This window comes from Gekko japonicus, unplaced genomic scaffold (genome assembly GCF_001447785.1).
Source record: "Gekko japonicus isolate JY-2015 unplaced genomic scaffold, Gekko_japonicus_V1.1 scaffold971, whole genome shotgun sequence".
NCBI classification, from domain to species: Eukaryota; Metazoa; Chordata; class Lepidosauria; order Squamata; family Gekkonidae; genus Gekko; species Gekko japonicus.
This window is the reverse complement of record NW_015173151.1, coordinates 570,880-642,968: the sequence shown is the minus strand read 5'-3', so window position 1 is coordinate 642,968 and position 72,089 is coordinate 570,880. Positions and strand designations below refer to the sequence as shown.

Below are 72,089 nucleotides of genomic sequence, written 5' to 3'. Positions count from 1 at the left end.
GAGCTCTAAGAATAGGCTTCTGGTAATCTTTGGCGATATGTTTATACCCACAAGAATATTGGCCTGCACTCTGCTTTGAGATCTGGAATACCAGTGTGGATGCCATTTCATGGGGTGTTACATTGTGGGCTGAAATGGGTTGTCCATCTTTACATTAAAAAAAATTGGTCACAGAAAAAGTTGAGGAAAGTACACATTGTATTGAGACAGAGTCTCCCTCTTGAGCTGCAGTTACATTCAGGAACATCTCAGGTACAGGAAGATCTCCTGGGACAATAAAAGAAAGATACATGAAAGAGAAGAAGACTGAACACTCACTATATTTAAAAGGAAGTTTGAGTCCATTGGCACATTTAAGAGCAATGAAGTTTTATTCTGGTTAACCTTTCATATGCATATGAAAGCTTATACCCAGAATAAAACTTTGTTGGTCTTAAAGATGCCACTGGACTCAAAATTTGTTCTGCTCCTTCAGACCAACAGAGCTACCCACCTGAATCTATATTTAAAGTAGGGTTGCCAGCTCCAGGTTGGGAAACTCCTGGAGATTTGGGTGTGGAGCGTGTGAAGGACAGGGACTTCAGTAGGGCACAGTGCCATAGATTCCACCCTCCAAAGCATTCCTTTTCTCCAGGGGAACTGATCTCCACAGTCTGAGGATGAGCTGTAATTCCTGGCCCTACCTGGAGGCTGGCATCCCTAATTTAAAGAAGAACTACAAGTATGTGGAAATTCTACCTTCTACCATGTGGAAATTCTACCTTCAAAGAGAAACCTTTGGAAAGGCTTTCTCCTCCTACCACTTTATGAATATATTTATTAATTCTCGGTATGGACAACCCTTAGTGCCAAGATCACATGGAGAAATCAGTGAGAATCAGGCTAGACATATATTGCATTGCTATTCTCACAAAACAGGGGAGAAAAACAGCAGATAACTTAAAAAATATGATCCCAAAAAGCCCACTGAAACTAAAAGACCTTGGCTTACTTTCAGACAGAGCAATTAGCACTGATCATTTAGATATGAAAATGAAATGACTGTGTGGATAATGAGCGCACGCGCACGCGTACACACACACACAACCATTCTCTGAGGAACATGGCATATCGACAGAACATACAGCAGGGAGACAAGGATACGTCCTTTACCCTTGAAACTGAAACAATCTTCTCCTCTTAGTAGCACAACAGAGAAATTTAGCTACAGATTCTATGATCTCAGGATTATGGGAAGATAATAGTGAAACGATCTTATAGTCATCAGATTGTCCAACTTGATTATGATAAAGAGGTTCTAGAAAAACAGCATGAATATCATAGTAAAAAGAACAATACAGGAAAACAAGTTCGATACTTTCAATCTCTCCGAAGCCACAGACACAAAACCTAGAAGAGTATGGGATTTTCTTGAATCTCCCATACAATACAGCAGAAGGGAGAACACTAAAACAAGCTAACATGAATGCTCTTCACAGATCAGGGGTTGTCAGACAAGCAAAATATTCAGGCAAAGAACTGTTAGAGGGCATCCCCCACCTCAGAGGTGAGCACCTACCTGAGGTAAGACTTCTAAATTCCTGCATTTCAGTATCAACAAGTCTCTGCTTAATCAGAACAAATGTACTCCTCTCAGAAAGATACACTATGTCATCAAAATCAAGCCGAATTACTGAATTTCCTCCCCTATAAAGGTCATCCATGTAGATGTTTGTGCTTCAGAAAGCATGTGTGCAATAAGACTATTAGGACTACTCCTAAAGTGTATACGTAGCCAATACTTGATTGTTGTAATCCAAGCTCTTGTCATTTAATATCTTTGATTTGTCTCCAGACATATGGCTGCGTAAGGCACACATGCTGGCAGCCCCAGAATTTAGATTGTACACATTCTACTGCTTTATTAAAGGCTGTCATCCAAATTGGGATACCATAGAGCAGTTTGGGACATATTTTGTAATTGAAAATTCTAAGGGCTGCAGGGATATACTGATTTCCCTTAGTGTAAAAGAAACCGGTGATTGCAAGAACATTACTATTCATTGATTTTAACACTTCCTTGTTGTGGGTAACACAATTTGCACTGAAGTGGAAGTAAACTCCTAAATATCTAAAGCTTTTAACCTGTTCAATCACTTTCCCTCTAATATTCCACTTAACAGATTTCCAACTTTGCCCAAAAGCAATTATTTTAGATTTCTCATAATTTAGGGTCAATTTATTCAAATTGCAATAATTGAGAAAGTGAAGTAACATCCATTTCATCCCTGTTTCTGAAAGGGAAAGAAGCACCGCATCATATGCATACAGAAGGAGTGGTACATGCAGCACCCCTCGTTTTGGACTATGTCCATCTATTCCTTTCAGGAAGGGGGCCAGGTCATTTAAAAAAGGTTAAAGAGTAGGGTCTCCTTCTTTTGGGCATCTAACCTGGAAAGTGGTTTCAGAGTGAAGCTTTTTAATTAAAAAACCCCAGCAATCTCGCATCAGTCCCCCAATCCTTTAGCTACTTCCACAAAATATTTCTAGGAACTGAATGGAAAGCGCCCTTAAGATCTAAAATGGCTGTGAATAAGGTAAGCCCCTTCACTTTCCTATATTTATTCACCAAATGACTGACAATACAATGATTTAATGTTGTCTTCCCCTGGCAGAAGCCAACTTGCTCCAGCCCTTGTATTTGCTGATTTGATACCCACAGCTTAAGTTTATTGGCAAGAAATCTAGCGTACAACTTCCCAATAGTGGATAAAAGGCTGATTGGCCTGTAATTACTAGGGAACTGGCAGTCACCTTTTTTGAATATCGGGACTACTATAGAATTCATCCAAGCTTCAGGTATCAAGCCTGTCCTATTGATGGCAGTAAAAAGGGTAGCTAAAAAAGGTGCCCACCACCCTGGAAATGCCTTAATCACTTCAGGTGGGATTGCATCAGCCCTGGGGGCTTTTCCCGGCTTGATTATATTGCAATTAGAGGCTCGATCTCCGAAGCCTGTACTGGGGGCCAGCCTGGACAGTCATCCAAACTGAAATCAAGTTCATCATTATCTCTGTTCTGAAAAATCTTCACAAAATATTCATACCAAGCATTTACTGTTATTGGACTATTAACAAAACCGTTCCTACCCATAGAGTCTGAGATCAGGGCCCTAAATTTCCTCATATCATTATTTATTGTAGCTTGGAGGAGAGGTTCCCAGCATTTATGAAAAAAACTTTTTTGCTTATTTTTATAAAGTTGCTGTCGTACCTTTTTAAGTTCAAAATACTCTTTCCTGGATGCATCAGCTTCGATTTCCTATAATGGTGATAGAACTCACTTGGGTCTTAAAATTGTAGCATTCCCTGTCAAACCAACCCCTCGTATAAACCTCCCTTGCTCGTTGCTGTAGCTTGGCCCAAGGCTTTAAAACCTCAGCAAGTTGATTCATAATTTTGTTATACACCTGGAGTACTTCTGGGGTCTGGTTAGAATTCTTAGCTAATAGTACAAACTCATCTAAAATGAGCTGGACCAATGTATTCTTGGCATCCTATTTACAGCCCTACTATACCGAGTTAATTCACCCACAAGAAGGGGCAGGGAAATCCAACTCTAAAACCAGAGGAAAATGGTCACTTTCTACATGCTCCAGAATTGAGAAGGCTCTAACACCATCCATAAGGGCCAGAGAGATCAACATATAGTCCACAACACTGCAGCCCCGAGATGAGGCATAAGTAAATTCACCAGGATAATCGTATAGGTGTAAACCACTCAATGCAACCGATTAAACCTCAGACAAAGTTGAGCTAAATGGATACCAGCTTCATTGGTTTGCGGATCCTTAAGATCTCAGGTAAAATAAACAATTAGGGAGAGTGTTATCTATAATAAGGCCTAAACTCCTAGCAAGTTCTGTTCCATTCTGACCCATTCTGGCATTGAAATCACCAGCCATTACAATATTCACAGCAGGGTATTTCTGTTCAAGGACCTCTAAATACTCTAAAAACCCATCCAGATGCAAGGTCAGGGTTTCTTTTCCATAATACCCAACATACCCTTTTGTGGTGGTCAAAAGGGACCCTGCCTGTCTTCTTCACCAGTGGAAAAGCTAGAGAAATCCAACTCTATAAAAAGAAATGCAGGTGGAATAGGGTGTCCCAACCCTTCCCAGGAACAGAGGCCATCTCTACAAAATCTTGCCACTGTTACCCCAAACTCACAGAGAAGTCATAGCAGGTGCATCAGGATACAGGAGATGATTAGTCAATCTGATTCTCTTGCAGAAGTAACTGGTCACCTCTTCCCTCATCACCCTCTTGGTTCCCTTCACCTCACTCACAGAAAAGCCTGAAATAAGGCAGGCATAACTTTAGAGGTGTGCATTCGGATCTACCCAAGCCAAGAATATACTCAAAAAATACCTTATTGGTAGTTTTGGGTATATTTGGAATCCTGAAGGCATCTGAGTTTTTTTGGGAAAATTGAAAAAAAAATCCTGGAAAGTGTTTTCAGAGTGAAGCTTTCCCACTTGAAACCACACAGGAGCCAAGAGCAACAGACAAATGGATATGTTATGATTCCAAGACTGCCTCCAGAGGGCACTGAGGTTGGTCATTTGCTGGACTGACAGACAATCTGTAAAATAAGCCATCCTTATTATGCAAGGAAAATGTCACAGGTTATGTGAGAGCTTATGTACTTCTCTTTCAGGAAATGAAAGCCTATTAGAATGAATTGTTCAGACAGCAGTGTGTGATATTTTGGTCCCTCCAAGATGGGAGGGATTCACATCTTCTTCCTTTTGCTGTGATGCATTCCTATAGCTCAGTTTAAGCTGACTTGTCAGAGCAACAGTGAAATAGTGAAAATAGTGAAAATAGTGAAATAGTGAAATGTAAATCTGAGGGTCTGGTCACACGGACCTCTTACTGCGGTAGTTTTCCCGCAATTCTTATATCCGCAACATTTTATATCGCTTGAGATATATTCGCTTGGAGGTGGAGGTGGTCAGACGGTCCCTCTGTCTTCCGCTTCCCTCGCGCAAAGTACTGTTCACACAGGCGTTTGGTTTTTTTTGGGTTTTTTTAAATCTGGGCATGCGCTCGTCTTCCCATGCGCTCCGGCGTACATACAAACTAATAAAAAGAACTTCGCTGTCCTTTCTCCTACCCGCTGGCGGCAAACACCCCCCCCAACCGAAGCACAGGAGCCGGGAGTGCCAGACCCTACTCGGAGTGGGCGAGAGGTTTAGGAGGTGCGAACCCTGTTGCCTAACTTTTCACTCCCCTTCGGGTAAGAGGCACTGCCCGGGCTTCCTCCCCTGCCCGGCGGCGGCAGGGGCTTCCCTTCCCAGCCCGCCTCCTTTTCTCTCCTGCGGCGCCTTCCACTGATAAGGGAGGGAGAAGCAGCAGGCGAGGGAGTGGGTCTGTGTATGTGCAGCCGCCGCCATGCGGAGAAGGGACCGGCCGGGTGGGGAGGTGGTGTGGGTAGAACGAGTTGGGAGAGCGAGCGAGAGCGGCTCTGGCTGGCTAGCTGGCCGGCCAGCCGGCGCACACACCCGGGAGCAGCTTTGAACTCACTCGCTCCCTCCCAACAAAGTTCCCGGCTCTGCCTGTGCTCAGCAGGTTTTTTCTCTCGTTTGACAGCTGGGCGCAGACGGCAGCCTCGGTGGGATCTAAAAGACCAAAATAAAAGCTAGCGCCTGTTTGCACAAGCGCATAGCTAAAACTGGAAACACACACAAAAAAAACCAACGGGGGGGAGGGTAGCGCGGTCACGGCGGATTGCTGTCCAGATACCAAAACCGCGGATACAAAGCGCGAGATGTCAGAAAACACCTGTTCCAACAGGTGTCAAAAAACCGTGGATAAAAGATCAGAAACCGCGGGAGTCTGCCGGCTTCGGACCGGGAAGCGGGTTTGCCTATGTAGACAGGAAACTTTACTGCGGGAGAAATCAGCCGCGAGTCCGGGAAATAATGTAGACAGGAAACTTTACTGCGGGAGAAATCAGCTGCGAGTCCCACACTAAACATCCGTGTGACCACGACCTTAGAGGTTTCCTTCTGAAGAAACTAGGAATGGACACATACCAGGAAAATGCAGTTTGGTTTGTGGTTCGTGGTAGAACCACAAACTGACCGAATGGTTCATGGTTCATGGGGAACAGAAATCAGGTGTTTAAAGGGACTCAGAGTTCCTTTGAACCCTTGCCCTCTGCTCTCTGTGAAAGCTGTGAGAAACAGCTGAGCCACAAGAAGTCCATTTAAACTCCTGCTATCTGCTCTATAGGTGAACAGCCACGAACTCTTTAAAAGTTTGTGAAAGCTCATGACAGCAGACCGCCACAAACTTCAGTTCATAAAGCATGAACCAGCTAAAATTCATCACAAACTTTAGTTCATGAGTCAGTTTGTGCCCATCCCTAGAAGAAACTTTAGTACATCAAATGAGATCTTGCAGAGTTAACAGAACTTCCAAAACCTTTGGTTATTTCAACAGGAGTCATAATTTATATTCTGCATGAGCTGAGTTAGCAACACTGGCTGCATCCTCTGAACCGCTCCTGTGTTCTTGCACAGATTTAGACAAAGGGCTATTTGGTTATTATTAGACAGTATATTAAAGATTTTTTTAGACTTATTCATTCGTTCGTTTGTTCGTTCATTCGTTCCCTTCCTGCAGTGTGAACTGCAAAAGAGGCTCTACCCAAGTGTCTCCTTTCAATATTCTGCAGCTGCTCACTCCCATTTTGCAGTGTCTTGATGCACATGTAAGAGTGAGCTGTCTGGAGTACATAATAAAGAGACCTGGGATTGTGAGACCTCCTGGGAAGCCGATGGGAAGTCCCTGGAGGCTGAACAGAATATCTATAAGGGAATAGATGATTGAGCAAATAATGTGATAGATGCAGGACTGGATGCAATGGGGGGAAGGCAGGTCAGCCAGGTCAGACCAAAAAAATACTGCTTAATTTTTTCTGGAAATGTATTGGTACTGACAATAAATTTTTAAAAAGAGCTGGAAAAGACCAGCCTTTCTCTGCATGGCATTGTTGGGATGATCTGTACAGAATGGAAGGTACACCCTGTGTTAGACTGAAAGGAAATAGCTCCTTTGCCCCCTTCTTTCTCATTTTCACAGTGAACTGTCTTGGTATCATTGGTGACACATAAAAAACAAACAAACACAAAACCCTGAGATTTTAAAACAAAGGGAAGGGGGTGTCAGGGCAACAAAGGGGTGTCACCATATTAACAGTAATATGACACTTTCCCCCTCCCTAGCATGATTAGCAGTAAAGAGCTTTCTTCCCTTCCCCTAAGCAGTAGCAGACCAAGGTGGGCAGCTGTGTTGAACAATAGGACAAAGGTTGAATCTGCATTTTCATTTTTCAATTAGTTTTGTGCTTCTGTGATGCCGTCTTTCTCTGTGGTCAAATCTGCATTTGTCTTTCCCACCGGTGTCCCAGCCTTTTGACTCCGTCTTCAAAAAAGCTGTCTACATTTGGTTTTGTTTTCACACCTCAACAGTGCTAGCATGCTTTTGCACGTCCACATATGTTTATCGTCCTTTCTTGGCGGCTCCACTGTCACTGCACCACTGCACTGCTTTAAAAGAATCTTCTCCAAACAACATTCAAACAAGCATAGAGAAAGACGGTGTCACAGCAGCAGGAAACTGATTTAAAAATGCAAATGCAGATTCAACCTATGATTGTTTGAATGCTGTTGAGTACATTTTGAACGTGAGCACATCTTGAATAAAACTTTGTTGGTCTTAAAGGTGCCATTGGACACTAACTTTGTTCAGTAGGAGACTGATTAGTCTTTTCAGTACAGATTACTGCAGTGATAGCTAAGAAAACAAATTGCAAACATTAACATTTTGCTCCTCCAAAGCTAATTGAAACAAAATGGCTCTGATCTGCAGTTAGACTGAGCATATGTGTATTTTCAGAATGTGGTATTTTGAAACAGGCATTCTCCTGCCCTACCTCTTACTCTCCGACTCACCTATGGGGTTGCAGACTTCTAAATCTGTGTCAGCATCTTCACCCAAACACCAGTGAGTTGCAACCAGAGCATCTGCAATTATATTATATACTAAAGGTAAAGGTTCTCTTGCTCGAAAGCCAGTCAAATCCGACTCTAGGGTTGCGGTACTCATCTCTGTTTCAAAGCCGAAGAGCCAGCGCTGTCCGAAGACGTTTCCATGGTCACGTGGCCGGCATGACTAAACATCAAGGTGCACGAAACGCTGTTTTATATTATATTATATATATATACACACACACCCACAGTGTTCTAAAAAGACAAAGCAAGGATATAACAATTGTCACAAACAGCAAATCTTAAACCACTTAACCCATTGTACTTTTGCTTATGCCTTTGCTTTTTGGCGGGCCGCTGGGCAATACCTCAATCAACATGGCCAAAGATTTGTCTCTTCAGCAGTTTAGGCAGCTACATGGACTACTCAAACTGGGCATTCAGTTTTTCTGTGCATGCCTACAGCTCTGTTTGGTCCCATCAGAGGTGAAACTATAGCAGACGAAGTTTAATTCAGAAGCCGTTTCAGAGGTTTGCAAAGAACACCAGTATCACAGTTCTAGTTTAGACAACTGAAACAATCCACTGTGTAGAAGGGTATTAGTATACTACACAATTGGAAAAGTATGCTTAACCAGTGCTCTTTCCAATTGTTCGCAGTATGTGATCATCTCCAGCTGAAATTAGACAACAATTTCCTGAAAACACCCAACTTTCAGACTTCATTTAAATAACTTATCTTTGTTCCTTTTGCAGAGTGTTTTGCAGAGTCTCTGGAAGGCTTAATTGTTTGAAGCTGGTGTACTCTCCTGGTGTCTTATCTGTTCTTGGCCTTGAGCGCTCTTTGCCCCGGAGCACAGCCTCTGCTGCTTCCTGCACACTTCTGAACTGTTATTCACTTCCCCACACTCTTTGTTAATTGCTTATTGGCTTCTAGGTGTCAGGGGGTGTTATATGAACCCACTATAATTGCTATGGCCGTTTTGTATGCTTCATTCCTGACTCAAGGAGTCCAAGACCACCTTTCTTTAATCAATAAAGCTGAACCTGTTTAAGGACCTGCTGTTGATGTTGAGTTACTGAAGTACCTGACACAGTTTTGGTTCTGCCTTTCATTTATTAGAGCCCACACCCAAAGACCTGTGAGACATCTGTGGTCTGGTTACATGGTTCTTGCTGGAATACTTGTGTTTACTTTGAATGTTATGCCACAACAACACCACACAAATGCTACCAGTCCAGTATCAAGCATCAGTGCATGCTAGGTAATGTAATCCTCAGTATACTTGATAGTATGCTGATGACCCTATTTTCCAGGTTGCACTGAGGCATACTGCTTGGGCACATCAAAAATAGCATCTGAGGCACTGGGGAGAAATTAATTCTTTGTCCGCCCATCCCACCAGCTAGTTGATTTGCCAGCCACTGCTTACTCAGGCTTAGCCCCTGGCAGAGCAAATTTATGTCAGCAACAGATCTACTTTTGACACAATAAGGCTGCGATCAGCTGTCAGGCTTAGCGTGCTCTGCTGCCACCTCTAATTTATCTGGGCTTCTTTGTTACTGAGACCTTTGATCAGACACACACCCCCCAACCTGCCTCACCACACGTTCATCCTGTGGTTGATCAATCAGATGCAGCAGCCACAGAGTGGGGTAGTCAAGCAGCTTTTAAAAATGATTTGTCTTTTGAGCATGCACATAAGTGCTTATTGGAAGATCATGGCATTCGGCCCCAACAGCAATGGTATTCCCAGTAGTCATGTATGGTTGCGAGAGTTGGACTATAAGGAAGGCTGAGCGCTGAAGAATAGATTCTTTTGAACTATGGTGCTGGAGAAGACTCTTGAGAGTCACTTGGACTGCAAGAAGATCAAATCAGTCAATCCTAAAAGAAATCAACTCTGACTGTTCCCTGGAAGGCCAGATAATGAAACTCAAATACTTTGGCCACCAAATGAGAAGGGAGCACTCACTGGAGAAGACCCTGATGCTGGGAAAGATTGAAGGTCAAAGAAGACGGGGATGGCAAAGGATGAGATGGTTAGACAGTGTCATAGATGCAACGAACATGAAGTTGAGCAAACTTCAGAGGATAGCGGAAGACCGGAAGTCCTGGCATGATCTGGTCCATGGGGTCGCGAAGAGTCGGACTCAACTATGCAACTGAACAACAACAACAAAAGAAACAGGGGTGTCGAACTCATTTGCTATGAGGGCCAGATCTGGCATAAATGAGACCTTGTTGGGCCGGGCCATGTGTGTCATAAAATGTAACGGCAGGTAGCGAAGATATAAACTTTATAAAGGACACAAACAAGAAGGTGTTTTTTTTACTTATAATAAAAACATGCTTAAAACATTAGCACTCTTGCAATATTCTGCTCCTCTTGAAGTCGTCCATACTTGTAGCTGCCACCACCTCCTGTGTCAGTGAATCACTTCTTAGAAGCACTGCTGCTGAGCTGGGGATTCATCATGATTCCCAGTAAAAGGAACTAGAGTTGCACATTCCGCACATTATATGATTTCCTCATTTTATTGGGTCAACAGGAGGGCGAGAACATCCAGTTTCTGTTGATGTTGACAGAATTCTATTTCCCTTGGGAACATTATTGCATATCTTGCTGGTGGTTTCCGGGTTTTTTAAAATTCTTTAAGAAGAATGTAAAGCCTTTTTATGTAGAAGTGTAGTGTTGCAAGCCCACACAGAACATAAATCTATGGAGACCCAGATTGCTCATGTTGCCAGATCAGCTGTCCAGGCAACTGGTTCCCTACCTCTCCTCTCATGACTTGACAACAGTGATTCATGTGTTCTGAACTGACAATGGAGGACAGTACATTGAACATCATACAAAAAGGTACTTGGCTGAACAAAGTATAGATCACCAACTCACTACACTGATGGAACAAAATAAAGTACAAGAGCTAGAAGAAGTCCTTGTAAGCACTATGGATTGTGGAGATGATACACCAGGAGAAGCTCAGTTATCAAAGGGGGATGTAGGACAATGATCAGATGATCAACTAGACCCAACAAAGGTGTACCACCGAGGAGACTCTCCTACATGATCAAAACAAAGAGGAATTTCAGACAGACGATATAATCCGGAAGAGGAACGGTTCCCAAATGGTTTCTGGTCTGTCATTTCAGACAGAACCGTTTTAGAACCGGTTCCCTACTGGAATATATATTTAATTTCAGACACAAACACTTCTGTCCCATTTAGGAAATGGGGCTGAAGCGTTTTACCTGTCAACCGCTTCCAAGTAGTCTTCATTTTCCTATCCCGGTTCCGATGTGCTTTTTCCCGCCGTTTCTCGCCCGCACGAGCGATCTCCGGCTTTTTTGGAACGTTCGCTTTATAGCACTATAGCGCTATAACGGTATAACATTATAACGCAACAGCATTATATCAACCCCATTGGAATGCCTGGAGGGTTTTGTTATAGTGCTATAGCGCTATAAAGTGAACGTTAAAAAAAAAAGCCGGAGATTCCCCACATGGGCGAAAAACGGCGGGGAAAAAGCAGGAAAAAGCGGTGCAGTCTGAAATGGCAAACCGCTTCAGATCCAGCTCTTTACCGGAAGGGGAAAGCCATGTGTGAAATGGCAGCTCTATACCAGTTTACTCCATGATGGATCAAAAATAGCTTCAAAACGGGTTAAAAAGGGTAATGTGAAATTCCTCAAAGACATTCAATCAATCAACTTATTATGGTCATAGGCCAGCAAACAATACAATAAGAGGCAAGTAAATAACAGGTAAAAGAACAGTAAAATTATAAAATATAATAGCATCTAAAATAAATAAGAATCGAAAAAGTTTAAAATACAGAAATGGTAAAAATTAATATTAATATCAAAGATTAAAAATAAATCTAGGCCTATCTGCACTTCTTTATCTGTTATGTATTAAGATCTGTAGTGAGCTTGAGTTCTGGACAGGATTCTAAGTCCACCAATCAGAGCTGCACAATGTTCTGGAGGGAAGCACTCTGATTGGACCTTATCTGTAAATAGTGATGGGTGGGCGTGGCTACCCAAGCTCGGACTGTTTAAAAGAGAGCCTGTTGCTCTATGTTTTTTTTCTCATTCTGATTTCTTCTGACTTTGTTAATAAAAGCTGATTCACTGTTCACAAGCTGCGTTGAGTCTCGTATTCAACACTTTCCTAGTTTGGTAGGCCAGTCAACGAAATTTGGCAACCATCCTAGTCAACTTTTGATTATTACCCACCAGCATAATTGACAAAAGTGTCCTTCTACTGCAACCTGGGTAGGAGTTAACAATAGGCTTAATCAGAAGTCCCCTAATGTTATGATATAAACTTTAATAAAAAATCACATAAGTGGGAAGACATAAACAAAATGCACAAGCCGAAAAATGGAGTAAGACAGCAGAGGGAGAGATTAACTCTCCAATCAAGGATCAAAAAGGGATATTTGCAGAATCTCCTCCAGAAAGGAAGATGAAACACAAGTGGATTTTCTAAAAGAAAGAAATGCTGAACTGGAATATTGTTCCAGTGAGAACATGATTGTGGATGTCTTTACTAAACCACTTCCTCATGATAAATTTGAAATTCTACAAAGAAGAATGGATCTTGTGGACTAACACAATAGACCTTGAGAAGGGGTGTTGGAATATGCAATAATTGCATCTTTAATTTCGTTGTACTATGTACAATGACAATAAAGTATATGATGATGATGATGATGATGATGATGATGATGATGATGATGATGATGATGATGATGATGATGATGATGATGATGATGATGCAAGGTCTATAGTGCAGCCTTATGAAGAAGATCTGAAGATCACCCTACAGGGGGGCAACTGAAGGACTGGTAGCATAGCTAAACTAGGGACTGCCCACAATTTCAAATTATGTCCTTGCTGTCTCTTGATTGCCTCTTCTGGAGACTTCCTGCTCCTGCGGAGCTACCTTCTTGTTGTTGTTCCTCTCGCAGCAGTTAGACTGGTTAGTTTAGGCTCTCTCTCATCTATGCACTATCAATGTTTGTTCTTCTTTGACAAACCTACTTATTTTTTTTAAACAGTCAGTGCTCCACTTCCTTGCATATATAAACTCTGCCAAGATATGTGACCCCCTATATATATTGACCTGACTGGCCTAAGCTCACTTGATCTTGGAAGATCTTGGAAACTAAGCAGGGTTAGCCCTGGTTAGTGTATGGATGGGAGACCACCAAGGAATTCCAGAGCTACTATGGTTAGTCTCTTGTTTGGAAACCCTATGGAGTTGCCTTGACAGCACTTCACATACACACAAACACACACACACACACACACACACAGAGAGAGAGAGAGAGAGAGAGAGAGAGAGAGAGAGAGAGAAATATATATACTTTGGTATACCTTCACCAGTCAGGGAGAAATTATTTGTTTATAGCCACACTCTCAGTTTAACACATGTACTCACATTCTGTTGCAGGGCATAAATTTCAATCTACCTAGCACATTTTTATCCCACCCTTCCTGCAAGGAGCACAGAGTGGCACATGGTTCTCTCTTTCCTATTTTATACTCACAGCAATCTTGTGAGGTATGCTGAGTGACTGGCGCAAGGCTACCCAGCGAGCTGCTGGCAGTATTGCGATTTGGATTTCCCCAGGCCTAGTCTGACACTCTAACCACTAATGCACATTGGCTGTAATGTATGGAGTGCCATTCAACATTATGTTTGGGAAAGGTGGGTTACTGAAATGAGAGACACTAGAATTCCATCTATCTGTAAGTGACCCCCTCCAGCCAAGAAACTCATTTTTTAAATACCATGAAGGTAGGTATGTTCACTGTGCTGAGGGAAAAATGTACTCTTGACTATGCCCAGGAATATACTTTTTAACTTGTTGAAGGGTTGGTAATGAGAAGACTTATCGTTGGCTCAGATTTCCTCACATTTTATCCTCAGAACTTTTGTTCTAGGTAAACACGGCAGGGCTTAAAACAGCACGAATTTATGCCCTATCAGTCCTTCAGCGCTGTACAATGTAGTGGGCAGCAATAAGGAAATGCTTCATGGGATGGTTTCAGTCCACGTAGGGAACTACTCTTCTCCTCACAGATGCAGTGTGGACCAGCCTCCAGGTAACATGGCAACCAAAGCATTACTCAGAGCCAGGGTTAGCCAACCATTTTTTTTGTGCTGTCCTTGGTCCTAAAACAGGTTAAAAATTCAAATCCATCCCACCTCCAGAATCAGTTGTATTCTGAGCAGTATGATTAAAGCACATGCAATGCTAAGAGTTGACTGGGTTAGTATTTTCTTACTTTCCTTTTGAGTTTTGCTAATATAAGTGAAGAGGACCTAAAGAGCCTTTTGCTTAGGGTAAAAGAGGAGAGCGCAAAAGTGGGCTTGAAGCTCAACATCAAAAAACTAAGATCATGGCATCCGGCCCCATCCTTGGCAAATAGAAGGGGAAGTCGTGGAAGTAGTGACAGACTTCACGTTCCTGGGATCCCAGATCACCGCAGACTGTGACAGTAGCCATGAAATTAAAAGATGCCTGCTCCTTGGGAGGAAAGCGATGGCTAACCTAAACAGCATGATAAAAAGTAGAGACATCACCCTGCCAACAAAAGTCCGCATGGTCAAAGCAATGGTATTCCCAGTAGTCATGTATGGCTGTGAGAGTTGGACTATAAGGAAGGCTGAGCGCCGAAGAATAGATTGTTTTGAACTATGGTGCTGGAGAAGACTCTTGAGAGTCCCTTGGACTGCAAGAAGATCAAATCAGTCAATCCTAAAAGAAATCAACCCTGACTGTTCCCTGGAAGGCCAGATAATGAAACTGAAGCTCAAATATTTTGGCCACCCAATGAGAAGGGAGCACTCACTGGAGAAGACCCTGATGCTTGGAAAGATTGAAGGTCAAAGAAGACGGGGACGGCAAAGGATGAGATGGTTAGACAGTGTCATCGATGCAACGAACATGAAATTGAGCCAACTTCAGAGGATGGCGGAAGACAGGAAGGCCTGGCGGGAGCTGGTCCATGGGGTCACGAAGAGTCGGACTCGACTGTGCGACTGAACAACAATATAACTGTCACCCTCACTTGGATAGCCCAGGGTAGCCCGATCTCATCAGATCTCAGAGGCTAAGTAAGGTCAGTTCTGGCAAATATTTGGATGGGAGACCTCCAAGGAATACCAGGATCAGGACGTGGAGGCAGGCAACGGCAAAGCGCCTCTGGCTGTCTCTTGCCTTGAAAATGCTGTGGCATTGCCAAAAGTCAGCTTTGACTTGATGGCACTTTCCACCAACAATATAACTGTCATGCTCACATGCTGCATATTTGTTAACCATTACTGTTGTTATTATTATTAAAAGTCTATATGCCACCTATCGCCACCAAGTGGTCTTGAGGCAGCTAACAACAGCTAAAATATTAACAGAGATCAATTTAAAACATAATACAAATAAAACTAAAAGGCAGCCCATATAAACAGACCCAATTACGATGACAACGACAACGACGACTGCTACTACTATTATTAAATTTATATGTACTAAATACTACTTCTGAACATTATCACAAACTGATTAGAATGGGGGGGTAGTTGGGGTTTGCTATTTTATTTTGGTTTTAAACTGAAAATGTTTTTAACTATTACTGAACCGTGAGGAAAGCGGGACATAAATATTTTAATAAAATTACTAAATAAATCTCCATTTCACCTGTCAGTGTGGACTGAAAAAGCCTATCAAGATCTCACAACATTATGGGTAGCCTGACTCTTTGATTAAATAGACCGAAGTGCAGAGACAACCTGGACTTAGTTGATAAGCCTTGAAGCTGTTCCTCCACAACTACAAGCAGCCTACTCTCTCTAAGACTTACACAACTGAGCAGATGTCTCTGGAATTTCAGCCCCTATTGGCTCTATGATGCCTAGCTTTGAGAGTGGAAAAGAAGATCAGGGTGTGAGACATGCTGTACCTTAAGTCGTTTCTACGCAATGGATTACTGTTAAGGGGAAAATTGTTGACTGGAGCATGACCCTGCCAAAAAGGTTGCACATATCCCTTTTATGTGGCGGTTTGAAGCGTCAGGTTGTATCTCTTGAGCAATTCTGAGGGCTCTGTTTGGCTTGATCTATTAGCTTCTGCAAACAAATACCTCCACGTCGAATCATTTTCTTTTCCCCCTGTACTAGTTTGGAAATGGCAACAGAAATTTTGATTTGGTTAAAAATGAGGGTTGCTAACCTAACTGGAGAAAAATGCCCTGTCCCTTGATGTGTGAAAATACGTAGCTGAAGCATTTCATGGTGTGGAGAAATGTTCTCCACTCTAGAAATGGTCTCCATTCTAGAAATGTTGTCCACTCTAGAATTCACACCAATTATTCAGTAACTGTGTTTACACTGTATCCATGTTTCAGAAGAGCCCCTCTGGAAATCTGTAGGTGGCAGAGAGGAAAAATATGTGGAATTATTACTCCATCCCCTAAACACCTAGTACTTCAATGCTTACAAGTGCGGTGGGGAGTGGTGGCGCAGGCAGTAAAGCGCCTGCATTGGTAACATCACTCGGGCAGCCACTATGGCTGTTCGAGTACCACCGTGGTCGAGGTGAGCTCTCGACCTTTATCCCAGCTCCCGCCCACCCAGCGGTTCAAAAGCAATTAATTGCAAGTGGATAAATGGGTACCCACCCTTAGTAGGGTGGGGGGCACCCTGCCTACCGTGGTGGTCAGCAGCGGCGGCGACGAGACATCGGCTCCAGGAAAATCGGAGGTGGCGTGGTGAGACGGCGGCAGCGGCAGTGGCGGAGCGATCCCTGGCGGTCAGGAGAGAAGAAAAACATCCTAGCGACGCACGCCCAAAGAAAAGAAGAACTGTTGCCAGATCGTTGAACTGGAGCCCGCCGGGGACGATTGAAATGCCGAGCCGAGAATGAACGAACACACCAACCACCACTACAGGGGTGCCGGTAGGTAGTCCCACCCCTACAAACACTGTGGCCCTAGTTAGGGAACATTTGTGTGATTAGCACCACTTGTAAGCCGCTCAGAGTCCCCCTGAGAAAGGGGGTTCGAGCGGGATATAAAGTCTAAAGTTAAATAAATTAAATAAATAAATAAATAAGTGCAAATGGATCTGGAAGACGGAAAGACAAATGGTTTACCATCTCACATCTTGCTAGAATGCCACACATAAAGAGGTGGGGTTGCCAGGTCCCTCCCAGCGAATGGCATGGGATGGGGGGGGGGTAGGGGTGCCAGATCCATGTTAGGAAACTCCTGGAGATTTGGGGATGGAGCCTGGAGAGGACAGGGGCCTCAGTGGGATACAATACGACAGAGTCTACCCTCCAAAGTACCCATTTTCTCCAGGGGAACTGATCTCTGTTATCTAGAGATGAGCTGTAATTCCAAGGGATTCCCAGGTCCCTCTAAAGGGGACAGAGACTTCTTAAGCCATGAAGAACTAAATCTTTTTTTAAGGAAACCAACTTGTCCACATGGGCAGGGACCATAGAATTCCCAACACTGAGAACAAATGTAATATTAGACTTTTAAATGCTGCACCTTTAGAAGTTACTAGCCTATCTTAGCAACATCACTAGAACATGGAAGGAACAATCACAAAACTGAGACTGACTTAATTTGGCCATGTTATATGGAAGAACTCACTAGAAAAAGCAATTATGCTTGGATTGGCTAGCGGCAAAAGGAATTCGGGCCGCCAAAGAACACAATGGCTAGACACCATAAAAGTTGACACCAGCCTGAGCATGGAACAACTCAAAGAAACAGTACAAGATCGGAAAACATGGAGAGAGCTGGCCCATAGAATCGCCAAGAGTCAAACACGACTGAATGGCTAACAACTCTTTTTGAATGCTCAAACCCTGATCTCTGTACGTTCAACACACATGGTTGATCGTGCTGTCCAAAGAGTGGCAGCAGGTAAGTTTGCCATTCCTTGAGCACGATAGGTAGATTATCCCCATGCTAGCTTGTAAGAGCAAAGTGAGAGTCATAGAAACTAGATGGAGTCTTTAAATATTAATACAGGTACAGAGTGCTAGATGTGCAGATCTGTCTAGCAGGAGATTTGCTGTGACAGCACTTAATACCCAGTGTGAAGTTTGATACCCTCCAGGAGCAAGGAAAAGGGGCACATCACAAAGCAGAGATATGGGACAGTTGTGTAACTTTTCCAGCTTCCCAGGACCCAAGTAAATGGGGTTTGTGAGCAGGGGTCATTTTGTAGAAAAAGAGGTGCAGGAGTTCATTAGCATAACTCATTAGCATAACTTATTTGCATATGCCACACCCTCTGACATCATCGGAAGTGTGTCAGCAGGCAACACCCACCGCTCAGGCTCGACTGGACTGTTTTGGATTGCTAGCTATTGGGGGGGGGGATGACATGCAGATCTGTCCTTGCAGAGGAGGGAGAGCTTGTACCTGAATAAAACTTGGTCTTAAAGGTGCCACTGTTTTATTCTGTGTTTTGGGCCGGAGGGAGCTCTGCAACTTACCTGGCTGTGTCTTGCTCTGTCTGAGGGCTGCTGGGAGCAGGCGGTGGGGCTTGTTGCATGTGCCCGCCCCCTTAGCTCTTTACTGCCGGAGCTCTGCTCCTGTGCGCTCCTGCAGGAAATGACCCCTGCTTGTGAGTCTGTTTCCTCACACTTGGCATGGAGGTAGATAACATCCCATCAAGCCTCTATGAGATAAATGTGTGAACTGATTAATGAATGAATGAGCTGTTGTTGCTGTGGGTATGCCTTTTCATGTAGTTAATTAATTTACTCTCCTATGATAAATTAAAGTTTCTGCTATTGTTAGTATGTTCTTTTTATTCTGGCATTTAACAAAGTGAGAACATTCTATTAAAACAAAACCCAGCTGAGATCCAGTTTCTGAGTGAGTTAGGCTGGTGCAATTTCTCTAGAAGGAGACATTTATTATGTGTTCATCCCCCCAAAACTGTGAGCGGAAGCAGCACAGCCACTCGAACTGTTCTGCAAATACCCACACAACTTGCACAAGAGTTTGCACAATGGTATTAATTTCCAGGAATGTTGCCCCCAGTTGTTCCAGATATTGCACAAACTCTTACAGAAACATAAAAACATCTTCAGATTTATGACCCAACAACACCAGATGCTGAAGAATCTGCAGTTGGGTTTCCCCAGTGATTTATAATGGTAAATAAAAAGTATGCAGACGGAGAGTGGTTTCAGCTAAGCATACCTTTATTTAGTTCAGGACAAAGACAACTGACCGGCTCGCAGGCCGGTTTATATATGTTCAGAAAACCCGACACCAAGCATACCTAAACACACCCCCTACTCCCGATAGGTTATTTACAGTAACCGGGCGACCATTGGTCTCCCGGCTGGGAAGCCAGCCCTTTTGATTGGGCCGGCTAGGATCCTCCGGATCCTTTGTCTTTCGACTGAAGCTAACATAGGAATTGTGCCTGGCCAGCCCGGGCAAGTCCGGGCATGTCAGGCTGAATACATTACAGTAAACAATCATGCAGGGCCCTGATTCAGATTTGGGCCACAGTACAGAGGAGAGAGGGGTTTAATTCTGTCACATGGCTTCACCTACTGAACCTGACCTTCTTCCCAGGTTGTTATCATAAATACAAAAAGAGGGACTACCTCAGTCTCTTTTCCTATCTTTTTTCCCTTTCTTGTGGTAAGAATAGAGCCTGAAAGGCACTTGATAGCTGAAGCTTTGAGCAAGCCATTCTCTCTACCCCCATGCTGCAGTTTTCTGTCAGCCCCATTCTAAATAAAGGCCCCACATCACTGCAGTTTACCTCTGAAAAAACTCTTGGGAAAATCTGACTATGGATTGGCCAGCTTCTCATCTAGCTGGGCTCACAATTTTCTCATGCTTCAGTATGAACTGTAGAACAGCATTTGCTACATATCCAAAGATATATTCTGTATATAGAAGAATACCTTTATATGCAATAGATGAGAGAGCTGGCATGGCATGTGCCAATGAGACCTTGCTGACAGAGAGGGGAAGGCTTAACCTCTCCCCACTAGGTCTTCCAGGGTACTCGGTGATGCATAGGGCTCCTCTAGAGCAAATGGCAGCTTCAGAAGGTGCCATGTATAATACTGTGTATAGGGTTGCCAGGTCCCTTTTGCCCACTGGTGGGGGATGGAGGGGATGTTCCAGGAGTGGGAAGTGACATGCCCCCCCTTCCCCTCAAAACAGTGACATCATACGCAGTGTTCCTGCATCACCTGGAAGTGATGTCAGCACATTGGTGATGTTGGGGGTGATGGTCTGGATTTTGGGTAAAACTCTATGGTAAAATCAGCACCAACCCATAGGGTTTTGCCCAAAATCCAGAGACTCATCCTCCCCTCCCCAACATCACTGACGTGCCAATGTCATTCCGGGTGATGCAGGCATGATGCATGCAACATCACTGTTTGGGAAGGATTCCCTCCAGCTAGCCAAGTGGCCGGTGGTGGGCAGAGGCCGCAAAATCAGGAAATCCTCTGAGCCCCCACAGGGCAAATGGCAACCTTAACTGTGTACCTGCTGAGTGCCCTCCTCAAGACAAACTCTGCCTTCCACAAGAACTGCACCCAATCTTCAGGGATTTCCCTAATGCATCAGCATAGGCCAGGTTGGGAGGGGGTGTTGCTGTGGTCTATAGGGATTCTGTCCTCCTGGCACATTGCCCTAGCCAGGACTCTTTTGAGCCTATGTACCTATAGTTGGGACTACAGCACAGGACTGGGACACTGTCTAACAGTCACCCTGCCTGAGCTTGAGAGGTGGTCTCAGAGGTAGTGTTGAGAACTGCTAGGCTGGTTGCCCTCATGAATCGCCCCCTTGGAACACTGTCCCTATGAAGAAAGGTTAAAATGCTTGGGGCTCTTTACCTTGGAGAAACAATGACCGAGGGGGTGACATGATTGAGGTTTATAAGATTATGCATGGGATAGAGCAGATAGAGAAAGAAGTACTTTTCTCCCTTTCTCACAATACAAGAACTCATGGGCACTCCATGAAATTGCTGAGCAGTCGGGTTAGAACAGATAACAGGAAGTACTTCTTCACCCAAAGAGTGATTCACACATGGAATTCACTGCCACAGGAGGTGGCAGTGGCTATAAGCATGGACGGCTTCAAGAGGGAATTAGATAAACATATGGAGCAGTGGTCCATCAGTGGCTACTAGCCACAAGGTATAGATAGGAACTCTCAAGTCACTGGGGCAAGTGATGCACCGTTTTCTTAGTGCTTGGGGGGGCAAGAGTGGGAGGGCTTCTAGTGTCCTGGCCCCAGTGGTGGACCTCCTGATGGCACCTGGTATTTTTGACCACTGTGTGACAGTGTTGGACTGGATGGGCCATTGGCCTGATCCAACATTGGCTTCCCTTATGTTCTTATGAATTTCAACATCCATGCCAAACCTGTCATGAACAGCTCAGGATTTCATGCCCTCCATGACAACCATAGGCCTGTTACAAGTAATTGCTGGTCCCATGCATTGTAGTGGTTAAGTGTGCAGACTCTAATCTGGGAGAACTGGGTTCGATTCCCCAGTCCTCCACTTGCACCTGCTGATGTGACCTTGGGTCAGTCACAAGCTCTGGCACAGCTGTACCTGAAAGAGCAGTTTGTGTCAGAGTTCTCTCAGCCCCACCCACCTCACAGGGTGTCTGTTGTGGGGAGGGGAAGGGGAAGGAGTTTGTAAGCCACTCTGAGACTCCAAGTGAAGGGCGGGGTATAAATCCAATCTCCTCCTCCTCCTCCTCCTCCTCCTCCTCCTCCTCCTCCTCATCATCATCATCATCATCATGCATTATGAAGGTTACACCCTTGCTCTAGTATTTTGTTCTGAGTAAGGAAAAGGCCTCCTGGGTGGAGGAGCTGATGTAGGTTCCTTTGTTACACACAGATCGATTAGGGTTGCCAGACTGCCCGGTGGGGGTGTCCTGCTTTTGGGTGCTCCCCCCCAATCACCCCCTTACCTGCAGGAACCCTGGAAATCATTGTGACATGCCTATGAAAGTCAGAAGTGATGTAGGCATGTTGGGGACATCAGGAGGCAACGCTCGGGTTTTTGGACAAAACTCTATCATTTGAGGCAAATTCTACCATAGAGTTTTGCCCCAAAACCAAAGTGTTGTGTATTCACTCCATCCAAAAACATGTTAAGCTTGAGACCTCAGCCGGATTCTAATCTGAAACAATACCATTGGGTGAAGCAATGTCTGTAACCAATAAAATGTAAGAGTCTATGCTGGAGGGAAGACTAATGATTGGATGTTATCTTTACAATGTGATTGGATGTTAACCATGAGAGGGCGTGGCTACCCCAGCCCGGGAGAGTTTAAAAGAAGCTGTGCTCCACTGTTGTTTTGTGGTGTGTCGTCAGATGTTGTGTGATCTTTGGAAGTTCTCGTTCTTTAATAAAGCTGAATCACTTATTACTTACTTCGTTGTTGAGTTGCATACTTAACACAGAGTGTCACCCCCAATGTTCATGACGTGCCAATGTCACTTCCTGTTTACGTATGCACGTCACAATGCTCCTCCCCATTCCTGAGAAGTCCCTCCCCCTCTCCTGCTGGCATGATGATCAGACCTGGCAACCCTAAGATCAATATCTCCTTGAATTTAAATTTATGAAGATATCAAGACTCTGAAGGGGTGAGTGAGCTATTAAAATGACCCTCCCATAGATCCCAATGGGTCTCAATAGTTTTCTGTCAGGTCTAGGGGATTTTCCTGCTTATATGGTTGCTCCTCCTGTTGATGCCCTGGTTGACCTCTAGAATGAGGGAATAATCCAGGCAATTGGCACAATAGTACTTTCTCAAGTGTTAGTACCCATATAGCCTCTTGGTTAGCTGAGGGGCTACATGTGGAAAGGACAAGGGAGATAGCTAAATCTTCTTCTGAGGCCCATCTTCAGGTGTCTCTGCCTTCTGAGGTCACATGGGAGGCAAGCCAGGAGAGGGCCTTCTTGGTTATGCCATCAGAATTGTGGAACTCCCTCCACATGGACATTTGCTTGTCCCCTTCTATTTGTCGTCCGCCAGAAGGTAAAGAATTTTTTGTTTCATCTGGAGTTTTCTCAATGACCCGTTGTTCTTGCCTTAAATTGTTGCTTTTATGCGTTTATATATGTATTCTAGTTCACATTTCACTCAGCCTTCACAACATGGGAGCCCACCAAGTCTTAACTCTCAACTGCATATGGCTACCCAGTAGGCATTCCATAGACTTCCCAGTTTTGCTCACTGCCTGGGACTATAGAAAGTGATCATTTAACCATTCCCTGATCAGTCCCCACTATATGTGGCTGAAAGGTTGCATTTAGCTTTGAGGTAAAAATTGTGCCTGAGTATCACAGAGCTTTCTGCAGTACATGCTTAGAATATGAGTGAAAGAGAATCAACCAGCTAGCAGGTAAGGAAATGAGCACTGACAGAGATGAAAAAGGTTTTAAACAGCGAAGTTTAAAAACAACAAGCAGTGATACATCTACAACCCCCAAGCCAGCAAACACAGACTGTACTCCCCAATTAAACATTTAGACTCCCCAAATTCAAACATTCTTTTCTTCATCACTTCAAAAGCCTTACTATTCTGCCTTACTTCCCCTCTCCAGAATTTCATAGGAGTAAGAACTTTCCTTACGCTTTTGGGAGGCACTTACAAAGTATAGGGAAAGTCTGGAAGTGATCTGATGCTGTTCTCACGTGCTTGCAAGGGGAGTGGAACCACAGGCAATACTGGAACTGCTGCACGAGTTCCTACAGAAGTCATAGGGAGTAAGGCCAGGGACACGCAGTGTTCCCTCTAAGCTGAGTCAGTGTAAGCTAGCTCACAGTTTTCTAGCCTCTGGCTCACACATCTTTGTCTTCGCTCAGGAAGGATGGCTCCAGAGCAAACTATGCAGTAGCCAAATCGCTCACTCACAACTTTAATGCCAGTAGCTCACAAAGTAGAATTTCTGCTCACAGGACTCCACAGCTTAGAGGGAGCATTGTGCAGAGAATCACATATTTCTGTCTTTCTCATCCCCCCCCCTCCAAAAAACCCCACATCTGAGATACCCATTCGAGGGAACTGAAAGTTGTTTCTGCTGAAATCAGCTGAACAAAGCAAATTTACCAAATCACGCTTGGTTTGACTCCTCCCTCCCAGTTTGACCAGTCCCTTCCCAGCATTTAGCCTCCGCTCCCAACCTTTGCCCATGGCATTGACCTAGGCAAGTGTCCCATCAGGACAAACTGCAGGCAAAACACCCAGGCATTGAGCACACTGTCTGAGGGAGGAATCTGCTCCCACCTAACTGGATTCCTGGGGGCAATGGCTGCCTCCACTCTCCCCTCTTCAGCAAGACACCGAGAAAAAGGGCTGAGGGAAATGGCAGTGATCCTTCTTCTCCTGACTTGTCTTTGGGGTGAGTGATTTCTCCTACAATTCAGCAAATGTGTACCTTCCCCCCCTCCCCTCTGCCACAGCTCCCCTGAACGGCTTGTTTTGTAGCGATCAGAGTAGAGCATTGGTGGGTAGAAGGTGGCTCCAGGTCCACCAGCCAGTTTTTGGTGGAGCACCTGGTACTTTTAAAACAAATCGAGAGGTCCAGTCGTGACTCTGGACTGTCACAATGAATGCAGGAGTGGTACTGTGAGTTCTTTCTAGGGAGTGAGAAGAGGGCTTTGAGGTTCCTCATGGGCCAGAGAGATAAAGTAGGTCAGATGGAGCAGCAGTATTTGAATGTCCCCCAGACTGGTTTGTTGCCTCTGAGTGTTCATTACTATTTCTGCCCCACACACCAGAGGCAAAGTGGCTGGTGTGTATGACCCACCCAGTCTCATACTCTGCCTCTCTCAGAGAACCTGTGAATGTACAGAAGAAGCTGTGAATGTCTTATTCTTCATGAGCCCCAGAGAAGAGGGAAAACAATGACCATGAATACTTCCTAGCCATTTTTTTAAAAGAAAGTAAAGAAAGCAGCGAAATGCAGACTTTGATCCTTGTCTGTAACACTGGCTGCCAAAACAGCAAAGGTACACAAACATTAGTTGGCTTCTCTGTGACTTCTCCAGTCAGCTACATATTAAGGCTGTCAAAATACCTCCTCTTGTTCCGGGAGACCAGATGCAAAGGTGGGTAGGGCTTTATTGTTTAGTTAGGGTGGCAGCACAAAGAGCAAATATATCTGTGCTCAATTAAGAACTACCTGAAATCCCCAGGACATAACTTAAGAATGTGTAAAGATATAACAATACATGTCTCTATTTCTAACTTTTGAGTTTGAGCCAAGCACACTTCAAAATTCTTGTGATGACTGTGGCAAGCTGGCCATAACTGATTGTACTCTTATCTCTTGCTGACCCACAGAAAAATACTAGTAAATCATAGTGCTGTAAATTGCAGTAAAACTGAACAGCACATGTATTGTTAATTATTTATATTGTAATTTAGTACTCTAGCAGATTGGCCTTGTCTTTTGCCCTGCAAAATTCCTTCCTCCATACAACTATTTATTGAAGCAAAAATGCATATGCCACCTCTCCAGCAAATGTCTCATGGCAGCTTGCAACTTAAAACAATAAAATCAGATTCAGAGAACCAACTGAAATAAAACTAGCCTGTTTAGCAAAATAATAACAACAACAACAACATTTCCATCCATTCGCCATCAAGCCAGCAGCACCTCACCTTCAAACAGCAAAAAATTAGGGTAAATCAGCAAAAAAAGCCAGTGGAATGAGGGCCATACAACGTTTTGTCTGACGCCTAAAGGTGAACACAGTGAGCATCAGATGAATGGCAGTGGATCTGCCATCAGTGAAAAAAACGTGCTTCTAGTTGCCACCCACCTCCATTTCATGACACTGAAAGACCTCGAGACAAAGATCTTCACTGGTGAGCAAGACAAGCAGAGGAGGAGGCATTTTTGAGGAGGTGGTCCTTCTGATATTAAAGGTCCAGGAGCCCACTCCTGCCTTCTTGAATCTGAAGGGCTTCAAGAGTCTGTTCTACTCCCCCCCCCATTTGCTTTTTCTCTTATGCATAAGGTTACCAGCATTGGTCTTAACTTCTGCTCTTGATGCTTTCTGTAATCTGTTCTGTGTGCCAGAAACAATCTCTACCTATCAGGCTAATCTCTTTCCACACACACCCCCTGGTGCCTGCCCACCCTCAAGATCTGCCTTGTTCAACAGCCATTCTGAATAAGGATATGCCATCCTCTATGACTAATGATGGGGGTGGGAGAATGAGGATAGGCAAGATTCAACATATTGAGAGAATCAAGGTTGTAACTGGTTAAAGAACAGGCAGCTCATTGTAAGGAAAAGAGGACGGTTTTCCCAAATGAAGAAAGTAAGCAGTAGAGTCTCTCAGAATCCGTATTGAGACCATAGTCAAGATGAAGAGAGAAGTAGCAAATTACGGAGATGGCCAAAAAAGAAAATTATGGAGAGTTCCAACAAATCTTCCCAAACTCGGTGAAACTTTATTTATTTATTCGATTTTTACCCCACCCACCCCACCGAAGCAGGCTCAGGGCGGCTTACATAAAACGTTAAGAACACACTGAAAAACACAGAACAATTCTAAAACAATTGTAAAGTGCTGATTATACATATACGACAGCGAAATATAATTTCATTGTTTGCCATAACAAAACGGAAAGCGGGATTTTAGTGTCAGTGAACGTCTTAACCAGGTACACTTCGATGGGTCTGAAGGGGCCAGTCTCAGGGCAGGGGTAGAACGCTAACTGGAAACGGCATTTCCTCTTGCTGCGCTTGCAGTGAAACAGGAAAGCCTGCTACTGGGGAAGGAACTGAAAGTCAAATAGCAAGTATGATAATGCCATTACATAAATACAGTGTGTATCGGAATCAACGAGGAGGGTCACCAGTTGGGAAATTCACTGCTTCTGTTGTGAAACGAAGGGAAACGGAAGACCAGCTTGATTTTACTAATGTCAGAGGGTAGCCAGGTCGGTCTGCTCTATGACAGAACAGTTAGGTTTGAGTCCAGTAGCACCTTAGAGACTCCAGGAGCTTACAGAGCTCTTCTTACAGGAGAGTCCGTTTCCAGGCTGATTTCCCTTGTGAAGGTATCTGACAGGGCAGTAGAGGAACAGGTCGGGCATTTCCAGGATGAAACGTTTATAAATGTGTTTTAATCACAAGTTCTCTCAGAGTTGTTCTCTCAGAACTCTCCCAGCCCCACCTACCGCACAGGGTGTCTGTTGTGGGGAGAGGAAGGGAAGGCGACTGTAAGCCGCTCGGAGACTCTTGTGGGTAGTGAAGAGTGGGGTATAAAAACGGACTTTTCTTCTTCGTTTCCAGCTGATAGCTGAAGTTGATGACAAAGGCAGAGGTGGTTAAATGTTGCAGATTCATGCTTTCATTATTTTTAAATCCTTCTGTATTGCACAAAATGTTGTGGATATTTTGTCTTGTTGTTGTAATCTGCCTTGATCCCTCAATAAGAGACAGACAGACTGACAGTTCTCCCAATAAATAAGATCCACACTGGGCAGGAAAAAATGTGGGAGAGAAGGCCTAGAACGATCAAGCTGTTGTGGCATCTTCCTTATCAGGAAAGGCTAAAGCATTTGGGGCTTTCTAATTTAGCCAAGAGACACCAAGTAGGAAATGACAGAGGATTGTAAAATGACAAATATGGTACTGAAGTCAAACTCCTCTCATGAAGCATCAGGTTCAGGACTGAAAGAAAGGAAGGACTTCATAAAAACAAGGTGTAATATTTTATTCTGTGTTTCATGCTGGTGTAATACTGTAATAAATGACTTTGACTTCGACAATGTGCAATTAATTTGTGGAAATCACTACCAGAAGATATAGTGACGGACTCTTTTTGTAGCAGGAACTCCTTTGCATATTAGGCCACACACCCCTAATGTAGCCAATCCTCCAGGAGCTTACAGAGCTCTTCTTACAGGAGCTACTGTAAGCTCTTGGAGGATCGGCTACATTAGGGGTGTGTCGCTTAATATGCAAATGAGTACCTGCTCGAAAAGAGCCCTGATTCATGTGGCTTTTTAAAAAAGATGAGAACATATCATTGATGATAGTTCTGTCTAATGTTTTTAAATGTGACAGCTAAATGGAACCCCTACGAAAAGAGACAGTGTACCGTTAAATGCTAGGCTCCTATGAGAATGAATAGAGAATGGCCATTGCCGTCTTTTGAGCACCAGGAAGCTGGCTGCTGTTAGAAGAAGGACAGTGGACTAGGTGGACTTGGTTTGATCCAGCAAGGCAGTTCCCATTGCCTCTCCCCCCTCCCCTCAGCCACTTTCCTGTCCTAATGCCACTTCTCGAATGATAATTCAAGGGAGAAGCTCTCTCTTCTGACTCACTCTCTGAAAATTCATCTTCCCAGGTGTGGTTTGGGGCTCAGATCCTACAACTTCAGCCACCGCTGAGGTGAGGCTAGCGAATGGAACGAGTCGCTGCAACGGAAGAGTGGAAGTGCTCCATAATGGCCAGTGGGGCACCGTTTGTGATGATAACTGGGGCATGGAGGATGCCAGAGTCGTATGCCGGCAGTTGGGCTGCACGGCAGCATTATCAGTCGTATCCAGAGCACATTTTGGAAAAGGAACTGGCCGCATCTGGCTGGATGAAGTTGAATGCAAAGGCACAGAATCAACTCTCAGTCAGTGCCCTGCAAGGCCTTGGGGAGAAAACAACTGCAACCATGGAGAAGATGCTGGTGTCATATGCGCAGGTAAATTGATTTATCTATGGGCTGATTCACATTTTCCGTCTTAAAAGATTGGTTTGTTCACCTGGCCAAAAATGCTGTGGCCAGGAATGCTCAGGAATCAACAGATGAAGCTTTGCACAGCATGGAAAGAAATATTTCCACTTGGACATCAAATTGCTGTTAAAGGCAAAGCAAGGGAGCTACTAACAGAAGCATCCTAAACATATGGAGATCCACATGAGATGAATTAGTCTACTAAAGGTCATGAGGTGAATTTTTCTGCCCTGACTTAGATCGCCCAGGCCAAATCTCATAAGATCTCAGAAGCAAAAGAGAGCGGACCCTGGCAAGTACTTGGATGGGAGACCTCCAAGGAATACCAGCGCTGGGTTGCAGAGGTAGGCAACTATCAAGCCATTTCTCTGAAACTTCCTACCCGTACTAGGAGTCACTAGAAGTCACCATAACTTCCAGGTAGGCAAGCACACTCACACAAACACACAAATACCCCCCCCCCCAAAAAAAAATGAGATGAATTTTTCTTAAGAACCGGCTCCCACTTTTGGTGACAGTATTGTTCACATCAAGGGGAAGAAAGGAAAAGAAAAACAGGAAAAATAGGTTTGGAAAGGAGGTAGATCCTGAGAGAATTGATATATTGTTAATTGTCTCCCTGAAGTGAGGTAGGCATAACACAGGCTTGGGATGGCTAAGGGAACCCACCAAATAAAGGAAATATGTCATGGAAGGCTCTTAGCTGACCCCAACATCAATTCACCTCCTCTGTGTTCGAAAGCAAACAACTGAAAAGAAAGGTATTTGGAGAGGGCATTGACAAAGGAGGAAACCAAGTCCCATAGCTTTATTTTCATTCTTGACTTCTTACCTTGAAAGGAGCCTGCTTTCCTTATCCACCCCAACTTCTTAGGCTCCCAGAGTTTCTCAAACTAACGTATAGGCGACTGAATGAAAGGGGAATCATCAACTGGAGGGCATTACCACAGGAAGTTTTGATGTCTATTAGCCTATGTGGCAATAAAAAGAACAAGCAATCAGTTCCCAGCAACGTTCATTCAGAGAAGTTAAGTTTATTGAGACATTGATGCTATAGGTATCTTGACTATTTTGTGTTAGAACTAAAGAGAAAGCGCAAAGTAATAGATATACATAACTCAAAGGGGTCCCCTGATGGCCTATAGCCAATCAGGTAGCCAGCAGAAGCCCACCAATGTAACGGGCAACATTTCCCAAGAGAAATACTGTACCAGGCACCCAAGGTCATATAACATAGCAGACTGATAAGAAACCCGGTGAAGGCACAGCAGAAACAAGAGTCATCATTCCAAGGTACCTACGCCCCCCCATCTGCATGACAGCCAGGCAAGAAGCCTACCTGACAGGGGTCAACTGAAATTATAATAACTGAAAGACAAAGATTCCAGTCAGACAAACAAAAAACCCAGTGAGTTGAGTCCAGTCCAAAATTTCTGCTTGTGCTATAGAGCTGTTGCTCAAGGCAATAGGAAATAGATATGGTAGTTGCATACGCTAAATCAATGCACATACAAAAAATTATGCAAGAAAAAGATCTCAGTAGCTGCTTGTGGCCCCAACCTAGATGGTCCAAGCTAGCCTGATCTTGTTGGATGTCAAAAGTTAAGCAGGATCAGCCCTGGTTAGTACTTGGATGGGAGACCCCCAAGAAAGTCTAGGGTTGCAATACTGAGGCAGGAAATGGCAAACCATCTCTGTTCTTCTCTTCACTTCAAAATCTTACAATGTTAGCTACATGTGTTAGCTGCAACTTGACAGCACCACTAGCTGCTTGTGCAAAATTGGGAAGTCTCCATCCCAAGAGTTGCAGTGCCATTTTCTGCACATGAACACAGCCCAAGAGAGTTTAAGTTTCAAACTAATCTGGGAAAACTGGGTTTCATTCCCCACTCTTCCACATGCAGCTGCTGGAGTGACCTTGGGTCACTCACAAGTTCTCTTAGAGCTGTTCTGGAAACAGCAGTTCTCTCAGAGCTCTCTGAGCCCCACCTACCTCACAGGGTGTCTGTTGAAGGGAGAGGAAGGGAAAGAAGATTGTAAGCCTCTCTGAGACTCCAAGTGAAGGGCAGGGTATAAATCCAATCTCTTCTTCTCTTCTTCATCATTACTATGTATTCAGTTTTACATATCTTTGCCACTTTTACATATTAATTAGAATCTCTAACACATAAAAATATATCAAGGTTCAAAGGAAGGTCTATTATATATGTCATATCAAGAGCCTATTCGTATTTGAGATGTAGCATTTTAAACAAATTTTAATTCTATTTGTATTTCTTTACCATAAATTTGCATATAATATTTTGTCTCCTCCTAGCATCGTACACATAATACACACTCCATCTCTCCTCAAATTTCATAATAGACCTGTTTATCAAATAGGTTGTTAATTTTGCCATTATTGCATATTCAGCAAGTTTATTTTCCCATTCTTCTAAACATGGACAGATGTCTAGAGACAATACTCCTCTTGATTCAATATTCTAGGAACAAAATGGATGCCATCACCATTCATGTGAATGAGAATGAAGAATTTAGCTGACCATGGCCAGATACATAACGGTGAAACCACTGGTCTCACTGAGCTTGTAAATGCTTATGTTTGCTTTGCATGTCACAAAAAACATTTTTGTTTCTTTTAAAGCCCAGAAGGCTTGGTATGAAGGCCTGATGGTTCAACATGAATTGCATTGGTTGTGACTGTCATTCTGTTTCTCTCTTAATAGATGTAAGGCTGGTCGGCGGTTCAACTCCCTGTACTGGCCGGGTTGAGGTGTTCCATAACCAACAATGGGGAACAGTGTGTGAAAATGGCTGGGACATCAATGAAGCTCGTGTTGTGTGCCGGGAAGTGGGTTGTGGAGATGCCAGAGCTGCACCTGGTAGAGCTAAATTTGGACAAGGATCTGGTCCCACTTGGATGGATGGAGTCAACTGCACAGGATCAGAAGACAGTCTGAGTAAATGCCCAGCAAAGCCATTGACAGAACACAGCTGTGACCACAGCAAAGATGCCAGTGTGGAGTGTGAAGGTAATTGCCAAAGAACCATAGATATTGTTACATTCAGCCTTGCTTACTTGAGTTCATGGGGGCAATGCTTATCTGGGTTAGTTCCCTTTGAAGGAGAAAGCACTGGAGACTCATGGTGATTCTGCGATGTTTCCTTTATTGACAAACAGAGCACAGAGGGAGATAGGTAGGGATCCGCAGGGTAGCAGATCCACTTCTCCACATCAGATCCCCAGAGAGGTCCTGCATCCTCAACATGCTTCACCTCACTCACAGGAGTGTCTCCCGCTCTTTCTGTCTCTGCAGACACCTGTCTCTACCATCCCTTCAGCAAGAAGGGAGCTCACCTCTTCCAAGCTCCTATGGGCACTTGCCAGTGCTGTCTTCTGACACTTAAAACCCATTGAGGAGGTTTCTGTTGTTACTAAAAATACCCATTAGAATTCCTGTCTCATATAGGAGAGACTGAAAATAATCAGGGGACAGTAGTCAGAGTGCAAGCTTGTAATAACAGGAAAAGAACCATAAAATCATATAAGCCATCACATAAAGATATCCTGCATAGCTGTTTACTTAGCTCACTGACAGACAATAACTTCTCCAAGAATGGCCAGCAGCTGGCAATCTTGACCAGCATCCCTTAGAAAGTTCCTGTGTGACCCACAAGTTGTCAAATTCATTGTCCCTCGTTTGTTCAAAACAGACATTTTAAACAGTCAGTAGTGGAAAGGGGGGAACTGAGAGACAACGAGAAAAGATGGGCAAATGATGAGGGATGAGGAGCACCTGATATATCTTACACTGTCCTCTTCTGAGTAGGTCACAGTGCCCAGATTCTTCATGAAGTTCTAGTGGGATGAAGTCAAGTCACACACACCACTGGTTATGTTTATGCATCAAATAGTGATGTACATTCCATACAAATATATCTATTACCTCACCCGCGAGCACTGTTGGTACCAACCAAAAGGTACAAGGTGGCCAGCAGCTCACAACAGTAGTTGAAAACATGCTTGAGTTGGGGCTTCTCAAAGATGGCAAGAAGGCAGCAGATGGAACTGAGGGAGAATCTTTTGCATGTGAAGCAGCACTCTCTGCTTCACCGCAAATAATTTAAGCAAGCTTTGCAATGCTCAGTAGTTCTAATATGACTTCTTACCACATCATCTGTTCCTATTTTGTGCATGTTGCTTAGCCAGCAGTTCTTTATTAAATTAATAAATTAGCTAATAGTTCCTCAAATTTCTGAACAGTTTTTGTAGAGAGACTCCCCCATTAACTGCTGCAGTATTCTCAGTTTAAGTACAAATTATTTCACCTGTGTCTTAATTCATCTACAAACCCCTTCTCTTTTTAATTTTTTTTCCTGATCAGTGGTTTATCTCTTAGCAACAAACACACATTGAAGAAACATCACTGAACCATTCAAAGTCATCAACATGATGAAAGAATGATCAGCAAACAGACTGTTTCCTAGACAGGGGAATAAATAGGGGAAACCACGGTATATGTCCTAGGAGCAGTGATAGTTATTTCTTTTCATAGAAAACAATAAGACTGCAAAATTTTGAGATAGCAGCAAGTGATTTGGGATGATAGAAAATCCCAAACTGTCTGCAAAGTGTTTTCCTTTAAACCAAACTTTTAAAAACTGTTGAATCCCTTCCAGTATTGAAGCATTGAATGTCTTCCAAAATAACTAGCCTTTGCTCTCAGCAATGAGGGGATTACCTCCTAACTTTAATCGATGGGCCATTCTGAGTGAATACAACATTTTAAAGCCTCAAACCCCGAGCAACAGACATCATGGTTGAGATCAATTTTGTTTGTTTGTAAGTCAAACGTGTTCACCAATTATGATTTCTGCCTATGGTCCAAAGGACCCATATGAACCACTGGTTTTCAAGGTAAGCTCTCCAAATTTGCCTTTCTTCCTAAACATTCCCCAGCTCTTGATCTGCAGTGTGTGGGTATTTGTGGAGGGATTAGGTCCTATGTTTCTGATACTCTCAGATATTGTCTTTGTGTGCAGAGTTGCAAGGAAATGTGGCAGCTGGTTTGGCCACTACCTGTTCTCAAAGTCCTATGGTGACCACAATCTCAACAAGGTTGGGGATGCTTGCTCGACATATCTCATTTCCTTTTGTCATGTAGCATAGACTGAGTGACATTTATCAGATACCAAGCCTGCAGCCGCATGTGTGGGAGAAGACTACAACTGTGTCCCATGTTGGCCTTTCTTTGTACTACATTAACCTCCCCCCCCCCCGAAGAATAGTTACTATAATGTGACCCATCCCGCTGCATTCTGAAATGGTGCTGTCCAGAAACAGGTAGGTCAAACAGAGTTTGAAGGAACAGAGCAAACTAAATTCCAATTGTGTGTTTTAAGGAAGAACCATATGCCCACCATCCTACTACAGGTATGCCTAGGCTGCATACAGATGTCACAGGGCATTTTTTCCCCTTATGGGATAAACCTGCATTCATTTTTTGTTTGCAGTATAAATGACTGATGTTCTTATCAACTGTTTGTCCTGTCTATCACCTCATGATTCAAAGGGCTAGCTTATTTTTTTTCGTAAAGTGTAAAGCACTGCATGGTCATTTAATATTCTATCTATCTATCTATCTATCTATCTATCTATCTATCTATCATCTTTAAAATCAGAGGTGTCAAACTCATCTATCTATCTATCTATCTATCTATCTATCTATCTATCGTCTATCTATCTATCTATCTATCTATCTATCTATCTATCTATCTATCTATCTTTTAAATCAGAGGTGTCAAACTCATTTGTTATGAGGGCCGGATCTGACATAAATGCCACTTTGCCGGGAGGGCCACATGTGCCATAAAACGTCATGCCAGGTACTGGAGACAGAAACTGTATAAAGGACAGCAGCTGGTAAGCTCCAAGTTGGTGTATCCTCACTGCAAGGCCCCATGGGCTGGTAGAGGGGTGGAGGAAAACCCACCTAGGCGGACTGGAGAGCCAGCAGTGCAGCACTGGGCAGATACTCCCACAATGCTTGACTGCTGTAGACAAGGTTGTTCTGCCATGCTGAAGCCACAATAGAATGGCTCTGCTCACTTCCCCCAGCACTTCCTCCCTTGCATCGGTTGCTCGCGGGCCACATAAGAGCCCAGGACAGGCCTGATCTGCCCCCCAGGCCTTATGTTTTACACCCCTGTTTTAAATAGTTGAAAACTCCAGGCAGGGGGAAGAGGAGGTGATCTTATTACATCAGAAGTTTCAGGAAATCAGAACAGCAAACGTCTGCACCAAGGCCTAAGAAGCTGTTTCCCCTGACCATAATCTCAGAAAGATTTGTATATCAATGCAGCAAGAGTCTTTCCACAGTGATAGTGCTCAGATTATATCCACTATTTGCATGGCCTGTTCAACTAGGATCAAAGCATGCTAGTAGCAGAGACATCAGCTTCGGAAATGTTCATTCTTTGTGTCTTTCTTCTTCTCAGAGCCTCCTGAAATCAGATTAGCAGAAGGTCCTACTCACTGCTCTGGCAGAGTTGAGATACTCCATGAACAAATTTGGGGAACTATATGTGACGACGACTGGGACCTTGAAGATGCCAATGTTGTGTGCCATTATCTTGGCTGCGGAAGTGCCACTTCAGCTCCGCGAGGTTCTCGTTTTGGAGCAGGAAGCGGCCCCATCTGGCTGGATGGTGTGAACTGCACAGGATCAGAGAAGGCCATCAGTAAATGCCCTGCTAAAGAATGGGGGCAGCATGACTGTACCCACACTGAAGACGCTGGCGTTATATGTACAGGTAACAGACCTGTGTCCAAAATCAAAACCTGGCAAAAGACGATGATTGTTATTATTGTTATATTTAATTTATACCCCGTCCTTTCCCATGAGTGGGCTCAGGGCGGCTCAAGTATGAAAGTTTCTTTTCGAATATGGAAATTTCTTTCTATTCCATCACTTTTAAATTTTAAATTAAAGAGCAGGTCGAGAAAGAGGTACTTTTCTCCCTTTCTCACAATACAATACTCCCTTTCTCACAATACAATACTCCCTTTCTCACAATACAAGAACTCGTGGGCACTCCATGAAACTGCAGAGCGGTCGGGTTAGAACGGATAAGAGGAAGTACTTCTTCACCCAAAGAGTGATTAACACTTGGAATTCACTGCCACAGGAAGTGGGGGTGGCTACAAGCATGGACGGCTTCAAAAGGGAATTAGATAAGCATATGGAGCAGAGGTCCATCAGTGGCTATTAGCCACAAGGTATAGATAGGGGCTCTGGGGCAAGTGATGCTCTGTCTTCTTGGTGCTTGGGGGGGTCAACAGTGGGAGGGCTTCTAATGTCCTGGCCCCACTGGTGGACCTCCTGATGGCACTGGTATTTCTGGCCACTGTGTGACACAGAGTGTTGGACTGGATGGGCCTTTGGCCTGATCCAACATTGGCATCTCTTATGTTCTTATGTTCTTATGTTCCAACACTTAACCTGAAGGGGTATTTTCTTTGCCCCCACATACAACCTCCCCTGCAAAATTAGCCCATGGATTCCAGTTTACAGCATGACATGAGCAAAAAACAACAACAACTGGGTGCACCTACAGAGCAAGTCACTTCAGATGACTCAAGCAAGCAAACCCATCTATAAGCACAAATAATAGGGCAGAAACTGGGGAAATATCATGTACTATAATGATTGGCTGAGGTTTCCTCAATGTGCATGTATCATTAAAGGGGGGGGGGACTCTCCTGAGCTTTTAAACTGAACCAGGGTGATCCTGAAATTCTGCTACATCCCTTGAGATGAGGAAGCTCTGATGCACTATAGTTGGGTTCAATTGCCAAGCTCTCCATGGGGGCAGCATAGCAGAATGCTTTAAGAAACAAGCCATCAGTTGCAGTAATTGAGGTGCACCAATGGCCCAATCTGCATCTAGCATTTGCTCCTCTGTGTTACCAAACCCACGTCGTATATGCATATATGTTCCACGTCAGAACAGAAATTCCCCTCTGCATTGCATGCCACTTTTGCTTTGATTGGCAGTGTCCAGACTGTGTGCTGCTTTCACTTTGTTTGATCTCTCGGTTTTATGGAACTGTCCGCATAGATTTCAGGGGTGACTCTGCAGTCAGTACAGCATTGGCCTGGGGTATTTGACTGTGGTTTTGAGCCACATCTTTTTCTGTTCCAATGTGGGTTTGGTAAAACAACAGAGCAAAAGCTAGGTGCAGACTGGGCAGTCAAAAGCCAGCAGAGAAAGATGAGCATGTCTCAACTATGTTGGAAGATGAGTATTCCAAGCAGGTCGCTTGTTGTATTCATTGCTCCTGCTCAGATCTATAACTCTTTTCTAGTGGTGCAGCAGATATGGGTAAGAAGGAGATTTGTTGTTGTTTGGTCCATTCCTTATAGCCCCATATATAGGGCAAATTGTTGAGCCAATTCTCCCTCCTGCTGGCTATGTCACAGACAATATCCAGCATGAATCAAGCGCTGCACCCATGTTACCTGCATAACAGAGCAGAGAGAAAACAGTCCATTAGTTGTTGTAGATTTTCCAGGCTGTATGGCTGTGGTCTTGGCATTATAGTACCTGACATTTTGCCAGCAGCTGTGATGAGTACTCCATCTTTCGGTGTTATACCTCTGAAGATGCCAGTCACAGCTGCTGGCGAAACATCAGGTACATCAAAACACAAATTGCTGCAAAGTTCTTACAGTGAAAAAGATGGACAATAATAGACTATAAATAATGAGCTTTGTGATGTTTAATTCTTGTATTTTCAACGACAGGATGCCATCAGAAGAGTGATGACACCAAGAAGAGAAGGACAAACCTCTCGAGTAATCGTTTGTTTCGAAGAGTTTCTTTTTCAAACAGATCTCCTAACAATAAACGAACACAGCTTAAAGCAAGGAACAACCTGGCTCCATTCCATCAATTTTGTTAAAAAACAATTTGGTTAACAAACCATACATACAGTTCTGTAGTTTTTCTTAATATGACCAAACCACAATGCAGTTCTTACACTCTGTTGATAGAAAATTATTTTTCTTTAGTACACAACATTTTTCAATAGAATTTTAAAATCAGTTATAACAATAATTCATTCACATCTTACCAACAACTCTTTGTTTCAGTTCTTAGCTACCAAGTCTTTCAATCGGACACAAGTCTTAACCACAACATACATGACTTACATTATATACAAAAAACTCTACAGACCACGTGCTATTCTTACTGAGGATGCCAACTTATCAGTGCTTCCTATATACAGATGCATAGTTTTCCCAAGCATTTACAAACGCAGCAGGAGCATAAGCCCAAGGAGCCACATTGAGACCGGCCGGTTGTACTGTTCTAAAGCCAATGTGGCTTTAGAACTGTTGTGTTTTCTATGAAGAGACTTAGGTTACTCTACACCTCTGTAACGATCTCGTGGGGGAAGGCATGCTGAATAGCTGCCGTGTCTCCTATGAAGAAACTTAAGTCACTCTAAACCTTTGTAACGATCTAGTGGGAAAGATATGCTGAATAGTTAATTGTCTGTGATTCTTTAGTTGTAATAATTTCTTGCTATGTATACTCTCCTTGGGCTTATGGTAAGATGTGAATGAATTATTGTTATAACTGATTTTAAAATTCTATTGAAAAATGTTGTGTACTAAAGAAAAATAATTTTCTATCAACAGAGTGTAAGAACTGCATTGTGGTTTGGTCATATTAAGAAAAACTACAGAACTGTATGTATGGTTTGTTAACCAAATTGTTTTTTAACAAAATTGATGGAATGGAGCCAGGTTGTTCCTTGCTTTAAGCTGTGGTCGTTTATTGTTAGGAGATCTGTTTGAAAAATAAACTCTTCGAAACGAATGATTACTCGAGAGGTTCGTCCTTCTCTTCTTGGTGTCATCACTCTTCTGATGGCATCCTGTCGTTGAAAATACAAGAATTAAACATCACAAAGCTCATTATTTATAGTCTATTATTGTCCATCTTTTTCACTGTAAGAACTTTGCAGCAATTTGTGTTTTGATGTCTATTGTATTGCTGTTCCCTTGATTGCTATTATTTGAAACATCAGGTACTACAGTGCCAAGACCATGGCCATACAGCCTGGAAAAACTACAACAACTAATGAACTCCGGCCGTGAAAGGCTTTGACAACATAGAAAACAGTCCACCACTGTAGCAAGTGCATAGGGTATGGATACTCAAATCGCACACACATTTTGTCCACTAAGAACGGCGTGTACACACAGGTTGCTATTTTTACATTTTTTTTAAAGAATCACAGAAATAGGAATCCAATCTAGTCAATCAATTACCCAATCATTTGTATTTTAAAAGGGGGGGGAACCCAGCCATTTTACCTTCAGGCTCCAGTCTGCGTGTGTTTTGACTTGCAGTACAGATTCCCATAATGAAGAATGACCTTTAACTGCCCTTTCCCAATCCTAGTCAATGATTGTCGGAGAACCTTCTCCACACTGTAAATATATTTGGTATGCATTTGGGTCTGTGAATTTCTCCTGCCCTGGATATTTCAATGGGATTCTTAATCCTTTACTCCATGTGTGCGCTACTGTGTTTAATGTGTATATATGTTTGTTTGTCCTGTCAGATATCCGACTGATGAACGGCTCAACTCGTTGCTCAGGGAGGGTTGAGATATATCACAACAAGCAGTGGGGCACCATTTGTGATGACGGCTGGGATGTGCAGGATGCAGAAGTTGTGTGCCGGGAGCTGGACTGTGGAAATGCTTTAACAGCAACAGGTGGAGCACGCTATACCCAAGGATCTGGTACCATCTGGCTAGACAGAGTTAACTGCACAGGGAAAGAAGCATCCCTGAGAGAATGCCAAGCAAGGCCTTGGGGAGAGCATAGCTGTGACCACAGGAGGGATGCGAGTGTGGAGTGCTCAGGTAATCTTGCAGAACATGATACCACGTTGGAAACTTCTTTTGTTCATTATAAAAATCCATGCAATGCCAACTTGACGTGAAACGTTTTGCAAGCTTTTGAGCTCATTATAACACTTCATCAGATAGGATGTTACAAAGACTGAAGGGCTGGAAGCAAATTTTTGGACTGATGATGCTCCAGGTTGATATTGCAAACATCTCCTAAGCAATGCGTACAGGAAAATAGCTGAACTGTATCATGGGTGTTGGGTTACAGCTCATTCTCTGGGCATACCAACTCGATGACATCCACTCTGTGTTCACTTCAGTAGAAATAAGAGGACCAGCTAAAGTCAGCTAAGGTCACTGTGGATCTGGAAGGGCAAACTGTCTTGTTTAAAACTGCATCATCTTCTGAAAGAAGTTGGCTATTGCCTACAACTGATGCCAGAAAGAGTCATCAAATGCCCCCATGGATAATGTTTATGTTTAAAACAGCATCAGTTCCTCAAAGCCAAGATCACACAACTGAGCTGCATCCAGTTTGTTGTAGTGGTTAAGTGTAGTAGTGGTTAAGTGCAAGGACTCAAATCTGGGAGAACAGGGTTTGATTCCCCACTCCTCCACTTGCAGCTGCTGGATGACCTTGGGCAAGCCATAGTTCTGTCAGAGCTGTTCTCTCAAGGGCTGTTCTCTGTCTGTTGTGGAGAGGGAAAGGGAAAGGTGATCGTAAGCCTCTCTGAGACTCCGAGTGAAGGACAGGGTATAAATCCAATCTCTTCTTCTCTTCTTCTGCATCCACCCATTCTGGAATATTGCTTACCGCATTTATATTACACCTTTTCCCCTAATTCTCCTCTCCTCTATTTTATCCTCACAACATCCCTGTGAGTTAAGTTACAGTGATAGTTTTTGACATGCCCAAGGTCACTTAGTGAGTTTCCAGAGAAGGGATTCGAACCTGGGTCTCCCCGATCCCTTTCCCAACACCCTAATGTTTATACCATACTGGCTGTAGGGTCACCAGCTCCAGATTGTAAAATACCTGGAGATTTGGGGGGGGGGGTGGAGCCTCAGGAGGTTGGGGTTTGGGGCATGATGCCATAGAGCCCACCTTCCAAACCGGCCATTTGCTCCAGGTGAACTGATCTCTGTCTCCTGGAGGTTCACAATCCTAACTGGTTCTCAGATATACCACACTGGCCCTGTCACTGTCCAGTCGTTGCTCTATACTATAGCAATATTTCACAATTGGATTACCCTGCACGGACAAACCAATCCACTGAATTATCCTGACTGCAAAATGCCACTACAGTGCAAAGATAGGCCAATTTCCAATGCCTTGTGGATGAAGCCAAAGCCCTTTTATTCCCCAATTGGCTCCAAAAATTATCTACAGTGAGATGACAAAAAACTAGTTCCTTCAGATCGCGATGGTGAAGAAAGATTATGACATACAGTTAGTGGCTACCAGCAATTAAAAGCCACCAGTGGTCATTTAATCACACATCTTCCAACCATCCACTGCCACTGAAAGGACATCTTCAGCTATGTGCATATGTACGTATTTAGTTATATCTATCATTTCAAAGCACTTGGTATATATGATTAAAGAGGTGTCAGTATGAGGATGAGAAATACCACTTCTTGGCCTTTACACAGTCTAACTCACTTTGGATCAGGGCCTGTGGAATAGAAAACAATCTTTTCTTCCCCCAAGACTTTCAGGTAATGAACCTAATCTGGGATTAGGCCAGGTGCATGCTTTATCTCTATGTTGCTTCTACTACCAGAGGCCCTTTTGAGCAGACTCAGTGGAATGTATCCCCTCCCCCCCAACTGGGAATGAAAACAAGAGATGATGAGTTGTAAGGACTGGTAAACTAACAGTTCCTTTAATCATTTCAGACCCAAATGAAATCAGACTGGTCAATGGTACAGGCCGCTGTGCTGGGAGAGTTGAGATACTCCACAACCAGCAGTGGGGGACCGTGTGTGATGATGGCTGGGATATGAACAGTGCCCAAACCGTGTGCAGAGAACTTGGCTGTGGGAAAGCAGTAGCAGCCCCACGAGGAGCTCATTTTGGAAGGGGAATTAATCCTATCTGGCTGGACGATGTCAAATGCAAAGGGACAGAAGCTGCCCTCAGGGACTGCCGCCTAAAGCCTTGGGGAGAACACAACTGCAACCATGGAGAAGATGCTGGTGTGGTGTGCTCAGGTAATGGACAAATGGAAACTAGATAATGCAATATGGTAAACAGTGTGAATGGCCCCAGCTATTTGACAACAGCAACTTTCACGTGAGATCTGCTACTGAAAACATTTATTTATTTATTTATTTGTTTATGTGTAAATTAGACTTTTAAGCTGCCCTCTCCTGTACACACAAGGCTCAGGGCAGTGAACAACAATCAAGCACATTCATAAGTTGATAAAACAACTTACAACAATGATATAAGAGACAATTAATAACTTCCAGATGGCACTAAAATGTCTGATTGTGCCCTTGCATTGTGGGGGGAGGCAGGGAAATGGGGAAAGGGAGAGCCAGACAAGACGGAACCCGTCACTGACCTCAGCCAAAAACCTGGCGGGACATCTCTGCCTTACGGGCCCTGCAGAACGGCATTAGGTCCTGCAGGGCATGGATGTCATTCAGCAGAGAGCTCCACCAGGTCAAAGCCAGGGCCAAAGAGACCCTGGCTCTGGTCGAGGACAGCCAGACATCTCTCAGGCTGGGGATCACCAGTAAGTTATTCTCTGCAGAGTGTAGTGCTCTTCAGGGGTATACCAGAAGAGGCGGTCCCAAAGATACGTGGATCCCAGACCATTTGGGGTTTTAGAGGTTAATACCAAAACCTTGAGTCTGATCTGGTACTCCGCCTGGAGCCAGCGTAGCTGGTGCGGCACTGGTTGAATACTTGCTGTCCATGGTGTTCCAGTAAGGACCCGTGCCACCACATTCTGGGCCAGCTGCAGTTTCTGGGTCAATCTCAAGGGTAGCCCTCCATACAGTGAGTTACAGTAGTCCAATCTGAAGGTGACTGTTGCATGGATTACTGTGGCTAGGTCAGGGTGAGACAAGAAGGGGACCAGTTGCCTGACCTGGCATACCTGGGAAAATGCCAGTCTGGCAACATTTGTGATGAACTCTGAACACACAAAGGCTGGTCCAGCCAAGCCACGTGCGCGTTCCCTGGTCGCGACTCCGGGGAACTTAGAGAGTCACCTGAAGCACCTTAGTGCGCGCTAAGGGGAAGAAGCAGAGGCTTGAGAGAGAGAGAGAGCGAAACAAAGCCGCGTTTCTCTTTTTAACAGCTCTGTTCTGGGCATGGCCTTACCTGCCATAAACCCTGGGGTCCGTCCTCTATTCTATGGCTATAGGTCCACTATAGGCCCCCCGAGAAATTCCAGGGACGCATGTGCTCTGGGGCAGGCATCTCAGCAATGCCCATCCGTGGGCAGCATGAGGTGAAAGGCCAGCCATTCAGGCACATATCAGCAAACACACATAGCAGTGAACCCTGAGTTCCCAAAGGCACAGATACATAGACATTTGATCAATACTTCATAAGCACACTACAGACAAAATGCAAATACAAGCACACATGGTAACACTGGGCCTCCATCAATAAGGAGGCATCCAGAACCACACCCAGGTTCTTAACAGTAGTTGTCGGTGTTAGGGGCACACCGACAAGAGTAGGGAGTTGGTAACCCAATCCTGATTCCCCAGCCAGCCAGCCAGCCAGCCCCAGAACCTCCATGTTAGCAGCATTCAGTCTCAGCTGGCTCTGTTTCAGCCATCTCACCAAGACCTCCAACTCCTCAGCCATGTTTACTGGGGTGGTGCCCGGCTGGCCACCCATCAACAGATAAAGCTGGGTCTCATTAGCATATTGGTGACATCTCAGCAGAGCTTTTTTTGTAGAAAAAGCCCAGCAGGAACTCATTAGCATAATAGGCCACACCCAACAGCAGAAACTCATTTGCCTATTAGGCCACACCCCTGACAGCACAGCTCATTGGCATATTAGGCCACACCCCCATGTTACCAGAAGTGTGCTCACACAGCCACACCCACCTTTTGCTTCTTATTCTGTTTACCTTGTTTGTTGTCAAAACCCAGGGCTGTTTTGTAGCAGGAACTCCTTTGCATGTTAGGCCACACACCCCTACCGTAGCCAACCCTAATGAGTTTCTGCTGCTGGGTGTGGCCTATTATGCTAATGAGTTCCTGCTGGGCGTGGCCAACTTGGAAGCCATCCGGAACTCCGTTCCTGTGCGTTCCTGCCCAAAAATAGCCCTTCATCTCAGCCTGAAACTCTTCACTAGTTGGGTAAGAGGGCACATATAGATGTTAAATGACGTTAAAGAGAGGATTACCCCAAGGGACCCCTCAGACTAAGGGGTATCTCGTTGACGTCCTCTCTGCTAGCGCTACCCTCTGTCCCCAGCTTTGGAGAAATGAGGTAAGCCACTTCAAGACTACCTCATGAACTCCTATGTCAGTGAGGCAGTGGGTCAGAAGATCATGATCGACCATGTTGAATGCTGCCATGCTGTAAGATCAAGCAATAACAGCGGCGCCAACCCACCTCAGTCCAACTGTCTTTGAAGATTGTCTGTGAGAGTGACCACTGCTGTCTCCATCCCATGGCCGGGGTGGAAGCTGGACTGGACTGGGTCCAGTGCTGATGTGTCCTCCAGGAAATTCTAGAGCTGCTCTGCCACTGCTGTCTCAATCACCTTACCCAAAAATGAGAGATTCAAAACTGAGCAGTGTTTCTCTCACACACTTTCTTGCACTCCTATTTCCCCATTTACTGCACAAATTGTGACCTTATTAAAGAGGCTGAATCAGTTCCAGCCCATGGCATACCACTAATTCATTGTTTTCTTCTATTTGGGGGAGAGAGGAATCGACAAAATTGTACCTGTGTACGAAGAGGTTTAGACACCTTCCTCATTTCTTCTGCAGTGGATTGGGTCAGAGGCCGGATGGGAACTAGTAGAGGTGTGGCCCAAGGCTTCCAGTAGCCTAGCCTTAAAAAAAAAAAGGCACACTGTAGATTAATGCTTCCCACCATCATTAAAAGGGCACTGATCAAGATTCTCTTCCTCATTTGGAAATAGGCACAGCTAGAAAGATGGTCGAGCAAGGAAACCTTTAGAAATACAATGGTAAATGTAGTCCACTATCTGCGCTATGTAGTTTCACAGTCCTGGAAGCCATCAATGCACAAGAAGCTTCTTGGTGTGGTGGTATTTATGAATGCTGTCCTGTCGCTTCACCAAATCATATGGTTAAATATGATTGGAATATTCATTTGCAGTGACTAGAGGTACATCACCACAAGGCTATTGAGATGGGAATATTAGAGGGACAAAACTACCTGTAGCAATTCAGCCTGATGGCTTAGTGAACCGGGCAAGGTACAACTGGTGCATAATACCAGCATACCATTTTGAATTAAGAATCTTCTGAGTCTTCTTCTGTAGATAAGGTAGTCCAGAGAGTCACATTCCATGCTTATGGATGAGTGTGTGATGAGAAAAGGAGTCTATGTCTAAACACTGGTAATGACATTTTGGTTGGGCTACCCCGTGATCAAAATCATATGAGATAAATTCAGTTTCATTTTCTTATTTCGTGGGCAGTGTATTCTAAAATTTTACTTTAATAAAAGGCTGTCTAAAATTTCCAGCCCCAGAGCCATGCACGTGGTATGTGCTAGAAATCTGGAAAGTAATATATATGTACATAGGTGGAGGATCTGTGAATTCTTTTGCTCTGGTATGGTAAGATATTTGCCCCAATCACATGAGTCCAAGGATTCTTCTGTTTTAATAATTTCTGCTTCCTTTTGTAACTTTCAGCTAATGGTATATGCACGAGAGAAACACCTTCTTGGGAAATTATCACAAAAGCTCATTTCTCAGTATATATCTTGGGGAAACTTGGTGATAAACCAAATCCTCAATTACAGGAAAGCGGCTTCCTGTTTCAAAAGCACCTCACCTCCCTCACAATGCTATTTGCATTCAATGTCTGGACCACACACTGGAGCTCCTCACTGGGAAGGTTCCATCAACCGCAAAGGAGGTGCTATGGCTCAGTGGAAGAGCCTCTGCTTTGCATGCAGAAGGTCTCCCACATCTCCAGTTTAAAGGACCAGGTGATGTAGGTGATGTCTGAGTAGATGAACCAATGACTTGATGAACCAATGATCCGATTCAGCGAAAGACAGACTGAGGACAGACTGGCAGTATAAAGCGCGAGGGAGGCGGGAGGCGGAAGCATACCAGGGAGGAGGTGCGAGGGAGCTTTCACACTTTTGGCCTGCCCCTGGTGGAGGTGCAGCTGTAAGCAGCCTTTTTTCACTCCCTCGAGAGGTGCCTATGCGCATAGGCGCAGCAATGCAGCTTGTTCCCAGCTTTTAGCGTACACACTTCTAGGAAGGGGATCAATGCGCTCTCCGAGGGTCTGCTACTGCTTTCACGTGGTACTTTTTTTAAACTCAGAAGGGAATCGTCACAGAACGGGTTGAGTATGGCTGGGGAATGCCTGGCAGCTGTGGCTGTGTGAACCGACCCCTTTAATCCGTTTGTGAAACATGCCTATATCGGGCCAAACTGCCAGTCTGAACTCAACTACAATTTCATATGTGTTCTGCTTTCCTGAACAAGAGCACTTTCATAAACAATGAAATTTCACAGCAGGTCTGCTTGCTGAGGAATGATCAGGCTTATTGTGGTTGGCTTAATTGTTTGTTTGTTTTCCCAGCCAAGTGATCTAGGAATAAGGAGTCCAGCTTTTGTATTGGAGTCATTATTCTCAGATAGATCAAACAGCTCTGCAAACTGTTTACCCACAAATAGCAGCAGGAGGTTGTGGAAGCATGTGTATTAAAGAGGGAAAGATACTTACCTCTCCTTATGAAAAAGAATCACCTGATATACATTTGCCCATGGAGTGAAATGGTCCAGCTTCCTTAGAAGAAGTGAGAGGCTGAAAACATGATTCCCCCCCCCTCCTTTATGTGGTCTATTCTTCAACATTTTGCTTGTTTCTAGAACTCAGACTGGTAAATGGCACAAATCGCTGCTCTGGAAGAGTTGAGATATTCCATAACCAGCAATGGGGGACCATATGCGATGACCGCTGGGGCATGAAACAGGCTGAAGTTGTATGCAGGGAGATGGGCTGTGGTGTTGCTTTAAAAGCCCCTACAAATGCCTTTTTTGGACGGGGATCAGGGCCCATCTGGAAAGATGATGTCAACTGTGTTGGAACAGAAACTTTCCTCAGTGAATGCACATCCAGTGCTTGGGGCCTTAATAACTGTAACCACGGAGAAGATGCTGGTATTGAGTGTGCAGGTAACACATATTTTAAGTTTTATTTCCGAAAATATACTTTTAGAAACAATACCCTCTGATCAGAAAACCGTTCACTTAATTTCTTTTCTTGTATATTTGGGATGAAAATCTGCATTCACAACCTGTCTCAGAAGATTTTTGTCTATCCTTTAGTCATATAGTTGCCTTAGGAATCCCAAAAGTTAATAAGTTAAGTGGCAGAGCCAGAAAAAGGTCATTATCTGGGAACCTGGACAGTAGGGTTGCCAGACCCCCTGGTGGAGGTGGGAGTCCCAGGCTCTGCCCCCAGCTGCCCAACAGCTGGCCAGTGGGGGGACTTACCAGTAAAAAGAAGGCGTAGGCCATGCTGCCAGCATCTCACAGGAAGTGACATCATCATGCCAGCGACTTCCAGGTGACATTCTGGTATTTCGGCAAAAGTTCTATGGAAGAAGCTGGTTTTACCACACAGTTTTTGCTTAGATCCCAGAGCATCACCCAGAAGTCGCTGGCATGGTGATGCCACTTCTTGTGCAATGCCAGCAACGTGGCTTAGACCTTCTTCTTTCTACTGGTCCCTCACATCCCCTGCTGGTCTCAGGGACCTGGCAAACCTACTGGAGAGTTACTGCCAGTCTGTGCAGACAATTCTGCTGACAATCATCTGACTTGATATAGGACAGTTTTATATCTTCTTGCTATACGAGATCCTATTATATGAACCAGTGCTTTGGTAACCACGGTGTCTTTTGGGTGAAGGTGCATCTCATTATGAAGGCTGGATCAAAACCAGAACTTCTCCAGAACTTAGCACACCCTGACCAGGAGGAACTATCAGGGCCCATGGCTTCTGGTAGGGCCTGTTATGTACGGGGACTGCCACCAGGGGTCCGCGGCTAAAAGTAAGGAGCTTGGTCCCTGGACACAAAAGGGATCTAGGATCCTAGACCACCTAGTGTCCACCAATAGGACCTCTGGTGGGAAATTCAAACCCTCCAGTGGGACTGTGGGTGTGCCGGGTGGGGTGTATATAGTTGGCCCTTGCAGGGCCATTTTCTAATCTTGTTGTGAAGTACAATAAACACGTCTGAACGCGTGTCATAGTCCGAGTCCTCCATGCGGTGAACCCAGTACTTTATAGGGCCCACTGCCGCTGATTCCCTGCTCTCCTCTCATGCTTGCACTCACAGCCTTCCACTTCCTGCCTGTGGGTGCATTATCACTTGTGCTTCCAGTTGCATGTACTACCTAACACTGTTGGAGAAGGGCATGTGGTGGGTGCTGCACAAAGCACCAGCATTCCTGGTGGAGGGGGGTATGGCACTTCTTGCTGAACCCACCAGCCAGCTCCATCAGGGAAAGGGCTTGCAGGTGCTCTGGGCATCTGTTACTGCAGGTGATGGGAGAGCTTTCGAGTGGGCAGGAGGATGTTGTCCAAGCAAGTGGGGACACATAGGAAGGTGGGCGAGAGGGATATGGTAGTAGACACACAGAGGCTCTGGGCACTATCTGCCCAGTCCCCCTCCAAACCTGAAACCATTTCAAATGGGCAACTTACTCGTGGTCTGAGTCATTAGTGAAGAAGAAGAAGAGTTGGATTTATACCTCGCCCTTCACTCGGAGTCTCAGAGTGGCTCACAACCACCTTCCCTTCCTCTCCCCACAACAGACACCCTATGAGGTAGGTGAGGCTGAGAGAGCTCTGAGACAACTACTCTTGAGAGAACAGCTCTCAGAGAATTTTGACTGACCCAGGGTCACCCAGTAGCTTCATGTGAAGGAGTGGGGAATCAAACCTGGTTCCCCAGATTACCGTCCACCGCCCTTAACCACTACACCAAACTGGATCTCTTCACAGTTAGCGCATAGAGTTTCCCATCATTAGCCATGCAGATATACTGCAGTGACCTCTGCCCCTCAGTCTGGAGAGCCCAGTTTTGCAAAGGCACTGGGAAAACAGCTTATATTAGCACAAATGCAATAAGTGCTATACTATTCCTTGAAACTCTTATTTCAATGACTGTTGCCTTGTGATTTTTTTTACAGTATCTCTTTTATCATTTCAGACCCAGAAGAGATTAGGCTGGTCAATGGCTCAAGTCGGTGCTCTGGAAGGGTGGAAGTGTTTCATATGCACCAATATGGAACTGTGTGTGATGATGGCTGGGACCTGAATGATGCCACAGTGGTATGTAAGAACCTTGACTGTGGAACGCCCATATCTGCCCCACATGGAGCCCGGTTTGGGCGAGGAATGGATCCCATCTGGCTGGATGACGTGGAATGTACAGGAACAGAATCTTCCCTCTCTGACTGCAAAGCTAAGCCTTTCGGAACCAATAACTGCAACCATGGAGAAGATGCTGGTGTCGTGTGTTCAGGTAATCGATTTCGATGTGATGTTCTATAGCAGGGAAAGATAGTAAAAGGGCAAGCGGGTCATTATTTGCCAACATTCCCCTCATGTATTCCTAATCTTTGGCATCTGAACGATTTTTTTTCCAAAACTGCCCTCTGTCTAGGGTTGCCAAGTCGTATTTGCTGCTGCAGCGGGGGAGTCCCATCTCACTCCCGGTGCACGTGCGTGCAGTACGCACATCACCCGGAAGGGACGTGACGACGCCGGGCACGCTGGGGGCGGGGCCACGACCATTGGAGGGAAAACATAGAGTTTTCCCTTGGATGACCGTGGCCCCGCCCGCAGCGTGCCTGGTGTCGTCACGTCACTTCCGGGTGACGTGCATGTCGGGGTGGGGTTCCCCCCAGGGCCTGATCCGCCGGCGGCAGGGAACTGGCCTCTGGGGCAGGGGTTTCCCCGCCCCCTGGGGGGACTTGGCAAGCCTACCTCTGTCCTACATTGTCCCTGTAAAGTCTTCTCCTGACAGTGGTGGTTCAATTAAAGGAGGCAATCTGACGTCAATCAAGAGCAGACCCCCCACTCAGCTCATAGTAGGGAGACTGGCAGGTGTCTGTAAAATTGGAAGCATTTTCAGCAGCTCTGGTGGGTCCAGGTTCATGTAGCAAAGCTGTGCAGTCTGCCTTCCCTTTATACTGATGGCCAAAAAGAAATGGGCCTGCTGGCAGTCTGTTGTATGTGCCTCCAGTAATCTGATGCAAACCACGTGTTCATCATGGAGAACCACCTGTCTAACCACTCAGTCCCTATTGGTCTCTTCCAGCCGTGAGGGTCAATGGAAGACCAGGTTGGGATGAATTGCTCTGCCTTTAGCTAGTGAAACATCAGATCCCTAAAATGTTGAAAGCGATCTGTTCTCCATGAGAGTAATCCTTTTACTGCTTTATTCACAGATGATCTCAGACTGGTCAATGGCTCAAACCGCTGCAGTGGGAGAGTTGAGATTCGTCCAGCCCACAGCGATCAGTGGGGAACCATCTGTGACCGTACCTGGGACATAAATGATGCCGAAGTTGTGTGTAGGCAGCTGGGATGTGGAAAGGCCAAAGCCGCCCTAAGTGGGGCTCATTTTGGACAAGGATCAGGTTCCATCTGGATGGATGACATAAACTGCAGAGGCACAGAAGATGCTATCTCAGAATGCGGTGCAAATACGCAGGGGAACAATAACTGTCATCACGGACAAGATGCAGCAGTTGTTTGTTCAGGTAATGGGCAACGGCAATGGCATTGTTGCAAAATGGGGCTAAGGTATAATGTACCAAGGGAGGGGGCCAGGACACAGAAACAGTCTTTTGGGGATGTGATGAAGGCATAAGAGAGTAGGAAGTCCAAGACACTTACTCCTTCCCACACATGTCTTCAAAGTAGCCCTCTTAATCCCAAAGTCCTTAAAGTGACTAGCAGAGTCTCCAGTTTACAACCTGACTGATTACGCTGATGGCCAGACATGTCGACTCACAAGGCTCGCCAGACTGTGTAATTTGCGCATCATGCCTATTGTTTCCTAACTGTGCATATCAAATGATGATTACTGCATTGTCTGACCATTTGATCATGCCAGGATTTGCTCATGCTTTCCTCCAAGACAGCTGCAGAGCTTGTCAAGAAAACCTATAGCAAGCACGTCATTTGCATCTGTGACTTCCACCATTGGCTAGAACAATGGAAGGTGGAGGTAGGCTTGTTTCTCGTTTTAAAATTGACAGAACATTGCCTTCGCAGATTGTTTCCTGTGTCCGGCTCCTCAGAGCCTAGAGTCTTACTTAAAAAAATATATGAACACATGGAATCTGGGCCAGCTAGGGGTCCACACGAGGTGCCATGCCAAAACTCAGGGCAACCAAGCAATGTAGGAAGGAAGGAACCCTAGATCAAGTTGCAGTGATGGGCTTTGCAGCTGACCCAGCTGCAGAGATAAATGGGCCAACTGCATATCCAGACTCTGGGCCTCAGCTCTGTAATATCTTATATGAATGAGGCCCACATAGGCATTTTGACAGCTTGTTAATTGTGCGATAGCCCTTATATTCCAGGAGCTGTGACTGAGAAATTTCTGATTTCCATAAACTATTCATCCAGGTCATGAGCCTAGGCATAAAAGGGAGGAAATAAAGACAATATAGGCATTAAAATAAAAAATAAAAATAGTTCTTAATTTTCTTTGTCAGCTCAACATATGACACTGAGCAGGAGCATCAAAAAGGAGCAATCAGGCCTTACGGCCAAAAGCCGAATTCCCGCTTTGGGCAGGCAGGCAAGACAGAACAAAAAAGGCTGAAGTGTGGGTCCACGCACTCCAGGGTATCACCCCCACCAGCCATTTTGCTACCCCACCAGATAGAGACCAAGGGGAAAAAGCCTCCAGCCCTCCCAAGACTACAATAGTCAACCTTTTGAGGTTGTGCCTTTCAAGAAGGAGTTTCAAAGCATGTTACTTTGGCAGCTTTAGCTAATGTAGGCCAAAGTACTGGATTCAGTTTGAAGCCTCCCTAGGGTTGCCAAATCTTTTTTCGTCTGCGGCGGGGGGCTTCCGGATGGTGTCTTCTGCGCACACCGCATGCACGTCACCCAGATGTGACGTGATGACGCCGGGCATGCTGGGGGCGGGGGCACAGCCATTTGAGGGGAAAACATAGAGTTTTCTCCTCAGATGGCTGTGGCCCCGCCCCCAGTGTGCCCGGCGTCATCATGTCACCTCCGGGCAACGTGCACGCCGGGTGGGGTTTCCCCCGGGGCCCAATTCCGCGGCGGCGGAAATCGGGCCTCCAAAGCGGGGGGAAATCCGCCCCCCGGGGGGACTTGGCAGCCCTAGGCCTCACAAATTCAAGAAAACCATAAAATAAAGTTATTTATTAAAGGATTGTGCAGGGATATTCCATGAAAGGTCAGTAAACAGTGAGGATTAAAATAAGAAAGCTAGATAACCAAAGGAAGCATTTTTATGAGCACTGGTTCCAATCTAGATGTTACCTTGACACGACTGAGTCCAAGATAATTCCACAGTCTAAATCAAATGGGCCCAGCCATGCTGGTCTACCCAGAATCAAAAGCATCCCAAAGCTGCTTGTGTTGACCCAAAAGGCAAAACTAGAATAAAGGATCTTTCCTTTATGCCTCTTGAACTGCGCTGGTCTAATTTTTGCTACCCAATCAAATGTAGGCCCAAGGATATAACCTAACTGACCACTGGTGCTGCTGACCAGATGATTCATCCAATCAGGTAGGACTGGCCACTAGTCTCTGGCACTCTGCAGCTGTATCATATCCAATTAAGCAAGCATCACAAATCTTTGCATGAACAAGATGGAAAGTGTAGGCCCACTTTGGCATCCTTGAAACTACTAGAATAGATGAAGCACCCAACAACTTCTGAATACTTCCCATACCCCTTATTTCTCCCTCTGAGCCACAAGCAGTTCAACCTTGATTTCCCAGGAACAAAAACTTTCCATTTTATTTCCAGGCCTCATTCTGAACCACTGTTTGAATTTTGAACAAGAGACTATGAAATTGGCCTAGTCTCTTAAAAAATAGGGTTCCATTCCCCCCCCCCGGTGGGGCCAGGGGATCCCCTGATTTCAGAGGCCCCAATCCACTGCTGGAAGCCCCATCCCTGAACAGCAGCATCCCATGGGGATGCTGCCAACGCAATGATGTCACCATACTGGGGCCGTCACACAGTGACACTCTGGCATTCGGGGAAAACTCTATGGTTACCATAAAGGTTTTTTAAAAAACTGTCAATCTGCATGCAAGATCTTGTTGGTATCTAAAAAGCATATCCATTATTGAGAACTATAGTGGGAAATTTAGAAGAGTTTTGGACTGAACACTCCATTGGGTCAGGTGGGCCATACTCATGATCCTCTAAATATCGATTAAAGGGCTGCACGTCAGAGGGCTTAAGAATTTTGGAGGGTACCGAGTAGCTACTATAGTGTGGGAACCAGGCTCTTCCCTTGCAAATAGTGTTGCATTTTTTTATTCTTTTACATGTTTTTGTGAAGATTGGCAGTCAAAGAGGACCTGGCCAGGCTTAGCATCTGTTGGAATTGCTAGAGGCGGAGAGATAGAAGGAAAAGAAGTTTCCTTGGCCCTCAGCTTCAAAAGTGTTGTCCTTAATTGTGCCAGTCTGTTGGTGATAGCCAGTTGCTTGGAATCAGGGAGGGCTTTAAAAGAATGAATTAGGTCTTCCTCAACAGAATGGAAAGATATAGGAGTCCCTGATTGGGTCTGTGAAAGAATGGCTGGGCAATCTTCCCAGCTGATCATTAACAGGTACCTTGTCTAACTTTCCATTGGAATTCTTGGAAGACAGAACTGGACTGTCAACCCTAGAAACTCTTTGGGCACAGAGGGGGGTACACGAGGTATTGTTGAAGACTCACACTGGGTGAATACCTTTAGAATTTAAAAACCTCTTTCTCTGAAAAATCTGAAAGGTGAAAACTGAATGTTCAAAGGTCAGCAAAAAACCTACTTGGTCAGAAGTACTGTAAAGAGGTCCTAATTCTTTTAAGTCAGATATTTTAAACTTATGTCCCAGCAATGACCTCAGGTACTTCCCTGCTCTAGTTTTAGAGTACCACAAAGTAGCAGACCCAAAGAATGAGTAAATACATAAACAGACTTGATGGGGCTGGTGAATAAGCTGTTGGGAGCTCCCCCCTAGGTTAGAGCAATTTTTAGACATCCCTTGGGAGACCTTAATATGTTTAATGAGGCTCCTTTGGATAGTGAAGGGCAGGGTATAAATCCAATCTCCTCCTCCTCTTCTTCATCTTCTTCTTCTTCTTCTAATATTGGGGTCAGACAGATTCTGAGAAAAAGAATTTAAAACAGAGCTCAATGCCTTGAAAGTTGAAATAAGACTAATTTTGACAGCACTAACTTCAGATTTTCAAAAAAATACTCCATTGTTCTAGAGAACATGAGGACAATCTCTGCCACCTTTTTGGCCTGCTCTACTTCAGGTTTGTCTAGATGATCAGAATTCCTGCAAGAGTCTATGTGACCAGTAGCTGGAGGCTTATCAGGAGGGGCAATAACGGAGTGATTAAAAACAAAATTGGAAGAGCCATCCAACAGGGGGTCATCAGCACCCAAAGGGTTAACAGGCACAAAAAAGAGAGAGTTAATTTTGCTCTGCTTAGATATAGGGGGAGATAACAAATCTACTGCAGCTGTATCATATCCAATTAAGCAAGCATCACAAATCTTTGCATTAACAAGATGGAAAGTGTAGGCCCACTTTGGCATCCTTGAAACTACTAGAATAGATGAAGCACCCAACAACTTCTGAATACTTCCCATACCCCTTATTTCTCCCTCTGAGCCACAAGCAGTTCAACCTTGATTTCCCAGGAACAAAAACTTTCCATTTTATTTCCAGGCCTCATTCTGAACCACTGTTTGAATTTTGAACAAGAGACTATGAAATTGGCCTAGTCTCTTAAAAAATAGGGTGCTTAGACACTTCCGGGTCATTTGAGTCCCCATAACTTCACCCCAAACTCACTAAAAAAAGAAGAAGTGGTACTGGATATGTCAGGTAAAAACTGAATACTCCTTAAAAGCCCCTCAGTTAGAAAAAAAGCACACTTAAATAATTAGAAAAACACAATAATTAAAAAAGGCACAAAGATAACAGTATCTTGTGGATTTCCTAGGAGCCTGTGTCTGTCCAATTTAGCCCAGGACTGTGCTATTGATGTAGATCCATCTAATGTTCTGGTTCCTTGCAGAACAACTAGTCCTTTAGTTACTTGTTATTCCTTTGTCTTGTTAACCAAACAGTATTAGTACAGTCAAATGAGGTATTTCATGTGTATAAAAACTGGGAGTGGCTAATTAACAGGATTGCAGAATTGCAGTTTATGTAGACTCTTTTCAGAGAGATGAGTAAGCTTCCAAAGGCTTCCAAGGTTCTCCGACAAGTTGGGCTCTATGCTCTTAAATTCATTCCACAGCTTAACAGACTCTCAGAAGGACAAACACAGCAAAGGGCATGAAGGCAAAATAAACCAGATAAGCTCACAGATACATGCTGGCCAATCAATGGCATCTAGTCAGAGGTTTCATATGAGGTTGTCCTTTTTTGCCTTAGCAGCAAAGAAAATTCGAGCCAAGCTAGTGTCAGTATAGTCCAGTCTTTGAGAGGTTTCCCCATTGTTTTTTTTTTTTACAAAATAAGTTTTAAAATGTAGCTTTTATTGTGTCTTAATCTAATTTTACTGTATTGTATTTATTGTATATTATTTTCTACCACTTGTAACAGCCATTGGCCCTATGCAATAAAACTGAACTGAACCATAGAGTTTTTGCCCCGAATGCCAGAGCGTCACCACTCAATGACCCTAGCGTGATGATGTCACTATTGGTGCCATCACCATGCTGCACACGCAGACGGTGAATCCCAGCAAGGAGCCCTCCACTGCAGGAAAAATGAGACCTGGCAACCCTACTGGAAAAGGAGGAAGTGCATTATGCTTTCCTAGGGTTGCCAGTTCCTTATGCTTTACTAGGGTTGCAATGTCGTGGCAACCCTCTGGTGTTTGGGCAAAACTCTATGGTTAAAATGGCCTCTACCATACAGATTTTACCCAAATACCAGAATGTCACCTGGATGTCACCCAGATGTCACCAATGTGATGATGTCACTTCTTGTGCACACTAGAAGTGACATCGCCACATTGCTGCCAACACAGCCACTCCCTCCCTGTCTCTCCTGATAAATCCTCTGCCAGCCAGCCGATTGGCAGGTGGCAGGACCTGGCAGCAGGGGACCCCTGCCTCCACTGGGGCTGGCAGGCAGGCAACCGTATGTTTTCTCAGCTTTAATTTGATCTTTAGGACCATCAGGATTAGGAATGGGTCAGACTGTCCTTTTGAACTTTCAAAAGATGGAAGCTAGACAGCTCTCCCTGTAGCCAGAATGGATGGGGGTGTCTCCAACCCTGTAATTCTTTTAATGAATAATGCTATTTCTGTCTTCTTTGCAGACAAATCCATCACTAATGTGGCTAACGTCAGACTGACAGATGGCCCAAATTCCTGTGCTGGGAGAATTGAGGTGTTCCACCAGCAACAGTGGGGGACTGTGTGTGATGATGGATGGGACCTGAATGATGCCAGTGTTGTGTGCAAGCAACTGAATTGTGGCATTGCCTTGGAAGCCCCACATGCAGCACGCTTTGGGCGTGGACCTGATCGCATCTGGCTGGATGATGTGAACTGCACAGGGTCAGAAGATTCCCTCAAAGACTGTGGAGGACGTTCTGTAGGAGAGCACAATTGTGGCCACTCTGAGGATGCAAGTGTGATATGCTCAGGTATGATGGACCCCTGCTCCTTCTCTTCCATGAGGCAGATTTTCTCGCCAGAACACTGTTCACACCTCTGACTGAGCAACCTCTTAGAAGCGTGTTTGAATTATAAACTTATAACTTTCTTTGTGTCCCACCCAGTTTTAAAGAAGTTATTTGGCTTTTGCCCAGACCAGATTTTATTGTAACTCAGCAGGAGCCCTCTTATATGACCCTTTGGAAATGGCACTTGACATGAAGCAAAGTTGAACCAAAAAGGTTGATTTTTATTGAACAGGCACAGTGAGATCAGGAATAGGGCAGGGGACGATGAGCTGAGGTAATTGTAGTTCTTTAATAGAAAATTAGGCTCTCTTGAACAGGCAACAGAGTATAATTGAAGCTTACATTCTAAGAGATTCAGTTCTTTACTGTGAGAGATTGGTTTCTTGTAGATTTCTTTAGTAAAGGTTCATAAGAATATCTTAGTTTCCTGGATGTTAGAACCTTCTTCCTGTGTATCATTACTTCCCTTTTAGAATTATAACTTTCCCTTTCTGTACTCTTGAGGAGTTTAAGACTGTTTGCCTTTTCACTTCTCAAACCAGAGGTCCGTTATGAGTTGAACCCTCTGAATAACTGGGGCCTCGGTCACACGAGCCAGATAATGCGGGGGGGGGGGAGGTTTGGCTCTTTGCACCAGCACAATTACACCCGCCAGAACATGATCATATGCAACAGCGGCACACCACGGTTTCATCTGTCAGCGTGTGCGCGTCAATGAGGACAGCCAGGGGGAAAGCCATGCACCGGTGCGATCACACGGAACGATTCTGTCGGCAGCCTGTGGCAAACCATTTGCTAGTACATTTGTTGAGATATTTTTTAACTGCGCAGCTTCGGCGGCACATCACGAGTTGGCCACGGTGCGCTACGCTTGCCAGATGCTGCGGTGTGATCATGCCCTGAAAATCCGCTGAGCATTCGTGGCTCTCCCTGGTTTTTGAGGATCAAGAAACTGCGGAGGGAATCGGGCGAAGCCGCGGGTCAAATGCAGCCCCGCAGCCTCGGGTGTGAAATTGACATGTTTGTGTTGGAGCAAATGGCGGCTGCGCTGCAAGGCAGCTCTAGTGAGAAATTGCCCTCAGTGTGTGAACGGGGCCTGGGTAAGGAATATCCTCCTTTTCCTAGAAGTGAAAACCCTTTTCTGTTTGGTTAGGCTGGCAGTTTTCCACCAACTGTCCCCCTCTTCCCACAAACCTAAGCCCCTGTTCTGGAGACAATGAATCAATGGAATTCAGATAGTGCTGATACTTAGACATTTAGTTCTGCTTTCTGAACTTTCCCCCCAAATGTGTTGGTGTACAGTAAAGGCTAGGAGTTGTGTCCTTTCACTTCTCAAGAGACTTGTCTGTTTCCCTCAGACTCAGAGGTCATTTCGGGGGGGATCAGCGGGGATCGCAGTGCCCCCCGGGTGAGGTACGGGGGCGGGGCACATGACGAAGCCCCGCCCCCTGCTTCCAGCTGCCCCGCTTCCAGCCCTCATTCAGCCAGGAGGAGGCAGGAGAAGAGGAAGGGTAAGTTGCTTCCTCCCTGCCTCTCCCCACCCCTGCCTGCCTGGGGCCAGGGAGGGCCTTCGCGGGGCTTCCTTGCACTCCCGCCGGCCTTGCAGGTCCACTGCTGGGCCCCTCATGGGGCTCGGCAGTGGAGCTGCAAGGCCGGCGGCGGCGGCCGGGACCGTTGGGGGCGGGGTGTGTGGCCTTATGACACACCTCCGGTGATGTCAGGGGTGTGGCATATGGTAATGAGTTATGCTAATGAGTTCCCCTAGCTCTTTTTCTATGAAATGACCCCTGCTCGGACTGACACACACACACTCCTCCTGACTGGCTATTGCAAAGCCAAAGTCCAAATGAGGACTGACTCCCTCTGACAAGACTGACTATACTTTTGAAAGCTTTCCTCAGCTAGCGTTGACCAATCAGAGAGAAAGGGGTGCATGCAGGCAGCAGCCTGTCACTCAAACTGTGCTTTAGAGTGAGGCATTAACCCCTAATCTTCCCGCTCTCTGAGTCTAATGTCCTAAGCATGCTGCTTTTGGAGGTCAGTTCGTCGCATCAGGTAACTCAGGGTGAATGACACATGATAAAAGTGAGCAAAAGAGTTCCTTTTTAGAAAGTATTTGAGTTGAAAAAAGCAGAGCAAATATATACCCCTTTTTACCCTCATTAATGTTATGCTCAGAATTCACCCTCGGGTACTCCTATCCTCCTCAATGAATCAAGCACTAAGCACAAATCTGGAACTCTGCAGCAGAAGAATCATCTTGGGGGTAACTATGAGGAGGAAACAGGCCAATAATTAAGTACATCTTCTTGTAATCACTCTGCTCAAGTTTTCCCCTTCGAAACCTGTTTTCCATGACAGAAAAATGGTGGAGCATTCCCATGTGACAGTGTCTCTGGGAGGATGCCAATAGTAATTTCCACACAACCAGCACAGTGGGTTGGCTGAAGTGGCATGCAGAAGGCTAACTCCTGGTCTTGTAAGTTGGTAGGTAGTTCTCCAAATGGGACTTCTGTATGGCACTTGAACTGCCCTGTTTGGTACTGGCAGAACCTTCTAAGATAAGTTATTCAACCTGTCAACGTGGAGAGGTAAAAATACCTTTTCTCAGTTTAGATACATCCCTAACTTTTATTTTATCCACCAGTTCAGTTCACTTGTCCAGAAGAACAACACCTGCAGCCTTCCCAAGGGCATCTCTATCATTGTCATGGATTCTCCCACAGCCCAGTGGGAATTGTCTCCACTAGTGGCCACTCTATTTGGCTGCATCAGAGGGAAGAGGCAAAACCAGTACAGTGTTCTCCATTTCCTCAGCATTACAGAGCAACTTCTGTTTGGTTCCTTCCCTTCCCAAACAATCTCTAGCAGTATGTTGTCGAAGGCTTTCACTGCCGGAGTCATAAGTTGCTGTAGATTTTCTGGGTTGTGTAGCACTGTAGGACCTGACGCTTCACCAGTAGCTGTGACTGGCATCCTCAGAGGTTTAACACAGAAAGATGGAGTACTCTCTGTGTCAAGGTTAGATCTAGCAGCCTTATTATATAACATTATGAAGGGGTTGATAACCGTAAATTTGCTTGCCATTATCTTCCCCACCTCTTGCCTTTCCTATTATACTTCTTAGCCATATTTTTTTTTCACTTTGAGTAATTAGGTGAACAGTGATTTTATTTAGTAAGCAAGTATATTGTAGCTCTGTCAAAGGATTAGTTTTTTTTAAATGTATTTTTTATTATTGAAGCTTATATACATTATCTTACATTAAATCATTATACAATCATTTTACCCCCTCCCCCCTCCTTGTAGTATCTTCATATTTTTAACCATGTGCACAGATTCTTCATTTGTATTTGGATATTTGGATGGGCTTCCCCCCTTTCCACCCATTCCTTATATCCCACCCATTTATTTGTAATCTTTTGACATTTCTTCTCCCATGTCTCTTCAGTAATTATCTGTGTGAATATATCTGATAATACGTGTTCAAAGACATAATTATTCCATTTCTCCATTGTCAACTTATGCCTATCCCTCCATCCCAATGCTATTACAGCCATCCCGGCTAAAACCATAATTTTATATAACTCCCATTTATTTATTTCCACTTTTTTGTTTCCCAATATTCCAGAAATAAGCAAATCCCTGTTAATCTCTACATTAACTTGAAATAAATCAAAGATAACCCTTACAATCTTTTGCCAAAATTCCTTAACCACTTTACATTCCCACCACATATGGGCATATAGACCTACTTCTTGGCCACAGTGCCAACACTTTGGATTCATTCCTTTAATCATGTACGCTATCTGAGCCGGAGTTCTATACCCTTTCTGTCAAAGGATTAGTGATCTCTAACAGAATCTCCTTTTCTTCTTAATTTCAACCTCTCCTCAATGTGTATTTCCCTATGAAACATCTGATTAAACCTCTGCAAAACAAATCCAACATATCTGCATTTGCTCACCATTCTTAAATTACCCTTTGCTTCCCCCTTCTTCCCATACCTTCTCTTTGTTGGTTTTCTCTGCCACTGTCAAATATTACATTATAAACTCCATTATCAGAGACCTTTATATATTTATCAAGCCATGTACATTGATGATACTTTATTAATAATGTAAAAGCACTGATTTATACAAATAATAGTGATCATGTATCAGTACTCTCACAAAACTATAATCTCACACCTAGTTCACGTATGGGTTCATGCTGTGCTTTCTCAGTGATCAGGAGTAACTTTGAGTACTTTGCCCATACTCACAGCCACTCTCTTGTTTCACATGTTTCTATGCCGTTAAACTAAGGAAATGAGAATAATGGCATATATCAGCATGAAATTATACACTGGCAGTTTACTGCTGGAACTGGAAAGAGATTTCCCATTCCTGAGATAACAGATGAGCGTTGAACACTTTAAAGCAACACATACATGATTATTTTCTTTATTACATATATTCCAGAGGTAGGTGATGAGTGGGGGTTCTTTTGGATTGAATTGGGTTGGATTTTGGATTGGGTCCAAGTGAATATGTCTTGGACAGGGTCCATGTGTTGCATAATCTGGGAACATCATGTGTCTCCCTTCCCCTTTGTTTTCCAGGTCTTTTCCAGGTGCGATTGGCTAGTGGCCCTAATTCCTGTGCTGGGCGGCTAGAGCTGGAGTATAATGGCTCCTGGGTTTCTGTTGGTGACTCTGGCTGGGGTCTTCCAGAGGCCACGGTGGTATGCCGGCTCCTGGGCTGTGGAGCAGCAGTGTCAGCACCAGTGGGCAACACGTATGGCATGCCTATAGGGGCAGCTGTGTTGGATAATGTGAAGTGTACTGGACAAGAGTCATCCCTCACTGAATGCCAAGCTACACCCACCGGTCCCAACAAGTGTGTCTGTGGTTCCTATGCTGGAGCAGTGTGTGAAGGAAAAACAGGTACCTGTGTGATTTGGCCCATTTTCTTAAGGGCATTTACAGGCTGGGGAGCAAACGAAGAGTAGTTAATAGCCGTGTGCTACTGACAATTGAGTTAGAGGACAAGTAAACAGATGGGATTGGAGGTTTAATGGGGTCTTAGTGGTAATTTGGAATACCAGCTGCTATGAGAAGAGAGCAAGCAGGGATGTAAAGAGCTGTGGTGTACTGGGTCATGCTACTGGTCGGCTTCTCTCCTAGTGCTTAACTATGGGGAGTATTCCTGCTTATTGTTTGACAAAGAAATCCGCATGCTGCACTGCCAGATCCTCTAACTCTAAAAATCAAAGATAAATGAATGCAAAGCAGATGGAGGGAAAAAAATAGAAAAAGCGAGTTATTTTCCACGGTGTACCATACAGACTGAGCCCCATTCAAGGGCCACTAAAAGCATGTCAGAAAAACTCTGCTTTAAAGAGCTTCTGGGATCTTTGCAAGGTTGGGCCCTTCCTCCCGTCCTTGGTGGGAATAGTTCATAGAACAGACGCAGCTACTAAAAAAAGCCCAAACAGAAATACTTCCTGAGTGAAGAAATAGACAATAATCCCTGGTTTGATGATCAGAACTCCTGTACGTGTGGAGATTGTCCCATGTCCCGAAGTGCCCTTTGAATTGAACAGTTAAGCAAACTGGCAGCAGGTGCAATGATCTTAAACTCAGAGTAATATGTGTGGAATGCTTAGCCACAGTCAACAATTTAGCATTCTGCACTATCTGAAGCTTCCATGCTGTTTTCAAGGCCAGCTTCATGCACAGTGTATTACAATAGACCAGTCTCAAGGTTAAGGTGGGCAGCATAATTCCCTCCAGAAACTTAACCCTGCCAAACGGCATCCCCTCTGTCCTGTCAAGATTAATCTGCAGCAAGTTGTCCTTCGGCCACTTGACCATGGCTTCTGCCCTGCTGGCACTCTTGGCTTTAAGAAGGTGACACATAGTTGCTGCCTGCAGCTTCCTTGGATAAATATATTACTCTGCTTTCAATACTCCAAATACTAGTTGGGAGTCCCCTCTTTGGCTGCAGCTCTGGTAGGTCTCACAAAAGTTAGGGGAGTGAATACCTCTTCCGCCCTATGTCACTCTCTGAATCTCATTTCTTTCCCCACAGGTTCTTCTGTAATTATTGCTGTGATTCTGGTACTGGCAGCTGTTGCCCTGCTTCTTGGTTTGTCCTTTTTTTACCTGCGAAAAAAGAGGAGGGGAAGATCATTTGGGGCATTCCCCTTTCCTCGTAGACATGGTAAGGAAGACAGATGACTTTTGTGCTCATTATCACACCTGTCTTGGTATCCAAAAGCCTTCCTATGCTTACCAGGATGGTTTTCACACAGAAACAGGCTTGTGTGTTTTCTCTGTTGACAGTGCAAGTGCTGATACAATGCAACAGCAACAGGGCTTCCGCATGGCATGTTTCCCCACAGTTTCCCTTCCCCAGACTCCCAGCAGCCACCATCCCCCCTCCCCTGGGCTTTCACTATTTTTAATAATCAATATCCTATCATCTTTCATTTAAAAAAGTCTAGTCCCTTTCAGAGATATAAGGTGAAAGGCATATCTCCACAATGGAAGGAACTAGCGAAACGACTGAAGGTATGTTGCTATGATGACATGAAATTAATGTTTTTTAAAAAAAATTGGTGGGGAGAAAAAATGGCTGCTGCGATCAGGGTCACCGAAAATGGCTGCCATGTGGGTGACAAAACTCAACCTTTCCCACCCACATGGCAACCATCCCAACTTTTCTGAGATTTCCCCCCAAACATTTGCCGCAAAACAAGTTTGAGAAAGATAAGAGAAAAGCCAGGGAAATCCTGGGAGGAGTATGCAGGTATCACAGTACTGTGGGAAACCAGGAAAAAAACCTTGCTTTTCAACAGCATTGAACTCAGACGGAGAACCAGTGTGGAAATGGCCCAGATTTTTTGCTAGAAAGAAGTTTGTTCCGTCCTGTCACAAGACCATGTCCTACCCCAATCTTAACCCTTCCCTGATTTTATATAATACCTAAATCAGTACCTCCTAAAAGAGTCTTGTTGGAGGAACAGCCACTTAAGTTAGAGGAAGATTACGTAGGATGGAGAGACACCCCAGTGGGAGCACTTAAGGTACTCTGTGTCCTTAGATCAGAGCAAGGCTTCACACTTGAGGCAAAAGGAAAGTATAAATATTTTAATAATAAAAAAACACACCTTTACTCAATGGAGTGGTAGGACCCATTGTTAGGACTTTCTGCTAGTGCTGAAACTCTGGAACTCCCTCTCCCCATAAGTTTACAAAGCACAAAACCTGATATATTTTAAGAGATAGGTAAGAATACTTTTATTTTCCCAGGCTTTGAGATGAATATTTTCCTTTTTCAAAGTTTTACTTTTGCTCCCTCCTACTGTACTGTTTTTAGTACTATGCCCTAAAGTTTGGGTTTTTTTTTTTTACAATTTTATTATTTTTCAATAACAATAACAACACCAAATAATAATAAATAACAACAATAGTTCCAAGTTTCACAACTGGTTCAATAAAGCAAGTGTTTTCCAGAATAAAAAAAAATAGAACATTTAGATCATACTATAACCTCATAAATGCGTAACTGTTGTGCAAGTTTTATTTTATTTATTTATCCTTCAATTAAAATAACTCTTACAGTCCAGTCGTTCTAATACAGGCCACCACTTGTCAATAAAGTCTTGATATGCCGAATAAGGGTCTAATTGTGAGACACCCTTGCAAACCATTGATCAATCAGGTTTTGTTTTTTTTTAAAGTATTTCAAACTGATGCCTAGTGGTATTTTTTCTGTTTTCAATCTAAGCATCTGTGAAAGAGGAAAATATTAATGATGTTCCATTTTCATCTGGGCAGGAATGGAAAGTTCCTTCCAGCCAAACATAACACATTTCCAGTGACCTACCCTGTTTCCCCGAAAATAAGACCTACCCCAAAAATAAGCCCTAGCAGGATTTCTATGCATTTGTGGTATAAGCCCTAGTGTGTCTTCTTGAGAAAAAATAAATATAAGACAGTGTCTTATTTTCGGGAAAACACAGTAGTAACCTGGAGCAAGAAAAGAACCCTTGGACACCACTGAGGTCAACTTAGATATGAGCAAAGTCAGTATTTACATGTCAGGGCCCTAGTCTTCAAATGAGATTTTCGAAACAACTTGACAAAACCTATAATGACAATTAAAGAAAACAATATAAAACTGTCTATATTTGCATTTCATTGTTTTGTGACTGGAGTCCTACTCACTAGGTCAGTGGCTAAAAACACTTTCTTTTTCCTGCAGATGTATTTAGGCAAGACATTGCAATTGGGTCCCGTACAGTAAATGGCACTCCAGAAATATATACCCATGGAGGAGAACAAGCTGCACATGAGATGGATTGTGACACTGCCCGCTTAGTGAAAGAAGACTCTGTCCCTTCCCCAGACCGCATTAACTGAGAGGCAGGGGAGGAGGGCTGGACTCCAGCGCTGGCAAGATCCACCAGGAGATAGTTCGCTCAGCATTCTCAGTCACAGAGGGAGATCATATAAACCTATTGTACAGTTAGTGCAAATATTCAAAGACTGAGTATATTTTGATAGGATTCGTGGGATGTCCTAGCTTCTGGGAGCACACAGACAGGACAATCAAGAGAAACAGAAACCTTGATGATGATGCCTACCTTTTTTTTTTTTGAGAATGGAGCTTTGGAGGGTGTGTTTGGAAATGGTTACTTTCCTTATTGATCGCTACACTCAGTGATGGTCTGATCTTACCTGTTGTAACCAGTAGAGAACATGCTCTTCTCCCCTAGTAAACAGGAGGTCCTTTTACATATGCCAAACATATCTTCTGAGACTAGAAGGCAAGGTAAATCTGATTTACCTGGGAAATGGAACTTCCTCTTATCTCCTATTCATTTTTCTGCCTTGGTCTGGAAAACGGAGTTCCTTAGAGCTGTCCCAGAACTCAACCAAACCAAAACAAGATAATAAAAGACCAGGAGGCAAGGAGCCATTTTTACCTCAGCAGAAGGGATTTTGATGGGGTTTCAGTTGCAGGCATTCTCTTGGCAAGGCATATGGGGTTTTATTGTATAATGTATGTTTTTAATATCTGGAATTGTGAGCCACCTTGAGTCACAAGGGAAAAGTGGGGTATAAATATTTAAATAAATAAATGGAGAGACACAACAGATGACCAACCATTCCTCCTCCATTCCTTGCTCCCTCCAAACCTAGTCAAAAGAGATTGACCAAGAGCTTGAACTCTTGGTGACTGCCTCTGAGGCACTGTCCTAACATGGAAGAGAACAATTCCCTCAGCAACTATCACCAATGCAGTGATGCATAAGAAAGTGTTCTGAATAAAGGCCATTCCAAACAGAGGAGTGATAGTGGGAAGTTCCTCCTGTGTTCACCAAGTACCCTTTTTTTCAAGGGGAGGAGCCACCTGTTACATATGCCTTTTTCTCAGTACAATCTACAGAGACCCAACACAACTGGTTTTTGAGGGGCAAACTGTCCACCTGAACTTTATGCAGTGATTTACAACCACTTTTGACGTTAGATTTTTGATAGCAAGACATTCAGGAAGAGCTCAGTCAAACAATAGCCCTACATCCTACCAACAATCATGGCCTGGTCATTTTATCCACCCCTTGTTGTATGTTTATGGCAGAGAACAAGATAGGTGCTATGAACAGGGCAGCCAATACCCCACTCTCAGGGATCTCCAGGAGTCTCTTGGCAGAACCTACACTTACTCTCGCCACAGTGAGATTTGGGTGTCTCTCATACATTGCCCTTTCATCTTCACCAGATAACAGCCTCCTGCAATAGCTCCACCCTTATATCATCAGTCAGAGCATAGAAATCAACCAAATCTCCAAATCAACAAAACTAAGCAGCATTGAATAGTTCCCATGGTACATCTCCCTTTAAACCCAAGAAAAACCCAGAGGCAGCCTGCATCAGGATTAAAGAGAGATGAATGTCTCTTCCCTTGTACAGTGAGTCCTGTCTTCCCCACAGACTCTTCCTATGCTTTCCCTTCAGGTTCCTAAATAGGTAAGAAGAAGAATGGTCATCAGAAGAAGAGAAACCATGCTGTGAACCTTAGGACTGAGGGAAACCACAGACACTCTCTAACTAAGGGGGGTGGTCATACACATGAGATACAGTGTGAGGGGGAAGCAAGGCTATTTCCTCTGGGAGAATTTGACCCACAGTTGCATGATCACACCTCCCTTTGAAGCTGTGGGAACAGCCGGTCAGTGCATGATCAGATGCAACTGCGGGTGAGTCAGGGTTTTTTGTGCTGGTTTTTCCTCATGCGCTTAACCGAGGGATCGATGAATCGCATCTCCGCACTGAGGGCTCCCTATGGAGTTTGCAATGATGTGCATACTGTGAAGGGGGAAAAACAATGGCAGGGAGTCGGGATGGCCTGATCAGACCATCCCGATGCCATGAGAGCACACTGGAGCGATCAGACACGGGAAAGTCCATCCGTGGCCCGTCGCAACCCATTTACTACCAGATTTCCCCAGATTTAACTCCACTTCTGCGGTGGAGCAGAATGGTTTGCCGATGGCTGCGGGGCACTTCCCAGATGTTGTTGTCTGTGTCCTTTAAATCTGCCCAGGATTAGCCCCTATGCTGGCTCTAATTGTGCGTATGATCGCGCCCTAAGACATGTTGCCATACTACCCTAAGTCCTCTTAACCAACAAGATCCGGCTTAAAATTCAGTCATTCTAAAATCTATTCCCCACACTTTCAAGTTATATTACTTGCTGCCTGTTCCCGCAACATCACAGCCAACTTAAAAGTGCCAAAGATGAACACAGCTATAGCAATACTTTTTGCCATTACGTCTGATGAGAATGCCAGCAAACCGGAACAATATAAGGGCAATCTCAGTACACTGAAAACGCTATGAATTTTTGGTTGTGGTCACACAAACAAGACAAATCAGGGGGGGAAGCGAGGCTATTTCCTCCAGAGGAAATTGACCCGCAGTTGCACGGTCACATCGTTCTTGGAAGCTGCGGGCACAGCTCGCCACTGCATGATCAGACACAATCACGGTGAGTTGGGGTTTTTTTGGGGGGGGGGTTGTTTGTTTCCGATGCACTTAAACAAGGAATTGATGAATCGCATCTCTGCACTGAGGACTCCCTATGGAGTGTGCGATGATGCGCATACTGAGAAGGGTGGGAACAAACAATGGCGTGGAGTCAGGATGGCCTGGTCAGACCATCCCAATGCCATGAGAGCGCACTGGAGCAATCAGACAGGGGAAAGTTCATCCATGGCCCATCACAACCCATTCACTACCAGATTTCCCCCAGTGTCTTTTAACTCCGCTTCTGTGGTGGAGAACAGGTTGCTAATGGCTGTGGGGCACTTCCCAGATGTTGCCTGATCGCACCCTTTAAATCTACCCGTCATTTGCGCCTATGGCAGGTCTAATTGTGCGTACGATCACAGCCTTTGGGTAGTACCATGCAATGCTCCCTCTAAGCTGTGGAGATTCCACTTTGTGAGCGACTGGCATTGAAGTTGTGAGCAAGCAATTTGGCTACTGCATGAATTAGTTTGCTCTGGAGACATCCTTCCTGAGCTAAGACAAAAATGTGTGAGCCAGAGGCTAAAAAACTGTGAGCTAGCTCATACTAACTCGGCTTAAAGGGAACATTGGTACCATGGTCTCCTCAGTTGCCTCCTCGGTCTTTGCGATAGCAGCCTTCATGTGGGCCAATGGGTTAGCTTCCACCAATGATACATGGAGACATATGAGAGATGCCCTCAAGAAAGTATTGCTGATGGCATTCTTCCTAGCAGATAGTTCACTTGATGCCATGCAGATGGAAGCCAGACTCCTATCCTCAAACACTGTTTCAAGACATAATAACTGGCTCCAGCACTGGGACATGGAATTGCACCACAAAACAAACCTTTTCAAGTTAGATGTTTTTGAGGAGACTCTCGAATTAGCATGGATAGAAGCAGCCCTCCCACCCCAACCCCTCAAAAGATGACAGGGCGTCATCAAAACCTACCCACTTCTTATTGGCCTATCATCCATCTCAGGACTACTGCGGCTGAACTAGGAACAAGGCAAGGTGGCCAACCTCTAACAAACCATACAGACATTTCCCAAAATCAGTTCTGTATTTTTTCCCCATTTAGGGCCCTTATGTTGCCTTCTGACATTGTGGGAAGAAAGGGGAGGTAGGTGTAACCTCTCAGGCAAATAGGGTTTCAAAGTCCATCTTCCACCCCCAGCGGGGGTCTTTGGGGGCATTCCTGGAGGGGGTGGGGCATCCCCAACATGATGACGTCAAGTTGGGAACGTCTGCTGCCCCCCCCACCCGCCCGTGCGCCGGATTTCCAGAAACAGCAGTTCCCTGCACTTAAAGTAGCCAGCAGCTGGCATTTCCCCTTTAAGAGAAGCTGTGTTTCCCTTTTAAGAACGAAGCTGGCTTTTCCCTGCAAGCTTGCAGAGTTCACGCTTGGGATGAAACACGGGTTGCACACCCTTAAAGGGAGAGAGATGGGTGGCTGTGGATGTTGGGGGTGGGGCTTCCCCCGCCGGCCATCTGGCCAGCTGCAGGTAGACCCCCCCAAAATGGGGGACCCCTGGCAAGCCGGGGGGGGGGGATGGCAACCCTACAGGCAAATCAGCTTTGCTGCCCCTTCCAGTCCAACAGTAACCCTGTATTGAATGACCTTCTATCTATGAGAGGAACAGAAATTCACCAAATTAACGTTTACCCCACAGGAAAGAACAAGGCTGGGAGACTGTGCCTCCTCCTGCTGTTCTAATTCATATGCAAGCATGTTTTTCAACACCAACATCTTACAGGTTTCAATGTCTTTCACCATCTAACCCAGGATAGATTCAGGTGGGTAGTCATGTTAGTCTAAAGTGGCAGAACAAAATTTGAGTACAGTGGCACCTCTAAGACCATCACAATTTTATTCAAGGTATTGTCAAGATCCACAGCAAGACAACGAAGTACACGCTTCCAAGAAGGTTTTACTTTATTGAAAAGCCATAGACGCAGTAACATGAACACTGTTAGGAATGGCGGGTAAACTATGTGCCTAATAGGATATAGGGCATTCGTATGCGGGGGCCCCCAGTACTACCCAATTAGATGAGCTCCCGCACGCAGGCATTTGGCCGATTCTGTAACGGCCGCCAAGCTGGGAAAGTAAAAAGCTCCCACGAAAGCTAGACGCTACCAACTCCTCCAGTGGCCTTGAAAGATACGCGTTACAGCTTTGAAGCACTTAAGCGCATGGGAAGGAATGCAAAGCAATTAGAAACATACACCACACTCATGGCAGCTTCAGCTGACAGGTATAAGCTTTTGTGTGCATGCCCACTTCTTCAGATACAGTGAAACAAAACTTCCTCAACAATTATCATGCCGTGATCACATGTCACAATGCTACCAATGAAAACTCTAACATTAGATAGCTGATGGGTAACAACAGATTCCCAGGCTTTCGCTGAAAGAGGTTTTTAACTTTTTTTTTTTTTAATAGCAGTCTCCTAGAAGGGACACAAATCCTTCTTTTCAGTAGGCTTTTCCTTCCTAAATAAAACAAAATGTGGTTGAATTAACATGAAAAGTGGGAAACATTCAGGTCAAAACTACACATGACATATTGTTGCATGTGTGTTTGAGGATGCAATCTAATTTGGAAGATCAGCAAAGTAGGACAGAGTAATGAACCCTTTCCCTTCCTCCTGATTTTCTGCTCGTAACTACCACCCTCCCCACTGCTTCCCTCTCATTGGGAGAAACAAAGATTCAGATCGTTCTGGCATCACTGGATGTGATGATTTGTACCCCACCCTGAGCCTGCCACGGTGGGGAGGGCGGGGTACAAATAAAATAAATAAATATCCTGGGGACCCCCCCCCCCCAAAAGCCCTGGTACAGAATCTACTAAAACTATTTACAGTCTAATACTGGGACATGAGCTTATACCTCATGTGCACAGGGACAGACACAAACTTGTTTTGCTGTTTGTTCCCGATGCACTTAAATGGGGAATCGATGAATCGCATCTCAGCACTGAGAGCTCCCTATGGAGTGTGCAATGATGTGCATACCGAGAAGGGGGGGAACAATGGCATGGAGTTGGGATGGCCTGATCAGACCATCCCGATGCCATGAGAGTGCGCTGGAGCTATCAGACAGGGGAAAGTCCGTCCATGGCCCATAGCAACCCATTTGCTACTGTACTTTCCCTGGTGTCTTTTTACTCCGCTTCTGCAGCAGAGCAAAACGGGTTGCCAATGGGTGCAGGGTACTTCCCAGATGTTAATGTCTGATTGCACCCTTTAAATCCGCCCAGCATTCACACCTATGGCATGGTTAATTGTGTGTGTGACCGCTCTCATACATGCAAGGTTCTGCTGGGGTACTCTAGCACTAGCCTCAGTGATTGACTTGCACAAAAAACAGGGAGAGGCATGAGAGTTCAACATTTCTTCAAAGGCACACCCTTTGATCTGAAAGATCAGCCTCAATCTCAGATGCTTGGACATTCAGGGGGCAGGAAAGACGTGCTTTACATACTCTAAGGCTTGTGTTTTCTTCCTTTGCATAATGATTTAAAACAGCAAAAAGAAGTAAGGAAAGTAGCTAGATAAAATAACTGTGTCATAATAGGTGGTTCTGACTACCTATACATAGACTGGGTCAATATGTGTCCAAGTCAGGAGAAAATGACTGGGTTTCTAGATACTCTCAATGACTGCCACGGAGCAGATAGTCACAGAACCTACCAGGGGAGAGACGATCCTGTACAAGGTCCTAAGTAATGCTCAAGAGCTGGTGAGAGATGTAAACATGATAGTACCAGTTGGGAACAGTGACCATAATGCTATTAAGTTTAGCATTTATGTAAACAGGAAGTTGCCCAGAAAGACCAACACAACCACGTTTAACTTTAGAAGTGGTAACTTCTCTCAGATGAGGGGTCTTGTGAAGAAAAAAGGAAAGGAAAGGAACTGTTGGGAAATGAACTAACTTATGGTTTTATATCTGCTACACACACAACACATGGACTGTGCACACATCTGTGTACCATGAGCCCAGGAAAGCGGTTTGCATCACCTACTGTGGGAGAGAGATTTCACATAGGGAACGCTTGCCTGCATTTTATGTTAATGTAGCTTGCACACATTCA

General features: G+C 44.6%; 1 protein-coding gene across 1 annotated transcript; it reads left to right on the top strand.

Annotated features, from left to right (window-relative positions):
* The first annotated feature begins 24,386 nt into the window (after positions 1-24,386).
* Positions 24,387-66,525, top strand: LOC107119787 (deleted in malignant brain tumors 1 protein-like). Its single transcript, XM_015422379.1, has 16 exons — positions 24,387-24,489; positions 28,461-28,812; positions 31,554-31,874; positions 35,332-35,667; positions 39,243-39,247; positions 39,481-39,786; positions 40,299-40,307; positions 41,674-41,988; positions 46,848-47,153; positions 48,888-48,896; positions 49,199-49,528; positions 50,442-50,762; positions 56,565-56,882; positions 61,525-61,848; positions 62,996-63,127; positions 65,174-66,525. The coding sequence occupies exons 1-16, from the start codon at positions 24,396-24,398 to the stop codon at positions 65,329-65,331; spliced, it is 3,636 nt and encodes a 1,211-aa protein (XP_015277865.1). The 5' UTR covers positions 24,387-24,395; the 3' UTR covers positions 65,332-66,525.
* The last annotated feature ends 5,564 nt before the right edge of the window (positions 66,526-72,089 follow it).

Coding starts and splice junctions, on each gene's coding strand:
- LOC107119787 (XM_015422379.1), top strand. CDS start 24,396: ATGGCTGCCTCCACTCTCCCCTCTTCAGCAAGACACCGAGAAAAAGGG. Junction 24,490..28,460: donor TCTCCTGACTTGTCTTTGGG/GTGAGTGATTTC, acceptor TCATCTTCCCAG/GTGTGGTTTGGGGCTCAGAT. Junction 28,813..31,553: donor GGTGTCATATGCGCAGGTAA/ATTGATTTATCT, acceptor CTGTCATTCTGT/TTCTCTCTTAATAGATGTAA.